At 48.6% G+C, this 59,863-nt stretch overlaps 1 protein-coding gene across 1 annotated transcript; it reads right to left on the reverse strand.

Annotated features, from left to right (window-relative positions):
• Window positions 1–9,679: 9,679 nt before the first annotated feature.
• Window positions 9,680–53,551, reverse strand: LOC147123393 (granzyme K-like). The gene is made up of 5 exons (XM_085972278.1): window positions 53,482–53,551; window positions 44,100–44,244; window positions 34,935–35,085; window positions 17,669–17,941; window positions 9,680–10,200 (listed from the first exon to the last, which is right to left on the reverse strand). The coding sequence occupies exons 1-5, from the start codon at window positions 53,537–53,539 to the stop codon at window positions 10,054–10,056; spliced, it is 774 nt and encodes a 257-aa protein (XP_085828404.1). The 5' UTR covers window positions 53,540–53,551; the 3' UTR covers window positions 9,680–10,053.
• Window positions 53,552–59,863: the final 6,312 nt, after the last annotated feature.

The raw sequence follows: 59,863 nt of genomic DNA on the forward strand, positions 1-59,863 counted from the left end.
GTACTGGTCCTCCCTCCTTAAAGGGATGGACCAAAACCCGTTGGAAATATCCAGCACTGTGAAAGTGGTCGCGGATGCTGGGATACTTCCTATCAGGTTGGCAACTGCTGCTACCGTGGCCGCAGAGGCTGGGATGTTACTGTTGAGCACCCGATAGTCCACTGTGGCCCTCCAGTAATTGTCCGGCTTTCTAGCCGGCCACAGTGGAGAGTTTACGTGGGTGGCTATCGGTCTCAGAACCCCTTGCTGTACTAAGGAGGACATGGCTGCTTCCATGTCTGGCTCCGCTTCCCTGGGGAAGTTGTACTGTTTCTGTGGTCAGGCCACGGGGTCCCCGTCTACGCTGACCTCAAACACATTGACCCTCCCGCAGTCATGTTTGTGCATGGCAAATGTGGCTAGGTGGGCGTGCACAAATGCCTGGAACTCCTTTGGGGTATTACTGACCATGAGCTCGAGGTTATAACCCTCTTTAGGCTTCATGGTGCACAGGGTCCCCTTCCCTTCTTTCCCTGGGATGACTACTGCCTTGCCATCCTTTCCTGTACTTGCCCCCCATAGGCAATGATTTCTTAAATCCACCAGGATCCCATGGCCTACAATAAAGTCGGCCCCCAGGATCCCTTTTCCACCCTCCTGTTCCCACTTCATTAGGATACAGGTTCACTTAGAGCGGAGTGTACCCAAACGAATGGAGAGCGGGATGGAAAACGAGCCGGCCTGTTCTCTGCCTGTGAATCCCGACAGGCTATATGGGACCCCGCTAGAGAGAGGCGAGGTGGTGGGGTTAGCTGAATGGACCACGGTGCATGATGCCCCCGTATCCAACAGATAGGTCCCCTTCACCTTTTCCACCTCCATCTCCACGAGGGGTCTCTTCCATACATCATACCGCAGGGAACACAGGTAAACAGGCTGCGCTGGCTCTCGTCAGGGCTGTGGGTTGGATGGGGCTGATGGGGTCAGAGCACCGGTAGCGGCAGCTACTCTCCCCTGGCCAGTCAATAAGGACCTCATGGTGTCCAAAAATGACTCGACCGTGGCAGGAGGGATCCCTGCCTCTACCTTTTGGGCTGGGGCTGTGGAGTTCTTTCCCTTGCTATCTTTCCAAGGGTTTTTGCACTCCTTCCTCCAGTGGCCATCCTTCCCACACCCGTAGCAATTGAGCTTATTGCTAGAAGGGTTACTCCCTTCCTGATGCCACTCCTTCCTACCCTGTCCGGGATTTACCTCATGCACCTTCCCCTTAGGTGGGTGTGCATCGGTTCCCCTACCGTTCTTATAGGCTAGGGTCAACTGTCTGATCACTATAAGTTCGGTGGTCAGGGGATTCTTGGGGTCGAACCAGGCTTCCGCCTTGGCCCGGACCTGTGGCAAGCTGTTTGCCACCAGGCAACGGAGCCAATGGGCCAGTTGATCCCCGTTCAGGAATGCCCGGTTAGGTGTCCCCGGACAGGCACTCCGGTACACCGGCCATAACCTGTCCGCGAAAGCTTGCGGGGTTTCTCCTGCGAGCTGCACTGTCTTCTCCACACGGGAGAAAGGACTTCCCTCATTCATTCCCATGGCCTCCAGAACTTCATCCCTGAGCGCCTCATACCCGCCCTGCCCCCTTTTACACTTGTCAGAGAGGGATTGGAGGAGCCTACTCTCTAAAGAGAACAGCAGCATTTTAGCCTGCTCAGCACCATCGCATTCATTGATGCTGGCTGCCTGCTCCACTTCCCTGAAGTGGACCGAGGGGTCTCCTTTCTCGGTGAGCCTTGGGATATGGCTCACCATAGCCCTAAGCTGTTGGGTGCTATAGGGTAATACGAACTGGTTTTGGAGGGGTCCCTCTTCCTCACCATCTACGAGTGGGCCGAACCTCCGATGCCGGGCTGGGCACATTGGTCCTGGTTCTAGCCTCTCCCACGGGGGTTGTTCCACCTCCGCTTCGACCCCTGACTGCGCCCCCCCTTGCTGCCAGACCTCGCTAAAACCTGGCACTACGGGTGGTGGTCGCGAGACCTCCTGTTCCTCAACCGGGTCGCCCCTTTGCACTACCAGTGATGTCTGAACCGTTCTCCCCTCGTTCCCTGTGAAATCCGCCTGGCCTGCCCTCGGGCTTATAAGGCACACCATGCCCTTTGCCTTCCTTAGGGCCAGGCTCAGATTTTCTATCTGTTCCTTACAGGGGCCATGATCTGCATCCTCAAATCCCTGTTCGCTCGCCAACTTATACGCTGCTTTTACTTCTTTTACTTTCTCCTCCTGCTCGCTTACTTGTCTCGCTAGGCGGGCGTTCTTTTCCCGCAACCTCAACTCGTTACCCTTGGCTTCGGTGACTTGGCACTGTAGGTATTCCAACCTGGCCTTGTGTTCTCCCATTAACTGAACCCTTTCCTGATTCAGGGCCTGCAATGCTACCAGTAACTTCTCCCCTGCTAGAGCCTTGTCCTGGATTTCCAGGGCTGACTCCTTTATCTCGGCTGCCTGTGCTGCAACGAGCCTGTCCAAAAGCTGGACCTGCTTCTTGAAGCACATCAGCCAGACTGCCTTCTCTAGGGATTTCTTGTGCTCCTTTCCTTCTGTCCACTTAGCGGCGGCATCTACCGGATGCCCAGCCTTTAACAGAGTGGTGATCCACTTCTTTGTGATATTCACCTTACTAAACACATAATCAGAAATACTTTCCTCCATCATTGTCTACTGTATCACACCCTGTTGCCGGTGTCCTGCCGCGGTCGTCATTTCTGTAGGGGGTTTTGGCCTGTGCCCAGTCAGTTCTGCCCTGACTGTCTCTGAGCGGTTCGAATCGCTCCCACACCCCCTGGGTTCTAGACACCGGACTTAGATACAGGCGGCGATACAGAAAATCGAGTAGACAACTGGTTCGGTGCAAGAAAACCGTAATTTTCATTAAAGGCAAAACAAGATCACAATACTGAGAATTATTAAGATGATTACAGGCATATAAAACTAATACACTTATTTGGGAATGGGGAACACACGGCACATCGAGGGAACAAAACACATTAAAATCCCCTTATCCTCATCCCACCCCCAATACCTAACTAGATTAAGCTATGAGGGGCCAGGGATTTATGCTCACCAATTCGAAACCTGTTGACTTTTTAACTGGTTGTGAGGTTTGGGGTCCACTCTTGCTGTCCTTTGGGGTGTGTTGCCATGTGGTCACAGGGCGCGGTGATGGAGTTGTTTGTGCGAAGCACCCTCCTTTCCTCGGTTTACGTCTTCGTCGAGTCGCGATGGGTCTTCTTCTTCGGGCGGTCGCCGACGGTATTACTGTGGTTGGGGTTCGGTTGGCGGTTTTTACCGTTAATGAGATTTTCCTACCCAAGCTTCAAACACCAGTTTATTCTTAATCGGGCTTTACTGTCCAAGTGTCAAACGCCAGCTTATAACTAGGCCGTTTGTCTTGATTTTACTGTCCATGCTTCGAAAGCCAACTTATTCGTCAAACGCCAGCTTATAACTAGGCTGTTTGTCCCCCAACGCATCTTTCCGCTGCCCTTCTCTGCCTTTACCGGTTTTACCATTTTTCTCGTCTCGTCTTGTCTGTTTGTGGCCCCATGTGTCCTGTGCGTTTTCGATTCGGGTCTTGTTCTCCTCCCGCGTTTGGCCCCTGGTGTAGTAATGGGCGTCCTTGGTGTCTGGCAGCGCGGGGAAGGAGAAGAGGGCCTGCCACGAGGCACGAAGCGAGAGCAAGAGGCAGGAGGCCGGAGCAAGAGGCAAGCAGCAAGAGATAAGAGACCAATCACTACCGATTGGCCTACAATTATACCCGGTTCTTCACCCCTTATCTGTGCGCCAAATCAGGTCAGTCCTTTGTCTAACTTTTGGCGGGCTCGTCTAAAATGATTACAGCCATTTACTATAACGACTTTTGGGGCGGTTGTCTCCTTGTATAATGGCTTCGATATCCTGGCCGTTTGTCATTTATGAAACTTAATCGTCTTTCCTGGCTTGGCAGCTACCTGTGAGCTGTTACCGATTATTTATGCAAAGAGTTGATGGCCTTCAGATTAGGCCCATCCTGACTTGATCTGTTCCAAGGTGAATGAATGCATATTCTGTGTTTACCTAGCTGTCTGGCTTCACAAAGTCTTTCACAGATTCATGCATTTTAGGTTTCATTTCAGGTTTTGAAAAGTGCCTGCCCTTTTGCAGGGCCTTGCTTTTAAAATCCTGTACTTATGGTCACGAGGTTGCAGAAGCCATTTTGGGTACCCTTTTTAATAACTTGTCCATACAGGGGCCTAGAAATTCAGTTGGGCGCGCCAGCCGTTAGCGCCTTAGGAGGAGTAGATCTCGAGCGCTAGGCGCTTAGCGCCCGGGCGCAGTGCGATCTGCGCCTCGCCCCAACTTCAGTAGACATTTAGCGCCGGCGCAAAGTCTTAGCGCGCGCCCTGCTGCGCGCACAGATCATGACGTCATTTCCTAGTGCAACGCCCTTTGTGCACCCCGAACCGGAACTTCACTCGCGCCGCCCCATTGTGCGCCGGGCGGCCCGAACGACTGTGAAGTGGAACGGTACACAGCCGAGGCGGGCCGCGGGGAGCGCAAATTAAAGGGCACTTACCCTGCACTATAAAGGCCAGCCATTTTGCAGCATTCACTCTTGTGCAACGGTTTTTTGGAGAGAGACCAAGGAAGAGAGCTTACTGCTTTGGCCCAACACTAGGACAGGTATTTTTGGCTGAGGCCAGAGCTTACCAATTATCTTTGCCTTCATTGAGAGCTCAGTGTTTGCCAGCATATAATGGGGGCTGCATTGGGTGCCAACGCTGAGTTTCAACCTTATGCCGGAAGGGCTTACAGACGCCGTGAGAGAGTGGCAGCCCTGGCTAGATGCAGAGGGGGCAACAGGCGTCGCCAACTGAGGCCTTACCCACCCAGGGTATACCGCCAGCAGTCCTCCTATCTGACCATGTCTGCCGCGCAGTGTGTTAGGAGGCTGCGATTCAGAAGGGAGGTGGTTGCAGACATCTGCCAGCTGCTGCACAGAGATCTGCGTCCACAGCTGATGCGCAGGACGTCTCTGTCGGTGGCAGTGAAGGTGACGGTGGCTCTCAACTTCTATGTCACCGGCTCCTTCCAATCCGCTGCTGGGGACATCGCTAACATCTCTCAGTTTGCCGTGCATTGCTGCATCCGCCAGGTGGCCAATGCCCTTTTCAGAAGGAGACATCAATTCATCTCCTTCCCCATGACCCTGGACAAGCAGCAGCAGCGTGCAGTGGGATTTGCAAGAATAGCGGGCTTCCCCATGGTGCAGGGCGCCATTGACTGCATGCATGTGGCTTTGCGGGCACCTCTGGAGCATGCCGAGGATTACCGCAACTGGAAGGGCTACCATTCCCTCAACGTGCAGCTGGTGTGTGACCACAGGCAGCGCATCCTAGCTGTCAATGCCCGCTTTCCAGGCAGCAACCACGATGCCTTTATCCTACGACAGACAACTGTGGCTGACATGTTCCAGGCACAGCCTCACCCAAGAGGATGGCTTATCGGGGACAAAGGCTATCCTTTGTGTACCTGGCTCATGACCCCGCTCCGCGCGCCCACGACCCCTGCTGAAGAGGCATACAACGAGAGCCATCAAGCGACTAGGAACATCATAGAACAAACAATTGGCGTCCTCAAGCAACGGTTCCGCTGTCTGGATCGCTCCGGGGGAGCCCTCCAGTATTCGCAGGAGCGAGTCTCCCAATTCGTCGTCGTTTGCTGCATGCTGCACAACCTGGCTATCCGCAGGACTCAGGCACTGCCACCTCACGTTGGACCACCACCTCAGGAGGAGGAGCAGGAGGAGGAGGAGGACGAGGAGTACCAGCCCAGGAGGGAGGCAGAAGGTCCAAGGGCCGCCCGTCGGCGGCTTATTGACCGTCACTTCTAGGCCCCCTGTCAGGGAATGGCTTGTGCCAATGAAAGAACATGATTGCAGCCGCTCCGCAAGCCCTCAGCCGGTTAAGGCAACAAACACTTCAAAGATCAAACATGGACAATGTGAATAAATAAAATGGTTTATTGTACAAACTCAGGGCCCTTCCCACATGAAAACCAAAAACAGACGAAACCCCCAAAAAACACTCACACACATGACTCACTCCCACAACCCGGGGAGCATTAACAAAAGATGTAAACAAAAATGGCCTTCATCCTCGGCCTACACAAAACAAACATTCCAAAAAACACAACATTTGGACACATCCTCTACTTAGTGGCCCGCGAGGGCGATGCCTTCCGCCAACTTTGGCGGCCCCTGCACGCCCTGCTGCTCCTCCTCAAAGTGAGGCCATTGGCTGCTGCAAGGCTGGGGGCAGGCTCCTGAGGGGCACATGTCGTGACGGCATATGCCCTTGGGGGTCGGCCTAGACGAGGCCTGGCCGTCGAGGGGCCGGCTGGTGAATGCTGCAGCTGTGGCTGGCCAGCATCAGTCGCTGCAGCAGCTCCTGGCAGCTCCACTGGGGGAGTGGCAGTGGCGGCTGGAGGAATGGGGGCAAGCTGGCGGATGGCAGGCGCTCGCTGGTCGCCTGAGACACTGGCACTCGCCCGGGCCAGCACTGCAGCATGTGCACCAATCTGCCGAAGGACAGACCGCTGTGCTGCTGCAGCGCGCCGGGTGCCCTGGCGATGCCTGGCTGACACAGCGAGTGTGGCAGCAGTGAGTGCCCGTGTTGACCTGTTCAGTGACTGCATCAGAGCACCCAGTGACTGCACGGCACCACTCATCACCTGCCCACTCGCTGCCTGAGCTGCCCCGAATTCCGCCCGACTGGTGGCCTGTGAGGCCCCGAAGTCGGTCACACTCCAAGACAGGGACTCGATGGCCTCAGGCAACCGTGCCACTACCCCCATGAGCTCCGTGTGCCGGCGCTCCGAGTCCGCGGACAAGTCCTCGAGGCGGCGCATCTCCTCGGCGTTGGTCGTCTCCGGACTGGAGGCCGGACTCTCCCTCTGGGGAGAAGGCCGCCGAGCTGGCCGACCCTTCCTGCATTGCTGGACGCCGCTGGGCCCAGCAATTGGACTCCCCTCCGACCCTTCCCCCCTCTGGGGAGAAGGCCGCTGAGCTACCACCCCCCTCCCGCGTTTCTGCAGGCCGCTGGTCCCAGGAGCTACCCTCCCCTCCGACACTTCCCCCACGCTCCCCTCCAGGGAAGACGTGTCCCCTACATTGTCATGTCTTGCCGCGGCTGAGGGTTCCCCTGATGGGCCGCCTTCCTCTTGCTCCTCCTCCTCCTCCTCTTCTGAGGGGCTGTCACTGGCAACTTCAGGGACCTCCTCCTCACCATCTGAAAGCAGGAAGGCACAAGAGTAGCTTTAGAGTGAGGAGAGGGCGTCAGCGAGGGATGCATGAGTGGTGGCATTCAGCGCATTGGTCGGACAGTGGCAAAAGATGTAGATCTGATGCCCAAGTGGGACGAGAGAGGTCCAAAAGGTGATGTCCTTACCATTGGTGCCCAGAACAGGGTCGGCATCTCCAGATGCAACGGGGCCAATCACCCGGCCACCCATGATGCGCTCCACGCGATGTTGCAGCTCGGTGAGCGGCTGGATCTGGGGTCCGCCTCCCCCGGTCTCAGTCCGGCTCCTCTTATTATTGGCCAGCTTGGCCTGCAAGAGAAAGGATGGCCTCTAAGTACAGTGTGTAGCCCTGATCTTGTGTGCACTGCCTCCCATGGTCGAATAGCCTGGCCAGTGTGTTAAGTGCAGAATGTGCAATTGATGTTCATGACTGTCCCATAGCTGCTGCATGAGGGCTGGCCATTAGGGCTTTCAGGTCCCTTTGCCCATAATGTGAGGTGCACATGCAAGGATGAGGAGGACACTGGAAAGGGTACTCACCCTGACAATCCTGGCGAGGTCATTAAGCTTTTTGCGGCATTGGACACCACTCCTGGGGACCTCGCTGTTGGATGTCACCTTGCTGGCGACATGCCTCCAGGCTTTCCGGTAGAGGCGGGCCGCCGGCTTCCTGCCATTGTCCGGAAACAAAATATGGCGTCTCTTCTCCACAGCACCAACCAGCACCCTCAGATCATGCTCTGAGAAGCGCTGCGCTCGTTCACGGGCCTTCTCCATGGTTTCAGGCGCTCTTTGGGTCCAGCAGCAGTGTTCAGGCCTAGCTGGAGGGCTCCACTATCCAGGGCGTGGCAGCAGACCAAGTCGACCCTTCCCCCTTAAGAGCTGGCCGGCGCCAGGGTGTCTGCTGTCAATCAAGAAATGGCCGCACCTGCGCTGTGCCCGGCCTGGGTGCTCTCGCTCAGCACCTCCGGCTTAGCGCCTAAAGAGAGGCGTGCATCGCCAGTTTTAGCGCTCGAGCAAACTCTTAGGGCGAAGCTAATGAATATCGGAGAAGTGGCCTCGAATTTGCGCCGGGCACAAACTTTAGTGGCCGCCCGACTTTACCGCCCCAAAAGTGGCTATAATGAATTTCTAGGCCAGGGTCCCTTTATCCATAATTTTGGGGAATGTGGGAATTTTGAGAACCTTACAGACCTCCTCTGCAATGTGAAACCAGGCTGTGTTGATCTCCTGGGGAGCTCTCTTCCGCCGATTGGAAGGGAAGAGAACCTCCCTGTGTGCTGTGACTCCCTCCATAAGCATATAGAGGGAGTCATGGGAGAGCCTGGGTGCAGCCGTGCACCTTTGTGCAGTGCTTGTCAGTGTTTGCAGCACCTCAATGCTGAAGAACAGTGACAGCACAACTTTCAAAATAAATTTGCGTATGGTTCCTTTAAGGAAACCGGCTGATGATGTCATCAGTCCCGCTTCATTCAATTGGCTGGCAAATGCACTGGGCGGGCTTAACAAGACCAATCAACAGAAAACCATTTTGGACAACGGTTTGGGGCCAGCAACAAGGCCGGGACCCGCCACCGGCGTCGCCTGCCACGGACCCGCCGAGGTAGGGGAAATCGTGGCCGAGGTTTTTTCACACGAGAGGGTACAAGGCAGATTTACTACAATGCTGCCGGTATGAAAAAATGCAAACATGAACAGGGAAGACTTGAAAAAATGTTTTTTTTTCTCATTAGAACAATGCAAATTACAGTGTGTTACAGATAGAAGTCCTTAAAATTATGAAAGGATGAGACAGGGGCTGCAATTTCCCCTATCTCGGTGGGTCCGTGGCGTGCAACGTCGGTGGAATATGTTGCTGGCTGGTGTGGTGGATGTTGACTCTCTGTCTGCCTTCAAGAGGCGGCTGGACCCGTTCTTGACTGGGGCAGAGATCACATCACATAGAAGGTAAGAGTCTTTATAGATAACACTCGGTCCATGTGATCTCCTGGACTGCTTTCAGTCGCCCGAGGGCGAGGAATTTTTTCACAATATTTTTTATCTTATTGGCCCTGGATTTTTCTCTATTTTTTTTGCCTCTCCCAAGACATTACATGGCTGCGGGAGGGGTTGGGATGTTTCTAGTCAAGATGCCCCAGGCATCATGAGTGTGGGGCAGGCTTTATGAGCCAGCTGGTCTTTTGCTGCCCGTCAATTTCATATGTTTGTAAAGATGACACATCCAACAATGCAGAGCTCCCTCTGCACTCCCTCAGATTACAGTCTCAAATCCTGCAGCAGGATTTGAACCCATAACGTCTGTTTCAGAGATGAGCAACTAACTCAGTCAAGCTAACACTTCAAATCAATAAAACACAAGATACAAGCATTTATTTATTGCAGTACAAAAGAGTTTAATTTTTATGCTTGAAAATAGGCAAGATTTTTTTGCTATTTAAACCAAGCACCTATACATATTTGGCCAGTTCAACAACACAGCTGTGATAATTCACAACACTTTTGGTATATGCATATGAAAACGACATTATTTTAAATTCTATTGCATGACTTGTTGGAGCTTTTAACAAGGGATACATAGAAGCTCCTATTTTGAGTTTCTAATGACAGCATATTAACTTAAAATCTCAATAAATGTGAATTTAAAATGTAAAGCCTTTTTTTTGTTGCCCAAACTACAGCAATCCACAAAGGACAAACATAATGTGTAAAACTTAATATAATCTAAACATTTTGTCATAAGGTTCAAGCTGTTATTTCCTGAATCCACGTAATATACTCCTTTGTGATCCTTGTATAAATGCCAGGATTTTTAGCGCGTCCGCAGCCTTTCCCATAAGATACAATTCCTCTGAGCTCATTCTTATATATCAGCGGTCCACCTGAGTCCCCCTGAAATAACAAGAAAAATAGGTTATTCTAAAACTATAGGACACACATTAGCGCTTGTGTTATGATAAACCTGCTAAATGTTTTAATACATAAGAGTTATTAAGCACTTACTGTTGCGTATGTACCTTTAAGAGAGAACTGACTTTATACTGTAGTACCGGCAGTGACCACACCTGTATATAAAGCCATAGCAGGCTTCTGTACTTTCAGTTTTAAGCTTACCCTCTGTTCAGTAAATACCTGTTATTATTGTTCTCCTGCAGTCCGTGTATTATTGATACGCGGACACTACACTGGCGACGAGCAGGTTCGAACTCACCTGCAGTACTGCATCACCTCACGGGGATCTTTCCCTGAAAAGAAGCTTCTTGGAGGTCGAAGTCAGAGCAACGGGTGTCGACCGCGGGCAACCGCCCAGGGATCCATCGGAGTTTGGAGAATTGCAGGGGAGGCTGTGGAGAGCTGGGCTTGGCTCCCCAGTCAAGGTGTTCCAGCAAATCGTGCTGGTAGCAGGTAGTGCGCTGACCCTTCCGGACTGCGGCGGGCTCGAGCTCGATCGAGCGGCTCTGCAAAGGGGCCGTGCAGTGTCGTCGGGAGGAAAAGAGAGAGAGAGAGGGTGGAGCGCACAAGGCGCATTCGGTGCTCAAGAACCGGGCAGCGTAGAGAAAATAAAATGAGGGGAAGGAAAAGTGAGATGCGCCGAAGCCGCGGGTCGCCGCCATTACCCTGTAGAACGCTAGGAGCAGCGTGGCAGCAAGGGGAAAAAGGAAAAGCGCGGGAGGCGCCATTTTATTCCATTGGGGAAGAAGGAAAAGCGCGGGAGGCGCCATTTTAAACCACCCAAGATGCCGAAGAGTGGCAGTATCACTGCTTTCGACAACGAGGTAGAAGACTGGACCACGTATGTGGAAAGAATTGAAGTGTACTGCAAGGCAAATGAGGTGGCCGATGGAAAGAAGGCGTCGGTATTATTAAATTTGATGGGCGCGAGAACGTACGGCCTATTGCGGAATTTAATTACCCCAGCTAAACCAATGGAGAAAAGTTTTGAAGAGATTGTTAATATCTTACAGGAACACCTAAACCCTACACCGCTGCTGATAGCAGAAAGATTCAAGTTCCATAAAAGAAACCAGCACAAAGATGAGAGCAACCCTGACTATCTTACGGAACTATGCAAGTTATCGAAGCACTGCCAGTTCGGAGCAGGACTGGCAGACACCTTAAGGGATAAGTTTGTCTGTGGGCTCCAGAGTGAAGGAACCCAGAAACGACTACTTTCGGAAAAGGACCTGATGCTAGAACAGGCTTTCAGCGTGGCAGTATCCTACGAAGCAGCAGCACGGGGAGCTGCGGAAATACAACAGAAACCACAAGAATACAGTGCTAACGAAATGGTGTATGGAGCAGAAAAGTGCTATCGCTGCGGCAGAACAACCCATGATCAGAAGGACTGCTGGTTTAAGGACAAAGTATGCAGGCAATGTGGGAAAATGGGACACATAGCAAGAGTCTGCAGGTCGGGAAAGAAAACCAACACTAAAAGAACTACTAAGGAAAAGTACAAGAAAGTAAAAAAAATGACAGACGGTAGTTCAGAAGGTCAGGAGAGTGATAATGACTCCGGGAGCAGGAGACTAAGTTGTCTAAAGTTACACAACGTGATCGCAAAGGAGGATCACCGAACCATTTGGGTCACCCTCATGATAGCAGGGTCCCAAGTAAAGATGGAATTGGACACAGGATCGGCCCTAACTGTCATGAATCGGCGAGACTATGAGCAGCTATTCTCACACATACCCTTGAAGGACACGGCCATTGTATTGAAGACATACACGGGGCAAAAAGTCTACCCTGGAGGAAAAATAAGGCTGCCAGTTAAATACAACGGCAAGGAAACACAGAAACTGTATCTATATATACTACAAGATGGAAGACCACCATTATTGGGACGTGAATGGATCCGAAAAATACAATTGGATTGGCATTCCATTCAGGCGCTAACTGTGACTGACAAAAAGGATGACGACGTCACACCTGGACGACTGTCAAAAAATCTAACTGACGCGAAAGAGGTGTTCCAACAAGGACTTGGGACTCTAAAAGGAGTAACGGCAACGATAAAAATCGAAGATAACGCAAACCCAAAATTTTTTAAGGCCAGGCCGGTACTGTACGCGATCCGCCCAGCCGTTGAAGCAGAGCTGGAGAGTCTGGAGCATTCGGGTGTGCTGTCCAAGTTGGACTGGAGCGAGTGGGCCACACCCATCGTTCCTGTAATGAAGAAATCATTGAGCAGCACGCCTGGGGAGCCGAAGAAGGTTCGCATCTGTGGGGACTTCAAGGTAAATGTGAACCCAGTCCTGCACACAGTACAATATCCACTTCCACGGATAGAAGATATTTTCGCCTCACTATCTGGAGGGAAAACGCTTTACGAAGATTGATCTGGCCCAAGCGTATCTACAAATGGAGGTGGATTAAGCATCTAGGAAATACCTCACGATAAACACTCACAAAGGTCTTTACCAGTACAACCGACTGGTATTCGGGGTAGCATCAGCCCCGGCTATTTGGTAGAGGGCGATGGAACAAGTCCTGCAAGGGATCCCGGGGACCCAGTGTTATTTGGACGACATCCTGGTTACGGGCGAAAATGACAGTGAACACCTTGCCAACCTGGAGCAGGTGCTCACTAGAATACAAGAATATGGGCTACGAGCCAACTGCCCCAAATGCGAGTTCTTCAGGAGACAAATCTCGTATTGTGGCCACATGATTGATGAGGAAGGGTTGCATAAGTCCCCAGACAAGATTGAGGCAGTAGTCAAGGCTCCAGCACCGGAAAATGTGTCGCAACTGAGGTCGCTCCTCGGGTTGGTGAACTACTACCATAAGTTCTTGCCGAATTTATCTACAATTCTGCACCCACTGAACGCCCTGCTGCAAACTGGAGTAACATGGAAATGGAGTGATGAGTGTAAGCGTGCCTTTCAGAAATGTAAATGCCTAATCACTTCAAAAGAAGTATTGGCCCACTACAATCCAACGCTACTGATTCGGTTGGCATGTGATGCGTCTCCCTACGGCATTGGAGCAGTGCTGTCACACAAATTCCTTGACGGTTCAGAGAGACCAATAGCCTTTGCGTCGCGCTCGTTAACCTCAGCCGAGCGTAACTACGCCCAGATTGACAGGGAGGCCCTCAGTCTGGTGTGGGGGGTGAAGAAGTTCAATCACTATCTGCACGGGCAGAAATTCACCCTACTGACTGATCACCAGCCTCTGGTCTCCATTTTTAACCCAAAGTAGGGCGTTCCGGTGATGACGGCGCAACGGCTGCAAAGATGGTCACTTTTTCTAGGGGCACATCAGTACGACATAGAGTACAAGGGTACGAAACAGCATGGAAATGCTGATGGGCTGTCGTGCCTACCGTTGCCTACAGTGGAGGAAGCACCTGCAGCGGACCCTGTTGAGATATTCCATTCAACCATAGTCGAATGTCTACCTGTTACAAACTCAAGTATAGAGAAGGAAACCCGAAATGACCCGACACTCTCTCGGGTCTATGATTTGACGGTGAAGGGGTGGCCAGCACATGGCGACTCACTGTTGCCAGCATTCTCGCCAAGGAGAGAACAGCTGTCAGTGTGCCGGGGGACCTTGATGTGTGGATCCCGAATGGTAATTCCACCCAAGTTGAGAGATAGAGTGCTCAATGAGCTTCATGAGGGTCATCTGGGAGGGGTAAAAATGAAGAGCCGAGCCAGGGCGTTTGTGTGGTGGCCGGGAATCGATAAAGAAATCGAGGATATGACCAAGAGATGCACAGGATGCCAGAAGGTCCAAAACGCTCCACCACAGGCCCCGCTACACCCATGGGAGTGGCCCTCATCTCCATGGCAACAGGTACACATTGATTTTGCTGGTCCATTTATGGACTCAATATTTCTAATCGCCGTGGATGCCCATTTGAAATGGCCAGAGGTCATCAAAATGTCCTCCACCAACATGGAAAAAACTATTGCAGTCCTACGGACCATCTTCGCCAGGAATGGCTTGCCAGAACAGATTTGCTCCGACAATGGGCCACAGTTCGTGTCCGAGGATTTCCGGAGGTTTCTGAGGAATAATGGGGTGAAACATTACACATCTGCCCCATATCATCCAGCCACAAATGGATTGGCTGAGAGGTTTGTTCAGACCTTTAAAAAGGCAATAAAGGCGATGTATAATGACGACATACCACTACAACACAAGGTGGATAATTTCTTGTTTGCTTACCGGAATGCGACACATGCAGTCACCAACCAAGCTCCAGCCATAATGTTCTTCAACCGAAGGCTAAGATGTCGCCTGGATTTGCTCAAACCAAACATAAGACGAGATGTTGAGGATAAGCAATTCCAGCACATCAATGAGAAGCCAACCAGGAGCTTCAAGATAGGGCAACCAGTCTTGGCCCGCGACTACCGAACAGAAAAATGGCAGCCAGGAACGATATGCACACAGCAGGGACCACTAATGTACACAGTGGACGTTGGAGAGTGCATCATGAGATGCCATGCTGACCAGATTCTAGAGTCACAGGAACAAGCCAAACCCATACCACGAGCATGTGCACCTGGTAATGAACCCGAAGTACAGATTGCGTCTACCTCAGAATCAGTGGTATTGGAAGCTGACGAACCAACCAATGACAATGAGCCAGAATCGACTCCGCCGCAAGAACAGGATACTCGAGAAAGGCGCTATCCAGTCAGGATCAGGAAGCCTCCTCAAAGACTGAACTTATAAATGATTATTTCAGTTGATGTATATAGTACAGAGAAAATTGTAATTGTAATTAGTTATTATTTAATTGTTAAATGAATGTTATGTACTGTTTATCTAAAAGGGGAGGAATTGTTGTGTATGTACCTTTAAGAGAGAACTGACTTTATACTGTAGTACCGGCAGTGACCACACCTGCATATAAAGCCATAGCAGGCTTCTGTACTTTCAGTTTAAGCTTACCCTCTGTTCAGTAAATACCTGTTATTATTGTTCTCCTGCAGTCCGTGTATTATTGATACGCGGACACTACACTTATAACTTGATATTTCCTGGAAATTGAGAATATACAAGGACTGGGAGTGATCTTGCAACATCTAACACATTTAGGGCAGGGGACATGGATAATGACATAAGCCACAAGCAGAAACTCGATCGATTGTCATCAGAATCCCGAAAATGTGCTACAGTATTGGAGACACTTGCAAATACTGATTATCTTCTTAACACCCTCCCATTACCATATTTTCTATTACCAACATGAACTGGTCACTATAGCATGTTTCATGCAGCACACATGCTTCGCACACTGCATTAATAGAAGATAATGATGGGCTCTCCTACCTTGGTTGACTTGGTAAATTCATTAAGCTTTTTCTAGTGCTGCTTCCAGGTGCACTGTATGCTGCTGTTGGCAATCACAGAGATTGCCATTTCCTGCCATTCTCCTTGAGCAGCTCACCTTTGTGTCCTTTGCTCCGTCCCAAAGAGGGTCCCCTCCTCTGCCTCACTTCCTAGAGTAATTTCAACAGCTTTATCCTGAAACTGGGACATTCTCAGGTCAACTGCACTCCTTACAGACATTGTGAACCACTGAAGAACATTACTGCATTCAATGTGGGAAATCCATGATGCTGGTCTGTTAAGTTACTGCGGGCCTTTAAAAATGGCAGCAGAAACACCAGATTTTCCACCCATCAAAAAGTGATCTCCCAATCACAGGTGTATTCAACGCTAGGAGCTTGCCTACATTATGTTAATTAGGCTGATCCCAGAAAGAAATTCACACTAATGGTTGGCTAATCCTCTCCTGCAATGTTGGATCAGGAAATCAATGCTCAAATTTACCTAGACCATTATTGAACATATCGGCCATGATATTCTTCTCCCCTCTGTGCTGGGGTACTACTCAGGTGCAATGCTTGACTTACCTTGAACCCGCCTGGCCTTGCGGGTTTGGGTCATTAGCATGGCTCCAAAATATTCCCAGAAGATGTCTGTTCCTTGGCGCAAGGAGCCTGTGTTCACCATTTGGGTCAGATAGCCTCAGAGCAGTGGTAATGTCCATCGTCTTCAGGGCTTTCTGGTTGCTGGCCATAAACAACCCAAGGATCTAATGGGTCCCTATAGGAAGAAAAGGCCACTTTTGTAGGTCCCCTTGCCCTTGCTGTCTGCCCCTGTCAGACCCTCCGACCTGAGGGGCGATCTGGCACAAAGGCTAGTGACAGTTTCTTTGGTTGCCCTTCAAAATGGGAACACAACTGAGGTTCACCATATTGAGGAAATTGAGGCAGGAAGCACTGTTAGGCCCTGTCCCTTCATTTCCATGTGAAAAATAAATTTCTGCACCTGTTGTAGGTGCATGTGCTGCACCCCTTTCTTCAGGGGAAGCCGTGAAAATCCCGGTGTAAATAAAAAGATAAGACCGGGGGGGCTGGATTCCTCCTTTGTGGCAGTGTTCCTGCAGGGTAGGACTTCTATTCACCCCTCTGACAATGTTACAATCTAGTTTCTTGGGTTGGACTTCATCACCCATGCGCGGTTGAAGTTGAAGCCCACCAGTGACCAGCCGCAAAATCCCAGGGGTGTGGGAATGGGACCTCTGCTGCAGCACAAGAGAAAACAGACGAGGATTTAAAGGGGCAGATGAGCCCTGCAATTTGAAATTCTCATCCCTTCAAGGCCTCACTCCTCCCTATCTCTGTAATCCCTTCCACTCCTACAACCTCACCCCCCCCCCCAACTCTCTGTTCCTCCGACACTGACCTCGGACATCCCCCACTCCTTTTGCCCCATCATTGGCACTGTGCCTTCAGTTGTCTAGGCCCTATGCTGTGGAATTCCCTCCCTAAACCTCTCTGCCTTTCTACCGTGCTTTCCTCCTTTAAGACCCTCCTTAAAACCCTTCTCTTTTACCAAGCTTTTAGTCACCCATTCTTAATATCTCCTTCTTTGGCTTGGCATCCATTTTTATCTGATTACGCTTCTGTGAAGCGTCTTAGGACATTTTTCTATGTTAAAGACGCGATATAAATGCAAGTTATTGTTGTTGCTGAAACCCCACTTCCTGCTGTCACAGATCTCCATCCCTTTTCCCTCTCCATTCAGCCTGGGAATTGGACGTTTTCCACGCATTATAGGAGAGGAGCAATGGGCCCATAAAAATGACACTATAGGAGATTTATATTTGCTTATTCACGACGCATTGACACCCCTACAATAGAGAATTTAAATACATCATATTAATTAAACATGTGAATAGAATAAATGAATGAACCCTTTTTTATAACTCCAGAATAGATTGAACATAAAGCATGAAACACATTTTATACAGCACTTTGCTAGCTAAAATAACCAATTCTGATTGTCCTGCCCAGATATTGCAACATTTTTTTTACACAATCCAACTTACAGTGCATGCATCTTTTCCACCTTTTTTGTCACCAGCACAGAGCATGTTCATGGTTATTACAGGCTTGCTGTTGTAATACTTCTGGCTGTTGCATGTCGTTCTGTCTATGATGGTTACGTGTACTTCCTTAAGATTGTCAGATGGTTGTTTTGACTTTACATTTGTTGTTCCCCATCCTACAACCGTGCAGACAGTTCCAGCTTTCATATCCAAGCCATTTTTAGGCAGAGGTAGGAGATTCACAAACTTGTCAAGTTTTGCCTCAGAATGCAGCTGTAATAAATAAAAGCAATTGCTATGTCTTCTTCCATATAGCAAGAATCTCTGAAATGTATTATTTATCTTACATATTGTTAAATATGACATGAAGAAAATGCTGGAAACACTCATGAGAACATAAGAACATGAGAAATAGGAGCAGGAGTCGGCCATTTGGCCCTTCGAGCCTGCTCTACCATTCAATAAGATTATGGCTGATCTTTTACCTCATCTCCACTTTCCTGCACTATCCCCATATCCCTTGATTCCCTTAGTATCGATCTCTGTCTTGAATATACTCAACGACTGAGCCTCCACAGCCCTCTGGGGTAGAGAATTCCAAAGATTCACCACCTTCTGAGTGAAGAAATTTCTCCTCATCTCAGTCCTAAATAGCCGACCCCTTATTCTGAGACTGTAACCCCTGGTTCTAGACTCCCCAGCCAGGGGAAACATCCTCCCTGCATCTACCCTGTCAAGTCCTGTAACACTTTTTTATGTTTCAATGTGATCACCTCTCATTCTTCTAAACTCTAGAGAATATAGGCCTAGTCTACTCAATCTCTCCTCTTAGGACAATCCCCCCATCCCAGGAACCAGTCTGGTGAACCTTCGTTGCACGCCCTCTATGGCAAGTATATCCTTCCTTAGGTAAGGAGACCAAAACTGTACACAATACTCCAGGTGTGGTCTCACCATGGCCCTATATTTCAAATTGAACAGAACAAAGGGAAGGGGGACGGAAAATACACGTGCATGCATGTTTTTTCCCGTCTGCCTTTCCTTTGTTCTGTTCATTTTCAAATACTGTTCAACTGTAATATCCACCAGTTCTGTTCCCTCCACAGATGCTGCCTGACTTGCTGATTGCTTCTTGCCTTTTCTGTTTTTGTTTCAGATTTCCAGCATCTGTAGTTCATTGCTTTTTGTTTATATTCTTAAATAATTTGGCTTTTTTTAATTATAAGGATTATAACAACTCGTATACCATACTTTTTCTGCATCTCCGGTTCTGTTTTTACCAACTCTTTATAAATATTAAAATGAAACTTTGGCAGATTAACTTATCTTTACTGCTATAAATATTTACCTTTGAAGGAATACAATCTTATTAAACCTTTTCCCCCTTGTGATCAAAAAGCTTTCTGTGATCTGTCCAAGGTTTGCTCATGAGTACAACTTTTTTTTAATTCATTCATGGGATGTGGGCGTTATTGCCCACCCCTAATTGCCCTTGAGAAGGTGGTGGTGAGCCACCTTCATGAACCGCTGCAGTCCGTGTGGTGAAGGTACTCCCACAGTGCTGTTAGGGAGGGAGTTCCAGGATTTAGACCAGCGACGATGAAAGAACGGCGATATATTTCCAAGTCAGGATGGTGTGTGACTTGGACGGGAACTTGCAGGTGGTGGTGTTCCCATGCGCCTGCTGCCCTTGTCCTTCTAGGTGGTAGAGGTTGTGGATTTGGGAGGTGCTGCCGAAGAAGCCTTGGCGAGTTGCTACAGTGCATCTTGTAGATGGTACACACTACAGCCATGGTATGTCGGTGGTGGAGGGAGTGAATGTTTAAGGTGGTGGACGGGGTGACAGTCAAACTATCTGCTTTGTCCTGGATGGTGTCAAGCTGCTTGAGTGTTGTTGGAGCTGAACTCATCCAGGCAAATGCAGTGTATTCCATCACACTCCTGACTTGTGCCTTGTAGATGGTGGAAAGGCTTTGGGGAGTCAGGAGGTGAGACACTTGCTGTAGAATACCTGGCCTCTGACCTGCTCTTGTTGCCACATTATTTATGTGGCTGGTCCAGTTAAGCTTCTGGTTAATGGTGACCCCAGGATATTGATGGGGGATTCGGCGATGGTAATGCCGTTGAATGTCATGAGGCGGTGGTTAGACACTCACTTTTTTGGGGAAATGGCCATTGTCTGGCACTTGTGTGGCGCGAATGTTACCTGCCACTTATCAACCCGAGCCTGGTCTTGTTGCATGTAGGCATGGACTGTTTCATTATCTGAGGAGTTGTGAATGGCACTGAACACTGCGCAGTCATCAGCGAACATCCCCACTTCTGACCTTATGATGGAGGAAAGGCCAGTGATGAAGCAGCTGCCCTGAGGAACTCCTGCAGCGATGTCCCGGGGCTGTGATGATTAACCTCCAACCACCACAACCATCTTCCTTTGTGCTAGGTATGACTCCAGCCAGTCGAGAGTTTCCCCTGATTCCCATTGACTTCAGTTTTACTAGGGCTCCTTGATGCCACATTTGGTCAAATGCTGCCTTGATGTCAAGGGCAGTCGCTCTCACGTCACCTCTGGAATTCAGCACTTTTGTCCATGTTTGGACCAAGGCTGTAATGAGGTCTGGAGCCTAGTGGTCCTGGCAGAACCCAAACTGGGCATCAGTGAGCAGGTTATCGGTGAGTAAGTGCTGCTTGATAGCACTGTCGACGACACTTTCCATCACTTTGCTGGTGATTGAGAGTAGACTGATGGGCCGGTAAAGATTTTTAATGCTTTTTGTGGGCAGGACATACCTGGGCAGTTTTCCACATTGTCAGATAGATGCCAGTGTTGTAGCTGTACTGGAACAGCTTGGCTACAGGCGTGGATAGTTCTGGAGAACAAGTCTTCAGCACGACAGGCGGGATGTTGTCGGGGCCCACAGCCTTTGCTGTATTCAGTGCGCTCAGCCGTTTCTTGATATCACATGGAGTGAATTGAATTGGCTGAAGACTTGCTTCTGTGGTGGTGGGGATCTCAGGAGGAGGCCGATATGGATCATCCACTTGGCATTCAGCTGAAGATGATTGCAAATGCTTCAGCTTTGTCTTTTGCACTCACGTGCAGGGCTCCACCATCATTGAGGGTGGAGATATTCATGAAGCCTCCTCCTCCCGTTAGTTGTGTAATGTAATGATGGGCAGATGCATGGCAGATGCAGTATAATGTGGATAAATGTGTGGTTATCCACTTTGGTGGCAAAAACAGGAAGACAGATTATTATCTGAATGGCAATAGACTGAAAAAAGGGGAAGTGCAACGAGACCTGGGTGTCCTTGTGCACCAGTCGCTGAAGGTAAGCATGCAGGTGCAGCAGGCGGTTAAGAAGGCAAATGGTATGTTGGCCTTCGTAGCGAGAGGATTTGAGTACAGGGGCAAGGATGTCTTGCTGCAGTTGTACAGGGCCTTGGTGAGACCACACCTTGAGTATTGTGTGCAGTTTTGGTCGCCTTATCTGAGGAAGGATGTTCTTGCCATGGAGGGAGTGCAGCGAAGATTCACCAGACTGATACCTGGGATGGCAGGAATGACGTATGAAGAGGGATTGAGTCGATTAGGCTTATATTCGCTAGAGTTTAGAAGAATGAGAGGGGATCTCATTGAAACTTATAACATTCTAACAGGACTAGACAGACTAGATGCTGGAAGGATGTTCCCGATGGTGGGGGAGTCCAGAACCAGGGGTCACAGTCTAAGGGTAAGGGGTAAGCCATTTAGGACAGAGATGAGGAGGAATTTCTTCACCCAGAGAGTGGTGAACCTGTGGAATTCTCTACCACAGAATGCAGTGGAGGCCAATTCATTAAATATATTCAAGAAGGAGTTAGATATATTTCTTAAGGCTAAAGGGATCAAGGGATATGGGGAGAAAGCAGGGACAGGGTACTGAATTTGAATGATCAGCCATGATCTCATTAAATGGCGGAAGAGGCTCGACGAGCCGATAGGCCTACTCCTGCTCCTATCTTCTATGTTTCTATGATCCAGCACCATTCACGACTGGATGTGGCAGAACTTTGATCTGATCCTTTGATTGTGGGATCGCTTAGCCCTGTCTATAGCCTGCTACTTCTGCTTTTTAGCATGCATGTAGTCCTGTGTTGCAGCTTCCCCAGGTTGGCACCTCATTTTTAGGTACGCATGGTGCTGCTCCTGGCATGCTCTTCTACACTCCTTATTGAGCCAGGGTTGATGGTAATGGTAGAGTGAGGGATATGCCTGGGCCATGAGATTACAGATCGAGGTGGAGTACATTTCTGCTGCTGCTGATGGCCCACAGCCTCTCATGGATGCCCAGTTTTGAGCTGCTTGATCTGTTCTGAATCTATCCCATTTAGCAGGGTGGTAGTGCCACACAACACGATGCAGGGTGCCCTCAGTGTGAAGATGGGACTTCATCTCCAGAATGACTGTGCGGTGGTCACTGCTACCAATGCTGTCATGGACAGATGCAACTGCGACAGGTAGGAGGACGAGGTCAAGTAGGTTTTTCCCTCATGTTGGTTCTCTCACCACCTGTCGCAGGCCCAGGCTGGCAGCTATGTCCTTCAGGACTCGGCCAGCTGAGTCATAGAAACATAGAAACATAGAAGATAGGAGCAGGAGTAGGCCATTTGGCCCCTTGAGCCTGCTCCGCCATTCAGTGCGATCATGGCTGATCATCCAAATTCAGTACCCTGTCTCTGCTTTCTCCCCATACCCCTTGATCCCTTTAGCCTTAAGAAATATATCCAACTCCTTCTTGAATATATTTAATGAATTGGTCTCTACTGCCTTCTGTGGTAGAGAATTCCACAGGTTCACCACTCTCTGGGTGAAGAAATTCCTCCTCATTTCTGTCCTAAATGGCTTACCCCTTATCCTTAGACTGTGACCCCCTGGTTCTGGACTCCCCGACCATCGGGAACATCCTTCCTGTATCTAGTCTGTCCAGTCCTGTCAGAATTTTACAAGTTTCAATGAGATCCCCTCTCATTCTTCTAAACTCCAGCGAGTATAAGCCCAATCGACCCAATCTCTCCTCATACGTCAATCCTGCCATCCCAGGTATCAGTCTGGTGAACCTTCGCTGAACTCCTTCCATTGCAAGAACATCCTTCCTCAGATAAGGCGACCAAAACTGCACACAATACTCAAGATGTGGTCTCACCAAGGCCCTGTACAACTGCAGCAAGACATCCTTGTTCCTGTACTCAAACCCTCTCGCTACGAAGGCCAACATACCATTTGCCTTCTTAACCGCCTGCTGCACCTGCGTGCTTACCTTCAGCGACTGGTGCACAAGGACACCCAGGTCTCATTGCACTTCCCCTTCTCCCAATCTATTGCCATTCAGATAATAATCTGCCTTCCTGTTTTTGCCACCAAAGTGGATAACCTCGCATTCATCCACGTTATATTGCATCTGCCATGCTTCTGCCCAATCACCCAACCTGTCCAAATCATCCTGGAGTTTCTCGGCATCCTCCTCACAGCATACATGCCCACCCAGCTTTGTGTCGTCTGCAAACTTGGAGATATTACATCTAGTTCCCTTGTCTAGATCATTAATATATATTGTGAATAGCTGGGGCCCAAGGACCGATCCTTGCGGTACCCCACTAGTCACTGCCTGCCACTCGGAAAAAGACTCGTTTATTCCAACTCTTTGCTTTCTGTCTGCCAACCAGTTCTCTATCCAAGTCAACACCTTGCCCCCAATCCCATGTGCCTTAACTTTACATGCTAATCTCTTATGCGGGACCTTATCGAAAGCCTTCTGAAAGTCCAAATACACCACATCCACTGGTTCTCCCTTATCTATTTTACCAGTTACATTCTCAAAAAATTCCAGTAGATTAGTCAAGCATGATTTACCTTTTGTAAATCCATGTTGACTTTGTCCGATCCTGTCACTGTTTTCCAAGTGCTCTGCTATTACATCTTTTATAACGGATTCTAGCATTTTCCCCACTACCGATGTCAGTAATTCCCCGTTTTCTCTCTACCACCTTTTTTGAATAGTGGGGTAACATTAGCTACCCTCCAATCCATGGGTACTGTTCCAGATTCCATAGAATGTTGGAAGATGATCTGTTGTGTATGTACCTTTAAGGGAATAACTGGTCTTAGACTGCAGTACCGGCAGTGACCACCCCTGTATAAAAGGCCCTAGCAGGCTTCTGTAGTTTCAGTTTCAAGCTGCCTCTTGTTCAGTAAAGTACCTGTTAAACTGTTCTCCCGAAGTCCGTGTATTATTGAGGCGCGGACTTTACAGTGGCGACGAGTAAGTTCGAACTCACCTGCAGTGTAGCATCATCTCACGGGGATCTCGCCTGAAAGGAAGGTGCTGGAAGGTCGTAGTCTGAGCAACGGGTGTCGACTGAGGGCAACCACCCAAAGAATCCATCGGTGTTTGGAGAATTGCGGGAGAGACTGTGGTTCCAGCGAATCGTGCTGGTAGCAGGTAGCGCGCTGACCCTTCCGGACTGCGGCGGGCTCAAGCTCGATCGAGCGGCTCTACAAATGAGGCTGCGCAGCGTCGCCGGGAAAAGAAAACAAGAGAGAGAGGGTGGAGCGCACAGGGCGCGGTCGGTGCTCGAGAACAGGACAGCGGAGAGAAACTAAACGGGGGGGAAGGAAAGCGAGAGGCGCCGAAGCTGCGGTTCGCCGCCATTACCCCATAGAACGCTAGGAGCAGCGTGGCAGTAAGGGGAAGAAGCAAAAGCGTGGGAGGCGCCATTTTATCCCGTTGGGGAAGAAGCAAAAGCGCGGGAGGCGCCATTTTATTCCATTGGGGAAGAAGCAAAAGCGCGGGAGGCGCCATTTTAAACCACCCAAGATGCCGAAAAGTAGCAGTATCACTGCTTTCGACAACGAGGTAGAAGACTGGACCACGTATGTAGAAAGAATTCAAGTGTACTGCAAGGCAAATGAGGTGGCTGATGGAAAGAGGGCGTTGGTATTATTAAATCTGATGGGTGCGAGTACGTACGGCCTATTGCGGAATTTAATTACCCCAGCTAAACCAATGGAGAAAAGTTTTGAGGAGATTGTTAATATCTTACAGGAACACCTAAGCCCTACACCACTGCTGATAGCAGAAAGATTCAAGTTCCATAAAAGAAATCAGCACAAAGATGAGAGCAACGCTGACTATCTTACGGAACTACGCAAGTTATCGAAGCACTGCCAGTTCGGAGCAGGACTGGCAGACACCTTACGGGATAAGTTTGCCTGCGGGCTCCAAAGTGAAGGAACCCAGAAACGGCTACTTTCAAAAAAGGACCTGACGCTAGAACAGGCTTTCCTCGTGGCAGTATCCTACGAAGCAGCAGCACGGGGAGCTGCGGAAATACAACAGAAACCACAAGAATACAGCGCAAACGAAATGGCGTATGGAGCCGAAAAGTGCTATCGCTGCGGCACAACAACCCATGAGCAGAAGGACTGCTGGTTTAAAGACAAAATATGCAGGCAATGCGGGAAAATGGGACATATTGCAAGAGTCTGCAGGTCGGGAAAGAAGACCAACATGACAAGAACTACTAAGGAACAGTACAGGAAAGTAAAGAAACTGTCAGATAGTAGTTCAGAAGATCAGGAGAGTGATAAGGACTCCGGGAGCAGGTGACTAAGTTGTTTAAAGTTACACAACGTGATCACAAAAGAAGATCACCGAACCATTTGGGTCACCCTCATGATAGCAGGGTCCCCAGTAAAGATGGAATTGGACACAGGATCAGCCCTAACTGTCATGAATCGACGAGACTACGAGCGGCTATTCTCACACATACCCTTAAAGGACACGTCCATTGTATTGAAGATATACACGGGGCAAAAGGTCTACCCCAGAGGAAAAATAAGGGTGCCAGTTGAATATAACGGAAAGGAAACACAGGAACTATACATGTATATACTACGAGATGGAGGACCACCATTATTGGGACGTGAATGGATCCGAAGACTACAATTGGATTGGCATTCCATTCTGGCACTAACTGTGACTGACAAAAAAGATGATGACGTCGCAACTGGACGTCTGTCACAAATTCTATCTGATGCGGAAGAGGTGTTCCAACAAGGACTTGGGACTCTAAAAGGAGTAAAGGCAACCATAAAGATTGAGGATAACGCAACCCCAAAATTTTTCAAGGCCAGACCGGTGCTATACGCGATACGCCCAGCTGTGGAAGGTGAAATGGAGAGTCTGGAGCGTTCGGGGGTGCTGTCTAAGGTGGACTGGAGCGAGTGGGCCACACCCATCGTTCCTGTAATGAAGAAAGCATTGAGCAGCACGCCTGGGGAGCCAAGGAAGGTTCGCATCTGTGGGGACTTCAAGGTGACTGTGAACCCAGTCCTGCACACAGTACAGTATCCGCTTCCGCGGATAGAAGATATTTTCGCCTCACTATCTGGAGGGAAACGTTTTACAAAGATTGACCTGGCTCAAGCGTATCTACAAATGGAGGTGGAAGAAGCATCTAGGAAATACCTCACGATAAACACTCACAAAGGCCTTTACCAGTACAATCGACTGGTATTTGGGGTAGCATCGGCCCCAGCTACGTGGCAGAGGGCAATGGAACAAGTCCTGCAAGGGATCCCGGGGACCCAGTGTTATTTGGACGACATCCTGGTTACGGGCGAAAATGACAATGAACACCTTGCCAACCTGGAACAGGTGCTCACGAGATTGCAGGAATATGGGCTACGAGCCAACCGTCCCAAATGCGAGTTCTTCAGGAGACAAATCTCGTATTGTGGCCTCATGATTGATGAGGAAGGGTTGCATAAGTCGCCGGACAAGATTGAGGCTGTAGTCAAGGCTCCAGCACCAGAAAATGTGTCGCAACTGAGGTCATTCCTCGGGTTGGTGAACTATTACCATAAGTTCTTGCCGAATTTATCTACAATTCTGCACCCACTGAACGCCCTCCTTCAAACTGGTGTAACATGGAAATGGAGTGATGAGTGTAAGCGTGCCTTTCAGGAATGTAAATGCCAAATCACTTCAAAAGAAGTATTGGCCCACTGCAACCCAACACTACCGATTCGGTTGGCATGTGATGCGTCACCTTACGGCATTGGAGCGGTGCTGTCACACAAATTCCGTGACGGTTCAGAGAGGCCAATAGCCTTTGCATCGCGCTCGCTAACCTCAGCCGAGTGTAACTATGCCCAGATTGACAGGGTGACCCTCATCCTGGTGTGGGGGGTGAAGAAGTTCAATCACTATCTGCACGGGCAGAAATTCACCCTACTGACTGATCATCAACCCCTGGTCTCAATTTTTAACCCAAAGAAGGGCGTTCCGGTGATGACGGCGCAACGGCTGCAAAGATGGTCACTTTTTCTAGGGGCACATCAGTATGACATAGAGTACAAAGGTACGAAACAACATGGAAACGCTGATGGGCTGTCGCGCCTACCGTTGCCTACGGCGGAAGGAGCACCTGCAGTGGACCCTGTGGAGATATTCCATGCGACCATAGTCGAATGTTTGCCTGTTACAAACGCAAGTATTGAGAAGGAAACCCGAAATGACCCGACACTCTCTCGGGTCTATGAATTGACGGTGAAGGGATGGCCAGCATATGGCGACTCACTGATGCCAGCATTCTCGCCAAGGAGGGAACAGCTGTCAGTGTGCCGGGGAACCTTGATGTGTGGATCCCGAGTGGTAATTCCACCCAAGTTGAGAGATCGAGGCCTAGAAATTCAATATAGCCACTTTTGGGGCGGTAAAGTCGGGCGGCCGCTAAAGTTTGCGCCGGCGCAAAGTCGCGCCGCCTTCGCCGATATTCAGTCGCATCGCCCCAAGAGGTTGCTGCTGCGCTAAAACAGGCGATGCACGACTATCTTTAGGCGCTAAGCCGTCGGTGCTGAGCGATACCCCCGAGGCCGGGCGCAGCGCCGGTGCGGTGAGTTGTTGATTGACGGCAGACACTCTGGCGCCGGTCAGCTCTTAAAGGGGGAGGGTGGATTTGTTTGCCTGCCACGCCCTGCACACTGCAGCCCTCAACCTAGGCCTGACCACTTCAGCTTCACCTGCACAACGCCCAGGGCTATGGAGAAGGCCAGGGAGAGAGCGCAGCGCTTCAGCGACGGTGACCTGAGGCTGCTGGTTGGCGGAGTGGAGCGCAGGCGCCATGTTCTGTTCCCAGAAGGCGGCAAGAGGCCGCTGCCCAGCGCCTACCGGAAAGCCTGGAGGGAGGTCTCAAACAGGGTGTCTTCCAACAGCGTGGTTGCCAGGACTCCTGTGCAATGCCGGAAGAAGTTCAACGACCTCACTCGGGTTGTCAGGGTGAGTACCCTTTCCAGTGTCCTCCTCATCCCTGCATGTGCACCTCACTTTATGGGCAAAGGGACCTGAAAGCCCTAATGGCCAGCCCTCATCCAGCAGCTATGGGACTGGCATGAAAATCACTTGCACATTCAGCACTTTACACACTGTACAAGCTATTCGACCATGGGAGGCATTGCAGACAAGATCAGGGCTACACACCGTACAAGCTATTCGACCATGGGAGGCAGTGCAGACAAGATCAGGGCTACACACTGTACAAGCTATTCTACCATGGGAGGCAGTGCAGACAAGATCAGGGCTTCACACTGTACTTAGAGGCCGTCCTTTCTCTTGCAGGCCAAGGTGGCGCACAACCGGCGGAAACGAACTGACACCGGGGGAGGCCGTCCTGACGTCAAAGAGCTCTCCGACCTCGACCAGCGTGTGGAACGCATTATGGCAGGCCGGCTGATTGGCCCCGTCGCCACTGGCGATGCCGACCCTGTTCTGGGCACCAATGGTAAGGGCATCACCTTTTTGACCTCTCTCGTTACACTTGCGCCTCAGATTAGCATCCTTTGCCACTGTCTGACCAATGCAGTGCATGGCAGCACTCATGCCTCCCTCGCTGCCGCCCTGTCCTCACTCTAAAGCTACTCTTGTGCCTTCCTGCTTTCAGATGGTGAATCGCCAGGTGAGGAGGCGGGCCCTCAAGCTGCCACTGTCAGCGCTTCCGAATTCGAGGAGGAGGAAGAGGAAGCCGGCCCATCAGTGCCACCCTCAGCCGCGCCAGCCCATGGCGAGGAAGGGGACACGTCTTCCCTGGAAGGGAGCCGGGGGGAAGGGTCGGAGGAGAGTGAAGCTCCGGGGCCCAGCGGGCTGCAGCAACGCGGGAGGGGTGGGGAAGCTCGGCGGACTTCTCCCCAGAGGGTGAGTGCGGCCTCCAGTCCTGCAACGGTCAGCGCAGAGGAGGTGCGGCTCCTGGAGGAAATGGCTGTCCAGGCTGAGCGCAGGCACAATGAGCTCATGGCTGCAGTGGCAAGGATGCCTGACTCCATTGAGTCTTTGTCAAGGAGTGTGCAGCAATTTGGAGCAGCACAGGCCAGGAGTCTACAGGACTTCGCGGCAGCACAGGCGGCTTCGAGCCAAGTGCTCAGCCATGCCGTCCATTCACTGGCTGTTGTCATGCGGACACAGACCAGGGCCACACGGGCACTAACTGCTGCCACCCTCGCTGGATCAGCCAGGTATCGCCAGGGCACCCGCCGTGCAGCAGCAGCACAGCAGTCTGTTCTTCAGCTGTTTGCTGCGCATGCTGCAGTGCTGGCCCGTGCGAGTGCCAATGTCTCAGGCGACCAGCAAGCACCTGCGATCTGCCAGGTTGGCACCATTCCTCCAGCCGACACTGCCACTCTGCCATTGCAGCTGCCACGAGCCGCTGGACAGACTGCTGCCGCCCAGGCAGAGTTGGAGCAGTCAGCAGCCGGCCCCTCCAAGGCCAGAGCTGGTGCAGGCCGACCCCCAAGGGCATCTGCCGTCTCGCCATCTGACCCTCAGCAGCCTTCCCCCAGCCTTGCTGCAGCCACTGGGCTCCCATTGAGGAGGAGCTGCAGGGCGGGCAGGGGCCAGGCAAGGATGCGAAAGGCATCGCCCTCGCAGGGCAAAAAGTAGAAGCTCTGCACAAATGCCTGGTGCTTTTTTTAAGGCCGAGATTGGTGTAGTTGGGTTTTTGTAAGGCCGAGACTGGTGTCTTTCTTTCTTTTTGTAAGGCCGAGATTGGTGTAGTTGGGTTTTTGTAAGGCCGAGACTGGTGTCTTTCTTTCTTTTTGTAAGGCCGAGATTGGTGTAGTTGGGTTTTTGTAAGGCCGAGACTGGTGTCTTTCTTTCTTTTTGTAAGGCCGAGATTGGTGTAGTTGGGTTTTTGTAAGGCCGAGACTGGTGTCTTTCTTTCTTTTTGTAAGGCCGAGACTGGTAGTTTTGTGTTTTTGGGGGGGCTTCTCCACATGAGGTTGTAATGTGGGAAGGGCAGAGGTTTGCAATAAATTATTGTTCTTAAATTGCACTGTGCATGGTTTTTTTGTCAAGTCCTGGTTGCCCTGCTCGGCTGAGGGCTTGTGGAGTGGCTACATTCATCTGCTGACATTGGCACAAGCCATTCCCTGAGAGGGGGCCTAGAAGCGACGTTCAATAAGCCGGCGACGGGCGGCCCTTGCACTTTCTGCCTCCCTCCTGTGCTGGTCCTCCTCCTCCTCCTCCTCCTCCTCCTCCTCAGGTGGTCCTCCAATCTCTGGTGGCAGTGGCTGAGTCCTGCGGATAGCCAGGTTGTGCAGCATGCAGCAAACGACCACGAAATGGGAGACTCGCTCCGGCGAATATTGTAGGGCTCCACCGGAACGATCCAGACAGCGGAACTGTTGCTTCAGGACGCCGATTGTTTGTTCGATGATGTTCCTGGTCGCTTGATGGCTTTCGTTGTATCCCTCTTCAGCAGGGGTGCTGGGCGCACGGAGCGGGGTCATCAGCCAGGTACACAAAGGATAGCCTTTGTCCCCGATAAGCCATCCTCATGGGTGAGGCTGGGCCTGGAACATGTCTGCCACAGAAGTCTGTCGCAGGATGAAGGCATCGTGGCTGTTGCCTGGAAAGCGGGCATTGACAGCTAGGATGAGCTGCCTGTGGTCACACACCAGCTGGACGTTGAGCGAATGGTAGCCCTTCCGGTTGCGGTAATCCTCGGCATTCTCCAGAGGTGCCCGCAAAGCCACATGCGTGCAGTCAATGGCGCCCTGCACCATGGGGAAGCCCGTGAATGCTGCAAAGCCCATTGCACGCTGTTGCTGCTTGGCAAGGACCATGGAGAAGGAGATGAACTGACGTCTCCTTTTGAAAAGGGCATTGGTCAGCTGGCGGATGCAGCAATGCACGACGAACTGGGAGATGTTGGAAATGTCCCCAGTCGCGGATTGGAAGGAGCCGGTGGCATAGAAGTTGAGAGCCACCGTCACCTTCACTGCCACCGACAGAGACGTCCTGCTCCTCAGCTGTGGCTGCAGATCACCGCCAAGCAGGTGGCAGATATCTGTGACCACCTCCCTTCGGAATCGCAGCCTCCGAACACACTGCTCGTCAGACATGTTGAGATAGGAGAAATGCTGGCGGTATACCCTGGGTGGGTAAGGCCTCCTTTCCCGACGCCTGTTGCCCCCTCTCCGTCTAGCCAGGGCTGCCACTCTCTCACGGCGTCTGTGAGCCCTTTGGATGCAATGGAGAAAGCCAGCGTTTGCACCCATTGCAGCCCCCATAATATGTTAGCAAACAATGATATGTCAATGAAGGCAAAGACAAGTGGAAAGCTGTGGCCTGAAGCCACAAGTACCTGTCCGAGTGTTGAGCCAAAGCAGAAAGCTCTCTACCTTGGTCTCTTTGCAAAGATCCGTCTCTCAAGAAGGAGTGCTGCGAAATGGCAGCCTTTTATAGTGCAGGAGGAGTGCCCTTTAATTTGCGCCCCCCGCGCCCCGCATCGACTGAGCACCGTTCCACTCTACCAGTCGCTAGGGGTGCCAGGCGCACAATGGGGCGTCGCGACTGAATTTCCGGTTGGGGGCGCACAAAGGGCGTTGCACGAGGAAATGACGTCATGATCTGCGCACGCAGCTGAGCGCGCGCAAAGACTTTGCGCCGCCGCTAAATCTCTAGCGAAGTTGGGGAGAGGCACAGTTCGCGCTGCGCCCGGCCGCTAGCTGCCTAGCGCCCGACATCTACTCCTCCTAAGGCGCTACCGGCTGGCGCAACCAATTGAATTTCTAGGCCAGAGTACTCAATCAGCTTCACGAGGGTCATCTGGGAGGGGTAAAAATGAAGAGCCTAGCCAGGGCGTTTGTGTGGTGGCTGGGAATCGATAAAGAAATTGAGGATATGACCAAGAGATGCACAGGATGCCAGAAGGTCCAAAATGCTCCACCACAGGCCCCGCTACATCCATGGGAGTGGCCCTCATCTCCATGGCAACGGGTACACATTGATTTGGCTGGTCCATTTATGGACTCAATGTTTCTAATCGCTGTGGACGCCCATTCGAAATGGCCAGAGGTCATTAAAATGTCCTCCACCACCACGGAGAAAACTATTGCAGTCCTAAGGACCATCTTCGCCAGGAATGGGTTGCCAGAACAGATCTGTTCCGACAATGGCCCACAATTTGTGTCTGAGGATTTCCGGAGGAATAATGGGGTGAAACATTACACATCTGCCCCATATCATCCAGCCACAAATGGATTGGCTGAGAGGTTTGTTCAGACCTTTAAAAAGGCCATAAAGGCAATGTATAATGATGACATACCACTGCAACACAAGCTGGATAACTTCCTGTTAGCTTACCGGAATGCGACACATGCAGTAACCAACCAAACTCCAGCCGTACTGTTTTTCAACCGGAGACTAAGATGTCGCTTGGATTTGCTCAAACCAAACATAAGACGAGATGTTGAGGATAAGCAGTTACAGCACCTAAATGAGAAGCCAACCAGGAGCTTCAAGATAGGGCAACCAGTCTTGGCCCGCGACTACCGAACAGAAAAATGGCAGCCAGGCACGATATGCACACAGCAGGGACCACTAATGTACACAGTGGACGTTGGAGAGAGCATCGTGAGACGCCATGCTGACCAGATTCTAGAGTCACAGGAACAAGCCAAACCTGTACCACAAGCATGTGCACCTGGTAATGAGCCCGAAGTACAGATTGCGTCTACCTCAGAAGCAGGGGTATTGGAAGCTGACGAACCAACCAATGACAATGAGCCAGAATTGGCTCCACCACCAGAACAGGATACTCGAGAAAGGCGCTATCCAGTCCAGATCAAGAAGCCTCCTCAAAGACTGAACTTATAAATGACTATTTCAGTTAATGTATATATTACTGAGAAAATTGTAATTGTAATTAGTTATTATTTAATTGTTAAATGAATGTTATGTATTGTTTATCTAAAAGGGGAGGAATTGTTGTGTATGTACCTTTAAGGGAATAACTGGTCTTAGACTGCAGTACCGGCAGTGACCACCCCTGTATAAAAGGCCCTAGCAGGCTTCTGTAGTTTCAGTTTCAAGCTGCCTCTTGTTCAGTAAAGTACCTGTTAAACTGTTCTCCCGAAGTCCGTGTATTATTGAGGCGCGGACTTTACAGATCAGCAATGCATCTACTGTTTCTAGGGCCACTTCCTTAAGTACCCTAGGATGTAAATTATCAGGCCAGTCAGTCGTGGTGCTACCAAGCCACTCTTGGTGATGGACATTGAAGTCCCCCACTCACAATACATTCTGTGCCCTTGCTCCTCTCCGTGCCCCTTCCAAGTGGTGTTCAACATGGAGGAGTACTGATTCATCAGCTGAGGGAGGGCGGTAGGTGGTAATCAGCAGGAGGTTCCCTTGCCCATGCTTGACCTGAAGCCATGAGACTTCATGGGGTTTGGAGTCAATGTTGAGGATACTACTCTGCCACCACCTCTGGTGGGTTTGTCCTGTCAGTGGGACAGGACATACCCAGGGATGATGGTGGAGGAGTTTGGAACATTGACTGAAAGATATGATTCTCTGAGTATGACTATGTCAGGCTTGACTAGTCTGTGGGACAGCTCTCCCAATTTTGGCACAAATCCCCAGATGCTGGTGAGGAGGACTTTGCAGGGTCAACTGGGCTGAATGTGCCGTTGTCGGTGCCGAGGTCGATCTGGTTTTATTCTTATAGTTTGTCATAGTGGTTTTTTACAACTGAGTGGCTTGCTAGGCCATTTCAGAGGGCAGTTAAGAGTCAACCACATTGCTGTGGTTCTGGAGTCACATATAGGCCAGACCAGGTAAGGACAGATTTCCTTCCCTAAAGGACATTAGTGAACCAGATGGGTTTTTACAATAATCTGATAGTTTCCTGGTCACCATTACTGATAATAGCTTTTAATTCCAGATTTATTTAATTAACTGAAATTAAACTCCCCAGCTGCTAATGGTGGGATTGTGAACTCATTTCTTCGGACTACTAGTCCAGTTACATAACCCCTATGCTACCGTTCCCACTTAAAGGGGGCCAATTTTTTACCTGTGCTTTGTACCTGGGAGACACTTATTTCTGGGTGCAAAGCAAAGGAAAAAGGGGCAGAGACCCATGACTCTTGGCTCTCTACCGAATTTGCATTGCCAGGGATTTCCTTGGGATCCCTCAAAGGTGGTGAAGTGCTTGTGCCCACAGCAGGCACAAACATGGAAGAGCTATGTAATTGCAGCGGGAGGGGCATTTCCCACCACATTTTCGTGTCTCAATGCTGGGCAGTTGCCTGTTAGGAAATGCACTCAAAAGAAGCGGCCCCTAGGATTAGCACACAGACCTACTCAGAATGGAGGATCTGAGAGGAGCAAGCAACAAGGACATGGAGGGTCTAAAAAGGTAAGTACTCCCCTTTTTTTGGAAGCTGCACTGGAGCTACAGGACTGGGGCCTACTGGCTACTGCAGCCAGCGGCCATTAATGCTTGCGATTAAAGCAGCACAAAGGTGATTAAAAATGCTTCAGTTTTGAGTTAACTTTATTAGTAAAAAGAAAAATCAGAGGGATTTTGAATGGCTAGATCAGAATAAAATTATGATGAGATATGTAAAACAGCATATAGAATTGATTTAAACATGTAACTACGCATTGGAAATTCATTTGAATGGGAACATCTAATGCAAGTAATCAGCATGTGGGAAATAAAGAGAAGCAATTGTGACTTTGGACTCTCATGTAACTAGGCACACTATATAATGAAATATTATGCACTTAAGGAGGAGACAAGGTGCAGTTGCAATGGAATAAGGGGATTGAAAATGATCTTGTAGTTCGACAACTGAGTTTAGATGGGTGTATAGTTTTTTCTATTTGCATCGTAATACAATGTGAGTGCATATGGAAATAATTAATTCAAAATCACATACTTGGAGCAGCATGATGTCATTTTCTGTGCTTGTCTTGTCAAAGCAAATATGAGGAATTTTCTGCTTCACCGTGAATATTTGCTCTGACTTCTCTTCCTTTTTCAGTGAATCAATTCCAAGAACCACCTGAACTTGGTGGGATTTAAATATGCTATATATATTAAAAGATGCGAAGAAGACATATTAAGTACGTAAGCAGTTTAATACATTATTCACTTTAGAATGTCTTCATAAAATCCCAGATCCTTTCGAAATGGATTTCAAATTATTTCAATTGCAGAATGCACCAAACCCATTTTGAAGAATTTAATGAATTCATGCTTATGATCCTCATAAATATGAAAATTCAAATGTGTGGTACTCTTCCATAATAATGGTTTCTCTTGGGATGGCTAGGAGTCTACTAATTTATGTTATTAGATTATGACAAGTATGGCCGCTCCCATTTCTAGGGCACTCCATCAACAGCATACTGAATACCCAGGGCTGGACAGATCTGACAGCTGCCATTAGACTAGTCATCCAACCAATCAGTGGGTCTGCAGATCCAGGGCCCAGTGGAATGGTAGTGATTGGAGTACTTGTGCCCGATACTGCTGTCTCTCGGTCCCCCTCAGAATACTATGGCTATGTATGGTGGTGGGCAAGACCAGGCTGTCCAGGAGCTCCCTCCAGGGATGCAGCCAATGGCGGCTCACTGTCTGGAGCCAACTACCATGACTCAAGGGTCAATTAGTCTCATGACCCTTTAGTACAACAGGAGCAGCCTTCTACCTACCACTACAGGCCCTCAGAGAACATTTAGATGCAGCACAAGGACAGGCGGTAGGAAGGCACGCTTAGGCACGACTGGAAGCACAGTGCTAAGAAAGAGTAGGAAGTCTTACATTTGAATACAAATATTGTTTTTCTGTAAATAAAATAAATGTTTTGTTAGGAATACACTGTGCTTTGCAACTTATGATCATGACAATCTTTCAAGAGAGGGCGCACTCATTTGTTGTGGCGTTTTTCACTCTGGTGAAGCTTCATGGCAAAGTCCTGTTGGGACAAAGGGGTCTGCTGTGGTGTCATCGGGAAGGGTGGGTAGGGGAAGGTAAGGCTGAGATGCTGCCACTGCAGTTGATCAGTCAATGAAGATATCCTGCAGTATTTGGTTGTGGTGGTTGAAGCTCAATCATCACAGCCCCAGGACATTGCTGCAGGAGTTCCTCAGGGCAGTCCTAACCATCTTCATCTCCTTCATCAATTACCTTCCCTCCAATATAAGGTCAGAAATGGGGATGTTTGCTGATGACTGTACAGTGCTCAGTGCCATTCACAACTCCTCAGATAATGAAGCTGTCCATGCCTGCGTGTAAGAAGACCTGGACAACATTCAAGCTTGGAGTGATAAATGGCAGGTAACATTCGCGCCACACAAGTGCCAGGCAATGACTATCTCCAACAAGCGAGAGTCTAACCACCGCCCCCTTACATTCAACGGCATTACCATCACCGAATCCCCCACCATCAACATCCTGTGGGTCACCATTGACCAGAAAATTAACTGGACCAGCCACATAAATACTGTGGCAACAAGAGCAGGTCAGAGGCTGGGTATTCTACGGCGAGTGTCTCACCTCCTGACTCCCCAAAGCCTTTCCAACATCTACAAGGCACAAGTAAGGAGTGTGATGGAACACTCTCCACTTGCCTGGATGAGTGCAGCTCCAACAACACTCAAGATGCTCGACAGCATCCAGGACAAAGCAGCCCGCTTGATTGGCACCCCATCCACCACCTTAAACATTCATTCCCTCCACCACCGGCGTACCATGGCTGCAGTGTGTACCATCTACAAGATGCACTGCAGTAACTCACCAAGGCTTCTTCGACAGCACCCCCCGAACCCACGACCTCTTCCACCTAGAAGGACAAGGGCAGCAGGTGCATGGGAACACCACCACCTCCAGGTTCCCTTCCAAGTCACACACCATTCTGACTTAGAAGTATATCGCCCATCGTTGCTGGGTCAAAATCCTGGAACTCCCTACCTAACAGCACTGTGGGAGTACCTTCACCACACGGACTGCAGCGGTTCAAGAAGGCGGCTCACCACCACCTTCTCAAGGACAATTAAGGATGGGCAATAAATGCTGTCCTTGCCAGCGACACCCACATCCCATAAACAAATAAAGAAAAGTATCTGCCCTCCAAAGCCCCTTGCAGCGGCGAGTGAGGACAATGTCTGGTTCGCATCACAGACAAGCTGGACGTCCTAGGAATGGCATCACTTCTTATTCACATATGACAGTGACTGCTCAGTTGGCACCTTTAGTGCCATATGCATGTCATCATGGTATCCTGCCCCTGAGGAATCAAGCTATCCTATAGAAGGATAGTACAGGCACAGTTGTATGACCTCCTTCTGTGCTGTATTATTCTATGACTCTAGGGCCTAGAAATTCAATGGGCTGCGCCACCCATTAGCGCCTTAAGAGGGTGCTAAGTGGGTCGGAAGCCACTGGCCACGCCTCCCGCTAAATTCAGCGGAACTCTAATGGCGGCGGTAGCCGTTAGCGCGGCGCCGCCACCAATGACATCATCGGTATGCGCAGCGCCCCGCTAATGCCCCGATTACGATATTTAGATGCGCTCCCTGCTTTAACGCCGGACGCTATTTGCGACCGGTTCAGGGGGGCCTACCTGCGGCGGTAGAGGCGCTAATTAAAGGAGAGGTGCGGGGCGGCCATTTTTTTTGCTGGCCACCTGCCAGCACCTCTCCGCACTGCCTGAGCATCCCCCCCCCCCCCCCGCGGAGTGCCGACTGCGTTCCAAGAGCCCGGCACTTCTCCTCCGTGCCGGGCTCTTTTGCCAGCATTCACGATCCTCGATCGCGCTGCACAAGGCCCCTCTCCTTTAAGAAGGGGAGGAAGGCCTGCAGTACCGCAGCGCGCCGTGCCACAGCGTGTGGCGCTGTGGCACGTTGCGCAGCGATATTCAGCTGCAGCGCCCCAAGAGGGATGCGGGGCACCTCCAGTGCTGCCGCGCTTCCCTCTGGGGCGCGCAAACTGAATTTCCAGCGGGCGGCTGCGGCTGCTTCCGGGGCGCTACTTTTAGCGTCCTGGCGAGGCTGGCGCCCCAAATGGGGCTATAGTGAATTTCTAGGCCTAAGTCCCTGGCTCTGTGCCTCTGCTGCCTGGGGCTGATGTCCACATGAAGGAAATCGGCTGCTCTATGAAAGAGGGTGCCCATCACCTGTGCGATACTTACCCTAACAGCTCCTTGGCACTGATGGCTGATGGCAACCCCTTCCCAAAGTCAGTCTGAGTGTGGTTTTGGGGGTGGGCCAAAGTATAGGGTCTTAGAAATATTTTTGGGAAGAGAGGAAAGCACACAGGTGTCAGTGATTTAAGAAAAGGAATTTTTGGTAGTTAACTGTGTTAAATCCATGTAGTGAGACAAGGAACTCGATGAGGCGAGGTATGAGGATTAATACGAGTGCTTTATTGAACGACTGCGAGACAACCAGGCAGGCTTGCTTCCAGGCATTGCACCTTTGCTGACCTTAGCAGGAAGCTATCCCCTGACCTTAACAGGAAGCAACCCCTGACCTTAGCAGCAGCATTGGCTACAGCACCACCTGGTGGATAACCTTAATCATAACATCCCAGATTACTATATCCCTCCCCCCTTAAGATTTCAGTATGAATTTCTTAACAAACAACCATTCCTAAGGGTCACATAAGAAGTCTCCATTCACCATGTTCCATACTTGACGAATCTAACAGGTCAGTATCAATCTCCCTGGTGGCTTGCGAGTCCTTTGTGAACGTCTGACAGTAAAGTCCCTGCTTGTTTGTGGTGAAGCCACCAGCTGCTCCTGAGCAGTGCTCGGAGTATCTGACTCTGCAACGATGGTTTCCTCTTGACGAATGGGTTCCTGTGGAATGGCCTCTGTCCCTGGTGGTAGCACCACAGATACACTTGGATAACTGGGGGCAAACCTGTCCTCAGCCATTGCATCTGGAACCTTCATTTCAATTTCCCCTTGTCTGGTAAGTATCCGATCTACATGTCTGCGTACTACCTTACCATCACCCAACATGACCTTGTATGATACGGGACTGGTCATTGAGTCTATGAAGCCAGGAATCCACTTGGGTCCATAACTGAAATTCCTGGTAAGGACCGCATCTCCTTCTCCAAAACTTCGGCTCTTTGTTCTTTTGTCATGGTTCTCTTTTTGTTTGTTTTGTCTGTTTTCCATTTTCCTTTTTAGGTCTGGGTGGACAAGGTCAAGAGTGGAGCATAGTCTATGACCTAATAACATCTCAGCAGGAGAGAGTCCTGTGGTGGATTGAGGTGTTATTCTGTAGCTGAACAGAACCCGTGACACTTTGGCTGCTAAACTCCCTTCTGCACTTTTTTTCATCATCTCTTTAAATGTTTGTACGGCTCTCTCCGCAAGTCCATTTGAGGACGGATGATATGGGGCTGAGGTCACCTGCACTATGCCATTTTTTCTCAAGAACTCTTTTGTCTCTGTACTCACAAAACAAGTGGCATTGTCACTTACCACGACCTCCAGTAGCCCTTGATCACTGAAGCTCCGACACAGGCAGTCTATCGTAGTAGTGGCGGAAGCAGAATTTATAGGATAAACATCCATCCACTTGGAATGTGCATCAATGATTATGAGGAACATCTTCCCCATGAATGGACCCGCATAATCTAAGTGCATGGTTTATCCGGCCACTCCCAGGGGTGGAGAGGAGCCGCTGCTGGTGCCTTCCGGTGTTCCTGACAAGTGCTGCTGTCTTGACTAGATTTTCTATCTCCTCATCTAGCTTTGGCCACCACAAGTAACTCCTAGCCACAGCTTTCATACGCGAGACCCCAGGATGACACTGATGTAGTTGCTCTAGGATAGACTGTCGTGCTGGCTGTGGAATAATCATTCATGCTCCCACAACATGCAACCATCCTGCACACTCAGCTCTGTTTTCCTGACACTGTAGGGTGTGAAGTCAGCCCCTTCCGGATGCTGTGGCCATCCCCTCACCACATATTCTCGAACTCTAGACAGTACTGGATCTTTACCTGTCCATGTTCTTACTTGCTCTGCAGTCACAAGTGCTGTGTCAGTGTCCTCCAACATCAACACTCTGTCCTCTGGAGCTGCCCGGATAGGTGTGCCTGGCAATGGAAGACGGCTCAAGGCATCTGCGTTCCTATGGTACTTGCTCACCTTGTAGACGATGACATACTCATATGCCCTCAACGTCACGGCCCACCTCTGGATCCGGGGTGACACCATCTGTGGAACTGCTTCCATTTCATTGAAAAGAGAGATAAGAGGTTTATGATCGGTGCATATGGTGAACTTCCTGCCATATATGTGCTTGTGGAGCCTCTGTAACCCAAACATTACTGCTAACCCCTCTTTGTCTAACTGGGAATAGTTTTTTTCCGCTGGTGTTAGAGTTCGGGACATAAGCCCTATTGGTCTTTCAGTTCCATCTTCCATGCAGTGTGAAAGAACTGCCCCCACCCCGTAAGGTGAAGCGTCACAAGAGAGAATGATGTCTTTCTCTGCATTGTAGTGAACCAGCACATCCAATGACAGCATCAGTTTCTTGGACTGTTCAAATGAAACCCCCTGCTCCTCTCCCCACTGCCACTGTGTCTCCTTGCACAGTAGTTTGTGAAGAGGTGCTAACACAGTTGACAAGTTTGGTAAAAACCTGTTATAATAGTTCAGCAGTCCCAGGTAAGCTTTTAACTCAGCCACATTTGTAGGAGCAGGGGCATCCTGCAGTGCTTGTACCTTCTCCTTGAGTGGATGGAGCCTGGTGGTGTCCACTCTGTGTCCCAGGAACACTGCCTCATTCCCCAGGAAAGTGCACTTACTCCTCTTGAGCCGGAACCCTGCCCTCTCCAATCTCTGTAGTACCTCTCTCAGCGTGCTCAGATGCTCCTGGTCGGTTCTTCCCATCACCAGAATGTCATCCAGATAGATGGAAACATATGGAATCACTTGCAGTACACCTTTGATTGTCCTCTGGAAGATAGCTGGACTAGATGAGACACCAAACGGTAAGCGGTTATATGTAAACAAGCCCTTGTGTGTATTTATGGTGACATACTTCTTTGATTCATCATCCAGTGTAATCTGCAATTATCCAACTTTGTGAATTTCTTTCCTCCAGCCAGGTTTGCAAAGAGATCCTCTGTTTTGGGAATAGGATACTGCTCTAGTTTGGACACCCGATTGACTGTCAATTTATAGTCTCCACAGAGTCTTACCGAATTGTCCGGTTTTAAAACAGGTACTATGGGAGCTGCCCATTCCGAACATTTCACTGGCTCCAGTATGTTCTCTCTCAATAGACAGTCAAGCTCAGCCTCTACCTTTGGCTTCATGGCATAAGGAACAGGTCGTTGTTTAAAAAACATTGACAGTGCCTCCTTGTCTACATAAATCTTAGCTGGGGGGCCATTAAATGTGCCAAGTTCCTCCTTGAACACATTCTCATGTTCACTCAACACTTCTTGCAAAGCCAACTGTTTGCCCGCATCTATTTGATGTACTGCTCCCCAGTCTAATTTAAGTTCTTTTATCCAGCCCCGACCTAACAGGTTTGGTCCGGTACCCGATACTATAACTACAGGTAGCTGTTCCACTGTGTCCCTGTGTTGCACAGTTACCTTAGCTGTACCTAATGTCGCTACTCATTCACTTGTATATGTTTTAAGATGCAGGGAGCAAGGCTTTAACTCTGGAACTTTTGCACGGTTCCACAATTTTGAGTACCCTGCCTTGTTCATTATGGTCATGCCGCACCCTGTATCCACTTCAAAGTTCACTTTAGAGTCATTTACTGTCAGTTGCAATGTGATAGGAGCCACTTTTGGAATGTTCTCTAACATGCCATACATTATGAACATGTCCTCTTCATCCTCAGTTTCCCCGCTGATGTGGTGTGCTCCATGTTTTTTCACTTCTCTCCCTTGGTTTTGCTGTCCTCCCCATTTTGGTTTGGATTCCTCCACAGGTGATTTCGCCCTGCAAGCTCATTTTATGTGTCCTTGTTTCCCACACTTGTAGCACTTTTCCTCCAGAAACCGGCATTCACTCGCCAAGTGATCGCCCTTGCATCTATAACATGCCTTCACATGCTCACGTTGTGGTTTCTGATGCATGTTCAACTTGTGCACAACAACCTGACCTGCAACTTGCGTAGCATTAGCCCTGTCTGTACCCTGTATTTCTTTTACATCTCGGTTCGCTGTCTCTATGGCTCGAGCAAGTTCCAATGCTTTTTCATAAGTAAGTCCAGTCTTGGATAATAATCTGCGCTGCATTCGGTCGTCCATTATTCCGCAAACTAGCCTATCTCTCAGCATTTCCTTCAGGTTGTTCCCATAATAGTAATCTTGTGCCAATTTACGCAACACCGCTACATAGTCCATTACACTCTCTTCCTCTTTCCTGTTCCTTGAATTAAACTTGAACCACTGTACAATCTCACTAGGCTTAGGGTTGAAATGTTCTTTTAGCATGGCCACTAATTCAACAAGTGATTTGTCTCCAGGCTATTCAGGGCTGAGCAGATTCCTCATCAAACTGTAGGTTTGGCTTCCCACTGAACTAAGCAGAATGGCTTTCCTTTTTCCGGCATCATTTATTTCAGTTGCTTCGAAAAAATAACCCAACACTTCACAGTATTCCTCCCAAGTTTGTGCTTGAATATCAAAAGCGGAGACCGTTCCTACTGTGGCAGCCATGCTCTCTTCCAACTGGTAGCTAACTGCAGCTCGTGATTTTGTTGTTTAAACGTCCTGGCAGACTTCTCTTATTCAGGGTCCTGTTTTACCTCATCGCCAAATGTGATAAATCCATGTAGTGAGACAAGGAACTCGAAGAGGCGAGGTATGAGGATTAATACGAGTGCTTTATTGAACGACTGCGAGACAACCAGGCAGGCCTGCTTCCAGGCATTGCACCTTGCTGACCTTAGCAGGAAGCTAACCCCTGACCTTAACAGGAAGCAACCCCTGACCTTAGCAGTAGCATTGGCTACAGCACCACCTGGTGGATAACCTTAATCATAACATCCCAGATTACTATATTAACCAAACATACAAGTTCCAAAGGACATTCAGTACTCAAAAGGGTTAGTCTGTGCTATTTTATTTCAGTGATGTGAAGGAAGGGGTTAAAAGGAAATTCCTCAGAAATCTGCAATCAGTAAGTGAAGTTGGTGCCCCCTTTAGCTTAACAACTCCTCACTTACACTTGCCTGAAGTGTTGGGGGAGCCCTTAGCTGTTTTAGGTATAAAGTTACATTGATTGCATCAGTGATGCAAATCCAGGAATCTTTCACGTACTTGAACAGTGCAACTATGCAAATGAGCCCTTAGGGGCTTTGATGGGTGTAAGGTGTGCACCGTTAAAAAGATAAAGATAACTTATATTTAGTGCAATAATGGCGTAAATATACCCAAATGTGCTAAAACACAGATTTTCTTGATCTTTTCAGCCCAATCTTCTCTTCTCTTAGGCAGTCCCTCGGAACCGAGGATGACTTGCTTCCACATTAAAAAATGAGTTCGCAGGTAACTGATGACGCCAATGCGGGACCTACAGTCTCTGTCACAGGTGGGGCAGACGGTGGTTGAATGGGCGGGTGGGTGGGGTGCTTGGGTTGACGTGTGCTCCTTGCGCTGCCTGCGCTTGGCTTCCGCTTGTTCCCAGCGAAGAGACTCGAGGTGTTCGGCGCCTTCCCGAATGCTTCTCCTCCACTTTGTGCGGTCTTGGGCCAGGGATTCCCAGGTGTCGGTGGGGATGTTACACTTTTTCAAGGAGGCTTTGAGGGTGTCCTTGAAGTGTTTCCTCTGCCCACCTGGGGCTCTCTTGCCATGCCAGAGCTCTGAGTAGAGTGCTTGTTTTGGGAGTCTCGTATCGGGCATGCGGACAATAACAGCATAACAACAGTGTAAGTGCTGAAGACAATGAGGAAATTCAGGACATATGAGAAATGCCAACAATAGGTTGCCAGGCAGAAGATGTAAACCACCAAAGCTGTGTACCCCTTGAGCGATGACATCATAGGGAAAGATACAAAACATTAAACTACTCAAAAAATGGTTTATATACTTACATACATTGTAACTTACAGATTGCAGTGTGCTGCAGTCAATATCCATGCTGGCTTGATTAATACTCCTCCACACACATGCTTTTTATTAAGCTGGATTGACGCCATGTAAGGTTTGGAATGAGCTCTAACATCTTTACCCCCAATGATTTCTACGCAGTCATCTTAAAAAGCAAATAGAGAGAGGATATTGCCTGTGAGCTGAGGTTGAGGAAATCGACATGATATAAGGGGTTAATTTCAAGTGCTTGCTGAGTAAAAGTTTTCAGACTTGACACAGGTAAAGAGTCGATGTGTAACTAGAGCTATTGCACGAACCTGGATTACAGCCAAGAACAGATGTCTGCCCACCTAATGAGAATGTAGAAGTGAAACAATGGGTTCCTTTGAAGTAACCAGTGACTTAATAATTTGTTAGACCTAGTCTCCAGATACATGATTAAGATTAAGGAGGACCTCTGGTTACACGATTCATATCCTGTTATATCTTAACCATTGACTTATGTGTCCAGGATCCTTCTGTCAATATGTCATAAGACCTAATGATTAATCTAAAATGTATCCTGATTGAGGAACAAAGGAATGTCAATCTAACTTGTTTGTTACACTGTATAAATATGGAACGCTTACGCTGTATCATTGGAATAGTAGCCTCACCCCTTGAGTGGAGGTGCTGATTCCCCTTGCAAGAAGTGAAATAAAAGGCCTGTCCGTCTGACGAATCCAAGAGTGTATTGAGTCATTACCCAGAGCTAAGAAAGAAGGCACTTCTACAATTTGGAGGTTCCACCGAGATGGCTTGCTGTACCAATTGGTAAGTTAACAGACGCCGAGTACGTTGCTCGGTTAGGAAAAATCCCATCGGCCAAAGGTGGTGTTTTGCCACATTTTTGGGACTTTTCCTGCCAGAAGCATAGCTGCGCATAGTCTGTTTATTCCATTGGACAGTACTGCCATCGGGTAATTGACTCACAAGGTTCGGAGGTTAAACTGCCGTTGTGACTGCTTCCCTTTCAGAAACGGAACAGAGGACCAGCCATGAGGCGCTGACGCCCCGCGAACAGGATCGTGCAGAAAAGGACTGTATAAAGGTACCAGAGAGAGAAGGTTAAGTCAGGAATTTGATTAACTAAGGAGCTAGCGGTTTACTGGAAATTGAACTAGCAAGGTTCCATAAAGGGAGTAGGGTAGAAGGAGAGAGAGTGGGTGAAGTTAGTTGGGACAAATTGAAGGCCCTTTTTGCTAAAAAATTTGGCTAAAGGGAGTAAGGTAGAGGGAAGAAGAGTGGGCGATTGTCTGAAACACAGTGTCAATGTTTAATGTTTATGAGAGTGAGTATTTAACTACTTGTTATTATCAATCAACTTTGTCCAGTAAGGCTGCATAGGTTGGGGATTTAGTAACACTTTGGTTATTGTTTAACAAGTGTATTGTTTATTGTTTATTGTTATATGTATTCATGTTTAGTCATGTCTGATCTGTAGAGGCGTCCCACGCAGATCATAGAGTGTTACGGAATTGTTGTATGTTTTAACTAAAATATTTAAGCTGAAAAAAAAACTGCAGAAGGGGTTGGAAAAGACCCAAGCCGGGGAAGTGAGTCCCGCGGCGGAATGTATGGTTGAGAAAATAGTGATGTCTTTTACATGATCCACTAAGCTATTGTGGATTCAGTATTTTCCCCAGTTAGAAACACCTTCCACGAGGGTTGAGAACCCTCGAGTTTTAAAGCATAAGGATATGTCTTAATGTGTTGTAAATATTTTAAAAAAAACCTTGTTGCAGTCAGTTGACTAAATTCCGTCGGGAAGTGCTGAGTTTCAGTCGCCTAGCCTCAGGCCAGTTATTAAGAGGGCAAATGCCCCACGTGAAGGCCGGGACCATAAAGTAGGTGCCGAAACTCTAAAGGCACTCGGAGTGACAAATGGTCAAGGACTTTGTGACACTGATTTGAAGTAAAGACCAAGAAGATTGGATGTGACTGTAATTTTGATACGTATGTATAGTTTATTAATCTGATCTGTAGGGGCGTACAACGCAGATCACGGATTGTCACGGGAGTTTAGATTGTTTTAAGTGAACCATTTAAGCTGCTAAAATGGGTGCTAGCACCAGTAAGCCACCCGAGAAAGGCACGCCAGCAGCCTTTATGTTAAAGAACTGTGGTCAATCATCCATTGATCACCTACCGAACTGGTCCAAATGGACTGTAAATAAGACTAGACCCTTTCCCTCAGATGGTTCATTTAACATAGAAAGAATTACTTGCCTCAAGGAATGTTTAACGGACAAGAGAGAAATAGAGAACAGCCAGATAAAAAGACTGCCTCTATGTTTGTTGAGTCAGAAGAAATTTTTTTTTTTAATTACCCCGAAGAAACACCTTTCTCCTCTATTATGGTAGGATAACAAGGTAACTATAGAAGGATGAATAGAGGGGAATATAGAGGAAGACGTGGTAGAGTAAGAGGGTATGGACGATCTGGTAATTGTTACAATTGTGGACAACCCGGACATTGGGCAAACCAATGCCCTGCGAAAAATCGTCAGAACAAAACCTCCAATAATGGACCTCCGTTAGAGAATAAAGGTCCTAATTTCACTGTCCATAACCCTTTTTCGGACCAGTCAGGAGGTTACCCTACAAATGGACAGGAATTTAGGAGAAATAGAGATCAGAATTACTGACTGACACCAGCAGCCCCAAGCGCCACAGACCACCAAATGCCCGTTGTTTCTTTAAATTCACGCAGCGAACCTGAAATTAAAATGCAAATAGCTGGGAGACCTATGTCATTTTAGTAGATACAGGAGCAACCTTTTTGGTGTTAGGGAAAGGATATTCTGAAGGAATGCCTATTAATGGGAAAAAGACCCCGATAGCTGGATTGGCTGGAATACTACAATGCTTGAATCAATCGACTCCCCTCACAGTAAAAGTAGAAGAATTTGAGGAAGAACACTCCTTTCTGTTATCAGGAGATGTCTCTATGAATTTATGCGGAAGAGACTTGCTGTGCAAAATGAATGCTACAATCATTTGCTAAATGGCATTCAAAATTGCACTGCACGGCCTGCTATGACAAAACAGGACAAGATTATCAGCCGTTTTTAAATTTAAAATACCTCCTAACTATTAGACTGCACAGCCCTATAAAGTTACAATTAATCCAGCTGCACAGTATCCATTGTCAGAGAAAGCAGAAAAAGGAATTGAGCCAGTGATGGAATCATTGTTAAAACAGGGAGTTAACGCCGGATAGAATAAAGGTCGTTTGCAACACATCGTTGCCAAAAACTAAAAGAGAAATGAAGCATTTTCTAGGAATGACTGGCTATTGAACTATTCAGAAATAACCAGACCACTATTGGACATGAGCATGACAAATTTGGAAAATTCGCGGTTACCTGACTTCCTCGGGAACCCAGATTAAAAATGCACAAGAAGTGCAAAATCTTTTACTAGCTATTCAGAGACGTAAACAGATTGCAATTATTAAGTGCCAAGCGCACACGGGGCATTTGGACGAGGTTGCGCTTGGAAACGCTGCTGCAGATAGTGCTGCTAAGACAGTAGCTATATCAAATACTGAATGACAAGTTTCAGCCTTCCCTGTTAGGGAAAAGCCAGAGATACCGCAGCCCCCGTCCTTAGATGATGTGCTGACCCATCAAGATAGGGCCAGTTCTGATGAAGTAAAGGAATGGGTTGTTAATCATTGTTTTAAAAACACTGACGGCTTATGGGTTCATCATGACGGCCGCATGGTGGCACCCAAATCATTACTATCACCAATTGCCCGATGTGTTCATAAATTCACCCATGCGGGCAAAGGGGGGATGGCGGACTATATCCTTAAGACCTGGTATGCACCAGGAATCTCAAAATTGGCAAAACAAATTTGTGAAAATTTGACCAACTGCCAGACCATGAATGCAGAAAAAAAAAATAAAGAAGGTACAGCCCGCATCCCATCCAAACCCCATGGGTCCTTTTGTACACTTGCAAATGGATTTTATTGAACTACCTGTGTGTATGAGCTTTAAATATGTATTAGTTATTGTTGATATGTTTTCAAGATGGATTGAAGTGTTTCCTTGTAGAAAGAGTGACGCCACTACTGTTGCTAAATGTTTATTGAAGGACATTGTGCCTCGCTTTGGGACACCAGCAAAACTGTCAAGTGACAATGGGTCCCATTTTACAGGAACAGTGATTAAGGAACTATGCAAAGCCTTACAGATTAACCAGCACCTCCATTGCAGTTATCATCCACAGTCGGCTGGACTAGTGGAAAGATATAACGGGATGCTGAAAAACAAGCTTGCAAAACTGTGTAAAGAAACTGGACTTAAATGGGTTGATCTGTTACCCATAGCTTTAATGACAATGCAGTCTGCTACCAACAGAACTACAGGATTGTCGCCTCACGAGATCATCATGGGAAGACCACAAAGATTGCCCTTTTCGGCACCTTTAACAGCTAAACAAATGGACATTCATAAAATGGAAGAAGATATGTTGAGTTATTGCATTGCACTAACCAAATGCATTTCTAGTTTCCATCAACAGGTGAAGGAAGCCCAGGTCAACCCCACTGAAGGAAAGTGCCATACTTTCGAGCCAGGAGATAACGTCTACATAAAAATCTTTAAGCGAAAGAATAACCTTCAACCCAGATTTGAGGGACCCTTCCAAGTACTCCTGACCACAAACACCGCTGTGAAAGTAAAGGAGCGACCAACATGGATACACGCATCCCATTGTAAGAAGGCATCAGTTGAAGACGATACACTGCCAAGATGAACTGGATTTGGACTCTAATAAGACTGTTCCCTTTGTTAACGATAATTGAAACTGCCATATTGATTTACCCAGATCCCCTGAAGGGCAAACCATGCATAGAAGAATGTGTACTTTTAAACAGTGATGCTATAACGAGACTATGAAGGTTCAGCTTCAGGATCACACTATGCAGGTACCCCCGTATCAACCCGAGTCTTAGGATTAGGCAGAATAAGATAGTAGAAGAAGATAGTGGACAGAAGCTTGATAAGCTATGGGTTATATGCCCCGATACTGTGTCACCAAGTGAAAGAATTGCGAATGAAGGAGTTATCTGTAGTGGTAATCCAAAGGGAGGACTGGCCCTGACGGCCAGGCCAATGTTTTGTAACAATCCAGTTACAGAGCCCTTTATTTCAACATTAGCCACTCAGAAAAGAAAACTTAATAAGACAGATCCAGAACAACTAGAAGATGAGTGGAAGGGAGCAGGATATAACCTAACGAAATTCGAAGGATGGTTTCATCCCCAATATGATAATCGAAGGAATCCAGAGAGTCTATTAGTGACGTCAATGGGAACCGTAAATAAAACAAAAGGAGAAGTCTGTCTGGTAAACGACAATGGAGAAGGATTGATGGTTGGATGGAGTGAGTGCAAATGTAACTACACTTTGACTAAAACTACTACTAAACCACCGGGTGCAGTCGAATGGCCCTATTGGGGACGGTGGAACCTATCCACAGTACAAAATTTGACTAGCAAAAAACCTGGGAAGGAGAACAAGGAATAGGAATGATGCACCAGATATGGAACAAATTTGAAGCCTATAATAACACCTATTTCATCTGTGGGCATAGAGCATACACTTGGTTACCACAAAATTGGACTGGGTCATGTTACTTGGGATATGTAGTGCCCTATTACATCATATTTCATCTTTGGATAGCCACCCTGGGACACGAGTAAAACGAGCCATTACAGAAACTGAAAGGTTCTTTGCTATAGCATTTCCCTGGTATGGAACAGGGAAGTTAGCAAGAGAATCTATAAATATGGCAGCAGTGTTGGAACAAATAGCCAATGATACTGCTGATGCTCTTAGTGATGTGAACGCAGAAATGGTGGCTTTGCGCACTGTTGCCTTACAAAACCGCATGGCTCTGGACTATTTGTTGGCAAAAGAAGGGGGCACATGTGCAATCATAGGAACTGAATGTTGCACCTATATTCCAGATAGCTCAGAAAATATCACCAACCTGGTAAACCACATAAAGGAGGCCGTAAAGAAACTACGTCAACCTGAACAGTGGTCCATGTGGGATTGGATTTCAGGATGGGGAGGAGCATTAGGAAAGCAAATTTTGGAAGTCTTAATTGCAATTGTGATGATTATAATTTTAATTAATTTATTGATTGGTTGTTTAAAATTATTGTGTACAAAAGTCCTTTCCTCATTAACATCAACTCCCCCAGTACCCATGATGTCTGAATATGAGGATATTAAGGGTGAAACCTTTGATGTGGAATTTCTTAAACTTAGCGAAATAGATTGTCCTTAGAAAGGACAAAAGGGGGGAATGAGGAAATCGACATGATATAAGGGGTTAATTTCAAGTGCTTGCTGAGTAAAAGTTTTCAGACTTGACACAGGTAAAGAGTCGATGTGTAACTAGAGCTATTGCACGAACCTGGATTACAGCCAAGAACAGATGTCTGCCCACCTAATGAGAATGTAGAAGTGAAACAATGGGTTCCTTTGAAGTAACCAGTGACTTAATAATTTGTTAGACCTAGTCTCCAGATACATGATTAAGATTAAGGAGGACCTCTGGTTACACGATTCATATCCTGTTATATCTTAACCATTGACTTATGTGTCCAGGATCCTTCTGTCAATATGTCATAAGACCTAATGATTAATCTAAAATGTATCCTGATTGAGGAACAAAGGAATGTCAATCTAACTTGTTTGTTACACTGTATAAATATGGAACGCTTACGCTGTATCATTGGAATAGTAGCCTCATCCCTTGAGTGGAGGTGCTGATTCCCCTTGCAAGAAGTGAAATAAAAGGCCTGTCCGTCTGACAAATCCAAGAGTGTATTGAGTCATTACCCAGAGCTAAGAAAAAAGGCACTTCTACAAGGTTTGACTGTGATATAGAGAATACTACAAGTGATGACATGTATTGGTTCTGATCAGAATCACTAGTTGTTTAAATACTTGGTGGACGTTGAAGACTAGAAATTGGACTTGAGCCTGAAATTTGACACTGGACCTCATCTCCACAGCAGCGGTGAGCTGCAGGCGCCAATCGGGCATTGGGAAGCAGCTCTCAGATTCTCTCTGCAGCAATTTGGGCTGTCTGCAATGCTGGCAGTGGCTCTCAGGTAGGTCCTGGAGGGAGACGACCCTGAGAGGGGACGAGCACTGGGCCGGCAGTTGCTCTCATGTAGGCCCTGGAGGGAGGCGATCCTGAGAGGATCGAGCACTGGGCCGGCAGTGGCCCTCAGGTAGGCCCTGGAGGGAGGTTGGTGGGGGGTGGGGATCGGTCGGTACACAATCATGAGAGGGGACGAGCACTGGGCCAGCAGTGACCCTCAGCTAGGCCCTGGAGGGAGGTGGGGGGGGGGTGCGGTCGGTACACAATCCTGAGAGGGGATGAGCCCTGGGCCAGTAGTGGCCCTCAGGTAGGCCCTGGAGGGAGGCGATCCTGAGAGGGGACGAGCAGTGGGCTGGCAGTGGCCCTCAAGTAGGCCCTGAAGGGAGGGGGGGGCGGTGGTCGGTACACAATCCTGAGAGGGGACGAGCACTGGGCCGACAGTGGCTCTCAGGTAGGCCCTGGAGGGAGGTGGGCGGGGTGGTGGGGTCGGTACACAATCCTGAGAGGGGACGAGCAGTGGGCCAGCAGTGGTCCTCAGGTAGGCCCTGGAGGGAGGCGATCCTGTGAGGGGACTGTAACATTTGCATATTGAATTATCATTGGCCCGCAGGCATCTGTAAGGACTACAATTGTTTTGGAAGACCCAGGCTAGGGGTCCTAACTCCATCTTTTCCCCACTGTGCTGTATGATTGAGATCACAGACCTAATGCTTCATAAAAGAGTTAAACTGTAATACTCCGTTGTCCTGCAATTTATTATTTTTGTACAAAGTGTGCAAAACAAGACAGGGACGAGCGCTGGGCCGGCAGTGGCCCTCAGGTAGGCCCTGGAGGGAGGTGATCCTGAGAGGGGATGAGCACTGGGCCAGCAGTGGCTCTCAGGTAGGCCCTGGAGGGAGGTGGGCGGGGGGCAGTACACAATCCTGAGAGGGGATGAGCCCTCAGCTGGCAGCGACTGGCAATTATTTTGTGGAGCCATGAGGAGCACTCCTGCTCCTTCCGACTCCACAAAATATAGACATTTTCACAGCTGGGGGGCTGTTTCCCAGTGGTCTTCAGCATTCCCTTTAAGGACCACTAGTAAGGCTACTTAAAACCTGGTACAAATGGGTGGATCTTGTGTGGCACAAACTCTGTTCTTGTAGAAAAGGAAAAACTGCAACAGAATTGCAATAATTTGACTCATATCGCAACACTGGTCCCTAGACCTTTTGGATTTCAGCCAAAGAGATCTCTTTCTCTTCCTCCCACCTCTCCTGAAGGTTCAAACTCTTGCTGGAGTACAGTTTACAGCTACTAAGGGTCTTCTGGCACTTTGCTCCAGTGATGTTTTTCACATACACAGTAAGGAGTAGATTTGACCCTCTCAAAGCCTCTCCATCGTCTACAAGGCTAAAGTCAGGAGCGTGGTGGAATACTCACCACTCCCCTGGATGGGTGCAGTTGCAACAATACTCAAGAAGCTCGATATCATTCAGGACGGAGCAGTTCAGTTGATCGGTGCCTTTGCCACTGGACCCCCTTTGGGACTGGTCAACTGCTTGCATGTTTTGGGTGGGAGTGGCAGCTGGCTGGCGGGGAGGGAGGGATGAAATTCGGATTGCCCGGAAGCTGCCTGATAGAACCACGAGAAGCCTTCTCGCAAAAATATGTGTCCGGGATGTAGAGGTAATGCGGGGGTCACGCAGCCGGCGCAGAGGAGGGGTCAGGGTGGGGGTGGGAGGGAGGGCCTGGGGCAGCAGAAGCCTTAACTTTACTTGTGGGGCCCAGACGAGAACTCCTGCTCCTCCTGGCCCCACTAAGGAAAGTTTTCTAACTTACCTCAGGGTGTCGCTGGCTTCCTGGCTGCTCTACTTGATGGGGCACTGTGGCTTAAAATACTTTCAAGGTTCCATGTACATTTACATTTACATTTACAACTTACATTTATTAAATTGGAGTCCAGCTGGTACTACATCCACTGCCAAACCAACGGTATTAAAATGGAGCATCGGCGGAAAGACAATGGGAAATAGAGCTGCTCCATTTTAACTGCTCCCCCCTTCATGTTACGCCGATCAGAGAAAGTCAAAATTCCCCTTTTTATTACAGATTTCTAGTGTTTACGCTTTTTTAATCTCATATATCTAATTGGAAGCTGCTGTGCATCCAATGTACAAACACGCATACATATAAACTAATAATTCCTATCAATATAAGCCAGCTCAAAATACATAGGTGTACTTACAGCCTGGTGTTAGGAAGAAAATAATCGTCGTAGAACTGAACAAAGCCTGAAACATCATTGTCGCAGTCAATTTGTGATGTGAGCATTGAGTTAATGCATCTTCTGTCTATATATAATGAAGGCTGAGGATGTGGTTTAGTCAGTTTGGTTTAATATGTTCTCTGACATCTTTCCGTAACTCTTGAGGGTCATGGATGCAACTTCTCAGAAATTACACGTGCTTAAAAGAAACAAATTCCCGATTTGTGAAGAAAGCAGTGAAGAATGTGAATGACAGTTTGAGCAGTGAAGATGGTTGGAAAAAAATGATGAGGCAGAAAAACTAACAGAAGAGGAAAATTAAATAAATAATAATAAAAAGTCAAATTTAAATAAAATGATGCGAACAGTCAACAGTTCTCAATCTTCGCTGAGGGTATGTATTCTCCACTGAAGTGAATGCTCAATTTTCTCCTAGTGTTAGTCGGCCCTGCCTGGGTCTCATGCCTCTGCCATTCCAGACCTCTGCCAATCACAGCTTGAGCTGAGCATCTAGAGGCACACAATAGCAACCTCGGATCAGCTCCCCCATCACATCTACCCACAGCAGGAATGGAACAGGGAGATGGAGGCTGATTTCAACTGACTGCTCGGCGTAAACAGGCTGTGGTGGCCTGAAAATGGTGTCGGACCTGTTACCGCACAGTCCGCACTTCAGCCTTCTCCATCTCGCTTGGGGCCTTTAGGTGGGCGGCCGGAGTGGCCACCTGTTTCAGGCAGGAGACTACTTTTAACATGTAAATTTGGGTCCAATGATGCAATTTTGAGGCACAAATGGGCAGGAAGGTTCCTCAAAAATATTCTGACATGCTGCAAACTTTTGCACCTAGTGCCTGCTGTTTCATCCTTTAGGTGCCATTTCCTTTAGCTCAGCCAGTCTGATACTTGAACCAGGTTGTTCAACAGTACTCCAGGGTATTGGTAAGAAATAAGAACAAGCATGCATTCATATAATGGCTTGCATGACCTCAGCTTGCCCTAAAGTGCTTCACAGCCAATGAAGTATTTTTGAAGTGTATTCACTGTTGTAATGTAGGCAAACATGGCAGCCAATTTGCACACAGCAAGGTCCTAGTGAAATAAATGGCCAAGTAATCTGTTCTTAGTGATGTTGGTTGAGGGATAGATTTTGGTTTTGTAGTGTATGTACCCGTCTATCTTTAAGGGAACTATTGAATGTAACCGTTCACCTTTAAGGGAACTACTTTAGGTGTGGCACTATTTGTTTGGCTTCTGTATACTGTAATACCGATAGTGACCACACCAGTATATAAGTGTTGTGGCATGATTGCTGGAGCAGATTCGCCCGGACCTTCGAATAGTAAAGACCTGTTTGTTTGTTACTTCTGAAGTCTGTGTATTTATTAACTGCACAACCCACAGACTTTACAGTGGCGACGAGTCCGATCGTACCCTGCGGCAAGACTACCAAAAGCAACGAAGAGCGTCGAAGAGAGACAACCACCCTCATCGTGCTACCAAAAGAAAACACGAGGCTGCAACAACAGAAAGCAGGAAGACTAACAACAAAAGCTGTATCAGCAACAGGCACTGACTACCCTTCTGCCACGGTGCGGAGTGAGCCGACCAGCAAGAAACAAGGCGGCCGAAGAGACTGTGAGTAGGGGAAGGTGTAGAAGTATCCGGAGGATAAGGGCAGAGCACTCGACCTCGGTCGAGGGGGAGCTGTGCCGGCCAAAAGTCGGGTCCAACAGCGTCGGGTGACAGCCGGACCGCGATCGGCGGGAAAACTCCGGGCAGCGACCGCAGCCACGAAGCGCTGAGCCTGCAAGTAGGCGCGGGAAGAGAAACCCAGCCGCAGCCGGGGAGGGAAACACCGGTCTGCGAGAGGGCTGGGGAGGCGAACGGGAACTGTGCGGGTGAGAGCCGGGTGCGGAGAGAGAGACTGCGAGGAGCCAGTCCAGCGGCTGAGCTGTTCTCCACCAACGGGGTACTCAGAGCCGGCAAAACTGAACGTGCGGGAGTGGGTGAGAGACACAGCCGAAAACGGGGTGAGAGACTGCGCGAGAGCCAGTCCAGCGGCTGAGCTGTTCTCCACCAACGGGGTACCCAGGGCCGGTAGCACCGAACGTGCGGGTGAGAGAGCGACAGAGCCGGGTACGGAGAGAGAGACTGCGCGAGAGCCAGTCCAGCGGCTGAACTGTCCTCCGTTAACGGGGTGTACCCAGCGCCGGTAGAGCCGTGCGGGCGGGAGGAAAAGACATAGCCGAGTAAGGGGAGCTGTGTGGTAGCCAGCCAGCGGCTGAACCTGTCCGCTGTGGGGGAAGCGTACCCCTTCCACCGGGAAGAAACGCGGGAAGCCGCCATTAGGCGGAGAAGACGCCAGAAGCGGGAAACCGCCATTTTCGCGGGAAAACCGCCATCTTGATTGACATACCGCCATTGAAGTGGGCGGGGAGAGAAGGAAAGAGCGGGAAACCGCCGATTTCGCGGGAAAACCGCCATCTTAGAAACAAACAAATAAATAAGAATACTTAAAGAAATACTGGTGCTGCTCCCAAGGGAAGAAAGATGCCTAAGCGAGGGAATATTAACGACTTTAATTCTGAAATAGAAGACTGGGCCACGTACGTGGAACGCATAGAGATCTATTGCGAAGCCAGCAAAATAGAGGAAGATGACAAGGCGATAACATTGCTAAACTCGATGGGGGCAAAAACATACGGGCTCTTGAAGCATCTAATAGCACCAAATAAACCAGCGGATCAGACCTTCGAAGAGATTGTGGCTGTGCTGAAGGACCACTTGAACCCCACACCGCTGATGCTGGCTGAACGATTCAAATTCTACGCAAGAACGCAGAAGAAAGACGAAAGCAATGCGGAATACTTGGTCGAACTGCGTAGGCTAGCGAAATACTGCCAGTTCGGAGGGAATCTGACAGAAGCGCTGCGGGACAAGTTCGTATGCGGATTGTCCAAAGAAGGGACGCAGAAGCGACTACTGGAAGAGAACGACCTCACACTGGACAGGGCTGTCCTTATAGCTGCATCGCACGAAGCCGCAGCGAAAGGAACGGCGGAAATGCAACTAAAGGCGGCGGCACTCAGGGTGGACCAAATTACTTCAAGCACAACAAAATGCTACCGTTGTGGGAAGACAACGCATGACCAGAATCAATGCTGGTTTAAGAACCAAGAGTGTAGGAAGTGTGGCAAACTGGGTCACATCGCGAAGGTATGCCGGTCCGGGAAAAAAGACCAATAATCAAAGGAAGCCACCACCAGAAAAGTACAACAAGGTACACAAGGTGGCTGAGAAGAGTTCAGACGAACAGAATTCAGACTCAGACCCAAACAACCAGGAGCTGGGTAGTCTGAGAATCCACAATGTGGGTAAAGAAACGGATCTACAGGCCATCTGGGTCATACTAAAAATAGCTGGAGTCCAAGTAAGAATGGAGCTGGACACTGGATCAGCTCTATCAGTCATCAACCGAAGGGACTACCACCGGCTATTCTCTCACATACCTTTAAGAAATACCAAGTTCGTATTACAGACATACACGGGGCATAACGTATACCCCGTGGGGAAAATAAGAGTCAAGGTGAGAGATAGGGGTAAAGAACACCCAAGAATGAACTTGTATGTATTATCTGAGGGAGGACCACCACTTCTAGGACGGGAGTGGATTAAGAAAATAGACATGGAATGGCATTACCTAAAAGCCATAATGAGGGAGGACTCGGTGCAAGCTATTAGCTCAGATTCTGAAATGGATGATGATAAGACCAAGTCGGAAATGGAAGACAAGGCTAAAAGGGACTTGCCGACGATGGGAAAGAAAACGAAGACATGCAGAAGGACTTATGGTACCAAGAAGAATAAAGCTGCAGAGCAGAACTCCAGGTTGACAGAGAATTCTGAGCCTGTTCAAGCAAAGGATTCATCCATGAAGGAAGAACACCGAGCTCGGACGCAAACTTATGTCAAAGTACGACAACAATTAGAACAGTTGAGTGACCGTCTCGTACAGGAGATGAAAAATATGGAAAAGTTCTGGGACACCGAATGGGGGAACCTGGAAAGACTACAGAGACAGCTAGCTCAAGCAGAGAGCGACCATAGAGCCATCGTGGTCAAATACCAATCACATTCCCCTGATGCTGTTCAGGAACTAGAATATTTACAGAATGAACCAAAGGAAGAGGAATCTTCAGGGAGCCAGGATTTTATTCTAGTTCTTCTCTACGACTCCTTACAAGCAGAGTGTGAGAAGTTGAAAGAACAGTATGGACAGGCCCAGGCTACAATTCTGGAGGGGGTTAACTCGGCAGCCTCCGAAAAGCTAGTTTCAGTAGAAGCATATGAACAACTAAAGGTTGAACATGAGCAAGAAGTCCAAAGGCTGCAGGAAATTCTTGATGAACTCAAGGCCAAGACAGACTCATCGATAGAAGCTCCATCCATAGATGAGCAATTAGAGGTGAAAATCATGGCAGAGCATGAAAGACAGGATGTCCAAGAACTTATAAAAACATTGAAGGACACCCAAGACAAGTATGAGGCGGCAATGACCGAGGTCCAACAACTTGAAGAACAGATTCAACTGGGAATCCTTTCAGTGGAAGAACAGGACACTGTAAGAATGGTCCCTGAACATGAACTAGAGAGCATCAGGGCGCAACTTTGCCGAGCGCTGAAAGCCAAAGTTCAAGAGGAACATAAGGTGGAAGTATTGGAGAAAGAGGTGGATGAAATGGAGAAGACTCTGATCCACCGTGTTCCCAGGGAAGAGTTAACGGTCGGCCAACTCCTTCATATGCTGAAGGACAAGACTCGGCAAGGGGAACAATCTGAACACGAGCTTCAATCTTCAGGGGGAACGAGTTCGGAGCTCTCAAAAGTCACGGAGATAGCTGAGGTGGCAACACAAATTTTACAAGGATGCCAAAAGTACATTGAATCACGTCAAGGTGAACAGAAGAATGTGGAAACCGTTATTTCAGTAGAAGGGTTAAATAGCCTGATAACGCAATTACCGATGGAAAGGAAGGTATTGAACTCACAAATGAGGTCCGTCGTGAAGGAATGGCAGATAACCCAGGAAGAGCGGGATGAATATGAATGCATGAAGAAGGCTTTTCAAGAAAGATGTTTAGGGAAGGAACCACCGTCAGCTAACGTCCAGACGGGTGAGGAGGAAGAAGAAGTCTCTCTCGCTGGCCTAACTCAGGACGAACCTGAATATTACCATGACCTGTTGAGTGACACTGAATATTACGAGGATGTGGTCTGCCCAGCTTGTGATGAAAACTCTCAAAGTGCTGAAATCCGGATGAAGCACTTAAGGTCTAAGGAACATAGAGAGTTGGTGGCGCTACAGCTGGCAGCCGAGAAAGGAACTCCGAGAGTTTCAAAAAGGCAGAAAAGAAAAAGAAGAAGCAGAAGATAATAACTGTCTAAAATATTAGCACTTCTACCATTCCAGGCGGGACATTACGAAAGGAGCTAAATTAGTTGAAAAACTGGAAAATGTCAAGACAGCCAGTTGGTTGTAAAAGTCCGCACTGCTGGTTCAACAGGACGAAACTTCAAGCTGTTACGTCAAGAAAAAGGCTATGGAGGAGTCACGCTAGCCAGGTGAACCGGCTACACCAAAGAAATGTTGTTCGGAACGAGTCAAGATCAGAGACTGAATCTATGAACTGTTTCCGCAGAGACTGAACCTGTGAACTGTTTCCACCGAGATTATATTTGTAAATTGTTTTATATGACATTGACTCCACCGAGATTATATCTGTAATTTGTTTTATAGGAATTTGAAGATATGTATGTTTAACGGGGACTCTGTAAGTAATAAGCTAAAAAGGGAGGATTGTAGTGTATGTACCCGTCTATCTTTAAGGGAACTATTGAATGTAACCGTTCACCTTTAAGGGAACTACTTTAGGTGTGGCACTATTTGTTTGGCTTCTGTATACTGTAATACCGATAGTGACCACACCAGTATATAAGTGTTGTGGCATGATTGCTGGGGCAGATTCGCCCGGACCTTCGAATAGTAAAGACCTGTTTGTTTGTTACTTCTGAAGTCTGTGTATTTATTAACTGCACAACCCACAGACTTTACAGGTTTGGACACTGGGAGAATTCCCCTGCTCTTCTTTGAATAATGCCTTTGGACCTTTTACAGCCCCTTGCGAGGGCAGATGGAGCCTGAGATTAACATCTCATCTGAAAGACAGCAGCTATGACAATGCAGGTTGCTATTGTGTGCCTCACTGTTACACTGAAGCATCAGCCTACATTGCATGCTCAAGTCCTGGAGTGGGGCTTGAACCCATAACCTTCTGACCATAGAGAGAAGAGGCACTGAGCC

Source organism: Somniosus microcephalus, chromosome 2 (assembly GCF_052327205.1).
Source record: "Somniosus microcephalus isolate GS21.2 chromosome 2, FLI_Smic_1.0, whole genome shotgun sequence".
In the NCBI taxonomy this organism is placed as follows: domain Eukaryota; kingdom Metazoa; phylum Chordata; class Chondrichthyes; order Squaliformes; family Somniosidae; genus Somniosus; species Somniosus microcephalus.

Bases quoted from the DNA above. Each gene is read 5' to 3' on its own strand.
- LOC147123393 (XM_085972278.1), bottom strand. From the start codon at position 53,539: ATGATGTTTCAGGCTTTGTTCAGTTCTACGACGATTATTTTCTTCCTA. The intron at 44,245-53,481 runs GTAAGTACACCT...TTGCTTTTTAAG, and splicing joins TTTCTTCCTAACACCAGGCT to ATGACTGCGTAGAAATCATT. The intron at 17,942-34,934 runs GTATGTGATTTT...TATTTATTACAG, and splicing joins ATGACATCATGCTGCTCCAA to CTGCATTCTGAGGCAAAACT.